We start from the raw sequence: 62,786 nt of genomic DNA on the forward strand, positions 1-62,786 counted from the left end.
GATTGGGTCTTGTCCATCACATCATTCTCCTAATGATGTGATCTCGTTATCAATGACATCCAATGTCCATAGTCAGGAAACCATGACTATCTGTTGATCAACGAGCTAGTCAACTAGAGGCTTACTAGGGACATGTTGGTGTCTATTATTCACACATGTATTACGATTTCCGGATAACACAATTATAGCATGAATAAAGACAATTATCATGAATAAGGAAATATAATAATAATGCTTTTATTATTGCCTCTAGGGCATATTTCCAACAGTCTCCCACTTGCACTAGAGTCAATAATCTAGTTACATTGTGATGAATCGAACACCCATGGAATTCTGGTGTTGATCATGTTTTGCTCTAGGGAGAGGTTTAGTCAACGGATCTGCTACATTCAGGTCCGTGTGTACTTTACAAATATCTATGTCTCCATCTTGAACATTTTCACGAATGGACTTGAAGCGACGCTTGATGTGCCTTGTCTTCTTGTGAAACCTGGGCTCCTTGGCAAGAGCAATAGCTCCAGTGTTGTCACAGAAGAGTTTGATTGGCCCCGACGCATTGGGTATGACTCCTAGGTCGGTGATGAACTCCTTCACCCAAATTGCTTCATGCGCTGCCTCCAAGGCTGCCATGTACTCCGCTTCACATGTAGATCCCGCCACGACGCTCTGCTTGCAACTGCACCAGCTTACTGCCCCACCATTCAAAATATACACGTATCCGGTTTGTGACTTAGATTCATCCAGATCTGTGTCGAAGCTTGCGTCGACGTAACCTTTTACGACGAGCTCTTCGTCACCTCCATAAATGAGAAACATTTCCTTAGTCCTTTTCAGGTACTTCAGGATATTCTTGATCGCTGTCCAGTGTTCCTTGCCGGGATTACTTTGGTACCTTCCTACCAAACTTACGGCAAGATTTACATCAGGTCTGGTACACAGCATGGCATACATAATAGAACCTATGGCTGAGGCATAGGGGATGACACTCATCTCTTCTATATCTTCTGCCGTGGTCGGACATTGAGCTGAGCTCAATTTCACACCTTGCAACACAGGCAAGAACCCCTTCTTAGACTGATCCATATTGAATTTCTTCAGTATCTTATCAAGGTATGTGCTTTGTGAAAGACCTATGAGGCGTCTTGATCTATCTCTATAGATCTTGATGCCTAATATATATGCAGCTTCTCCAAGGTCCTTCATTGAAAAACTCTTATTCAAGTAGGCCTTAATGCTGTCCAAGAGTTCTATATCATTTCCCATCAAAAGTATGTCATCTACATATAATATGAGAAATGCTACAGAGCTCCCACTCACTTTCTTGTAAACACAGGCTTCTCCATAAGTCTGCGTAAACCCAAACGCTTTGATCATCTCATCAAAGCGAATGTTCCAACTCCGAGATGCTTACACCAGCCCATAAATCGAGCGTTGGAGCTTGCACACCTTGTCAGCATTCTTAGGATCGACAAAACCTTCCGGCTGCATCATATACAATTCTTCCTTAAGGAAACCATTAAGGAATGCCGTTTTGACGTCCATTTGCCATATCTCATAATCATAGAATGCGGCAATCGCTAACATGATTCAGATGGACTTCAGCTTCGCTACCAGTGAGAAAGTCTCATCGTAGTCAACCCCTTGAACTTGTCGATAACCCTTAGCGACAAGCCGAGCTTTATAGATGGTCACATTACCATCCGCGTCTGTCTTCTTCTTAAAGATCCATTTATTTTCTATGGCTCGCCGCTCAACGGGCAAGTCAGTCAAAGTCCATACTTCATTTTCATACATGGATCCTATCTCGGATTTCAATTACATGGATCCTATCTCGGATTGCATGGCTTCAAGCCATTTGTTGGAATCTGGGCCCGCCATTGCTTCTTCATAGTTCGAAGGTTCACCGTTGTCTAACAACATGATTTCCAGGACAGGGTTGCCATACCATTCTGGTGTGGAACGTGTCCTTGTGGACCTTCGAAGTTCAGTAGCAACTTGATCCGAAGTACCTTGATCATCATCATTAACTTCCTCTCTAGTCGGTGCAGGCACCACAGGAACATCTTCCTGAGCTGGCGTCGCATGCTACTTTCCGGTTCAAGAGGCAGTACTTCATCGAGTTCTACTTTCCTCCCACTTACTTCTCTCGAGAGAAACTCTTTCTCCAGAAAGGACCCGTTCTTGGCAACAAAGATCTTGCCTTCGGATCTGAGGTAGAAGGTATACCCAATGGTTTCCTTAGGGTATCCTATGAAGACGCATTTTTCCGACTTGGGTTCGAGCTTTTCAGGTTGAAGTTTCTTGACATAAGCATCGCATCCCCAAACTTTTAGAAATGACAGCTTAGGTTTCTTCCCAAACCATAATTCATACGGTGTCGTCTCAACGGATTTCGACGGAGCCCTATTTAAAGTGAATGCGCAGTCTCTAAAGCATATCCCCAAAATGATAGCGGTAAATCAGATGAGTGACATCATAGATCGCACCATATCCAATAGAGTGCGATTACGACGTTCGGACACACCGTTACGCTGAGGTGTTCCAGGCGGCGTGAGTTGTGAAACGATTCCACATTTCCTTAAGTGCGTACCAAATTCGTGACTTAAATATTCTCCCCCACGATCTGATCGTAAGAATTTTATCTTTCGGTCACGTTGATTCTCTACCTCATTCTGAAATTCCTTGAACTTTTCAAAGGTCTCAGACTTGTGTTTCATCAAATAGACATACCCATATCTACTTAAGTCATCAGTGAGAGTGAGAACATAACGATAGCCACCGCGAGCCTCAACGCTCATTGGACCGCACACATCAGTATGTATAATTTCCAATAAGTTGGTTGCTCGCTCCATTGTTCCGGAGAACGGAGTCTTGGTCATTTTACCCATGAGGCATGGTTGCACGTGTCAAATGATTCGTAATCAATCAAGAGACTCTAAAAGTCCATCAGCATGGAGCTTCTTCATGCGTTTGACACCTATGTGACCAAGGCGGCAGTGCCACAAGTATGTGGGACTATCATTATCAATCTTACATCTTTTGGTACTCACACTATGAATATGTGTAGCATTACGCTCGAGATTCATTAAGAATAAACCATTCACCATAGGAGCATGACCATAAAACATATCTCTCATATAAATAGAACAACCATTATTCTCGGATTTAAATGAGTAGCCATCTCGAATTAAACGAGATCCCGATACAATGTTCATGCTCAAAGCTGGCACTAAATAACAATTATTGAGGTTTAAAACTAATCCCATAGGTAAATGTAGAGGTAGCGTGCCGACGGCGATCACATCGACCTTGGAACCATTCCCGACGCGCATTCAGCCTCTGTTCACTTGCATCGTCACCTCGTCCTTCGCCAGTCTCCGCTTATTCCGCAGCTCCTGCTTTGAGTTACAAATGTGAGCAACACTGCACCGGTATCAAATACCCAGGAGCTACTACGAGTACTGGTAAGGTACACATCAATTACATGTATATCACATATACCTGTGTTGCCGGCCTTCTTGTCCTAAGTATTTGGGGCAGTTCCGCTTCCAGTGACCACTTCCTTGCAATAAAAGCACTCAGTCTCAGGCTTGGGTCCATTCTTGGCTCTTCCTGGAACCCTTGCCGTCCTTCTCAGTTCTTCTTTACCCTTGCCTTTCTTGAAACTTAGTGGTTTTATTCACCATCAACACTTGATGTTCCTTTTTGATTTCCACCTCTGCTGATTTCAGCATTGAATATACCTCAGGAATGGTCTTTTCCATCCCCTGCATATTGAAGTTCATCACAAAGCTCTTGTAGCTCGGTGGAAGCGACTGAAGGATTCTGTCAATGACCGCGTCATCCGGGAGATTAACTCCTAGCTGAGTCAAGCGGTTATGCAACCCAGACATTTTGAGTATGTGCTCACTGACAGAACTATTTTCCTCCATCTTACAACTGAAGAACTTTGTCGGAGACTTCATATCTCTCGACCCGGGCATGAGCTTGGAAAACCATTTTCAGCTCTTCGAACATCTCATATGCTCCGTGCTCAAAACGCTTTTGGAGCCCCGGTTCTAAGCTGTAAAGCATGCCGCACTGAACGAGGGAGTAATCATCAGCACGTGCTGCCAAGCGTTCATAACGTCTTGGTTCTCTGGGATGGGTGCATCACCTAGCGGTGCTTCATAGGACATAATCTTTCTTGGCAGCTATGAGGATGATCCTCAGGTTCCGGACCCAGTCCGTATAGTTGCTACCATCGTCTTTCAGCTTGGTTTTCTCTAGGAACGCGTTGAAGTTGAGGACATTAGCGTGGGCCATTTGATCTACAAGACATATTGTAAAGATTTTAGACTAAGTTCATGATAATTAAGTTCATCTAATCAAATTATTCAATGAACTCCCACTTAGATAGACATCCCTCTAGTCATCTAAGTGATAACATGATCCGATGCTCAAAGACGCCGTGTCCGATCATCACGTGAGACGGACTAGTCATCACAGTGAAGCATCTTCATCGTTGAATAGACGTATCTTCCCATATGACTCATTGTTCGACCTTTCGTCTGGTCTTGTGTTCCGAGGCCATGTCTGTACATGCTAGGCTCGTCAAGTCAACCTAAGTGTTTTGCATGTGTAAATCTGGCTTACACCTGTTGTATGTGAACGTTAGAATCTATCACACCCGATCATCACGTGGTGCTTCGAGACAACGAACTTTCGCAACGCGCACAGTTAGGGGGAACACTTTCTTGAAATTATTGTGAGGGATCATCTTATTTACTACCGTCGTTCTAAGCAAATAAGAAGCAAAAACATGATAAACATCACATGCAATACAATAATAATAGTGACATGATATGGCCAATATCATTTGCTCCTTTTGATCTCCATCTTCGGGGCTCCATGATCATGATCACTTGTCACCGGCATGACACCATGATCTCCATCATCGTGTCTTCATGAAGTTGTCTCGTCATCTATTACTTCTACTACTATGGCTAACGATTTAGCAATAAAGTAAAGTAATTACATGACGTTTATGTTGACACGCAGGTCATAATAAATAAGACAACTCCTATGGCTCCTGCCGGTTGTCATACTCATCGACATGCAAGTCGTGATTCCTATTACAAGAACATGATCAATCTCATACATCACATATATCATTCATCACATCCTTTTGGCCATATCACATCACACGGCATATGCTGCAAAAACAAGTTAGACGTCCTCTAATTGTTGTTGCAAGTTTTTATGTGGCTGCTATAGGTTTTCTAGCAAGAACGTTTCTTACCTACGCCAAAACCACAACGTGATATGCCAATTTCTATTTACCCTTCATAAGGACCCTTTTCATCGAATCCGATCCGACTAAAGTGGGAGAGACAGACACCCACTAGCCACCTTATGCAACTAGTGCATGTCAGTCGGTGGAACCTGTCTCACGTAAGCGTACGTGTAAGGTCGGTCCGGGCCGCTTCATCCACGATGCCGCCGAATCAAGATAAGACTAGTAACGGCAAGTAAATTGACAAAATCGACGCCCACAACAACTTGTGTTCTACTCGTGCATAGAAACTACGCATAGACCTAGCTCATGATGCCACTGTTGGGGAACGTAGCAGAAATTTAAAATTTTCTACGCATCACCAAGATCAATCTATGGAGTCTTCTAGCAACGAGGGAAAGGAGTGCATCTACATACCCTTGTAGATCGCGAGCGAAAGCGTTCAAGAGAACGGGGTTGATGGAGTCGTACTCGTCGTGATCCAAATCACCGATGACCGAGCGCCGAACGGACGGCACCTCCGCGTTCAACACACGTACGGTTGGGGAAGACGTCTCCTCCTTCTTGATCCAGCAAGGGGAAGGAGAGGTTGATGGAGATCCAGCAGCACGACGGCGTGGTGGTGGAAGCAGCGGTGATCTCGGCAGGGCTTCGCCAAGCTCCAACGAGAGGGAGAGGTGTCACGGGAGGGAGAGGGAGGCGCCAGGGGCTAGGGTGCGCAGCCCTCCCTCCCCCTCTCTATATAGGGGTCCAGGGGGGCGCCGGCCCCCTAGAGATCCATCTCAAGGGGGGGCAGCGGCCAAAGGGGGGGACTTGCCCCCCAAGTCAAGTGGGGCGCCCCCCACCCCTAGGGTTTCCAACCCTAGGCGCAAGGGGGAGGCCCATGGGGGGCGCACCAGCCCACCAGGGGCTGGTTCCCCTCCCACTTCAGCCCATGGGGCCCTCCGGGATAGGTGGCCCCACCCGGTGGACCCCCGGGACCCTTCCGGTGGTCCCGGTACAATACCGATTACCCCCGAAACTTTCCCAATGGCCGAAACGGACTTCCTATATATAAATCTTCACCTCGGACCATTCCGGAACTCCTCGTGACGTCCGGGATCTCATCCGGGACTCCGAACAACTTTCGGGTTACCGCATACTAATATCTCAACAACCCTAGCGTCACCGAACCTTAAGTGTGTAGACCCTACGGGTTCGGGAGACACACAGACATGACCGAGACGACTCTCCGGTCAATAACCAACAGCGGGATCTGGATACCCATGTTGGCTCCCACATGCTCCACGATGATCTCATCGGATGAACCACGATGTCGAGGATTCAATCAACCCCGTACAATTCCCTTTGTCAATCGGTATGTTACTTGCCCGAGATTCGATCGTCGGTATCCCATACCTCGTTCAATCTCGTTACCGGCAAGTCACTTTACTCGTACCGTAATGCATGATCCGTGACCAGACACTTGGTCACTTTGAGCTCATTATGATGATGCATTACCGAGTGGGCCCAGAGATACCTCTCCGTCATACGGAGTGACAAATCCCAGTCTCGATTCGTCCAACCCAACAGACACTTTCGGAGATACCCGTAGTGCACCTTTATAGTGTGACGTTTGGTACACCCAAAGCACTCCTACGGCATCCGGGAGTTACACGATCTCATGGTCTAAGGAAATGATACTTGACATTGGAAAAGCTCTAGCAAACGAACTACACGATCTTGTGCTATGCTTAGGATTGGGTCTTGTCCATCACATCATTCTCCTAATGATGTGATCCCGTTATCAATGACATCCAATGTCCATAGTCAGGAAACCATGACTATCTGTTGATCAACGAGCTAGTTAACTAGAGGGTCACTAGGGACATGTTATGGTCTATGTATTCACACATGTATTATGATTTCCGGATAACACAATTATAGCATGAATAACAGACAATTATCATGAACAAGGAAATATAATAATAACCATTTTATTATTGCCTCTAGGGCATATTTCCAACACCTTTTTCCTTCTTCCGGAGGGGGGAAAGGGGGAAAGGAGAGGGAGTAGAAGAAGGAAAGGGGGTGGCGCCCCCTTCCCTAGTCCAATTCGGCCTCCTCCCTTGTGGGGGGTGCACCAGCCCCTTGTGGGATGGTTAGCCTCCCTCCTATGGCCCATATGGGCCATATCTTTCCCTGGGGGGTTCTGGTAACCCCTCTAGTACTCCGGTATGTACCCGATACACTCTAGAACCCTTCTGGTGTCTGAATACTACCTTCCAATATATTAATCTTTACCTCTCAACCATTTCGAGACTCCTCATCATATCTGTGATCTCATCTAGGACTCCAAACAAACTTCGATCATCAAATCACATAACTCATAATACAAATCGTCATCGAACGTTAAGCATGTGGACCCTACGGGTTCGAGAACTATGTAGACATGACCGAGACACATCTCTGGTCAATAACCAATAGCGAAACCTAGATGCTCATATTGGCTCCTACATATTCTACGAAGATCTTTATCGGTCAAATCGCATAACAACATACGTTATTCCCTTTGTCATCGGTATGTTACTTGCTCGTGATTTGATTGTCGGTATCTTCATACCTAGTTCAATCTCGTTACCCGCAAGTCTCTTTACTCATTCCTAATGCATCATCCCGTAACTAACTCATTAGTCACATTGCTTGCAAGGCTTATAGTGATGTGCATTACCGAGAGGGCCCAGAGATACCTCTCCGATACACAGAATGACAAATCCTAATCTCGATCTTATGCCAGCTCAACAAACACCATGGGAGACACCTGTAGAGCATCTTTATAATCACCCAGTTACGTTGTGATGTTTGATAGCACACAAAGTGTTCCTCCAGTATTTGGGAGTTGCATAATCTCATAGTCAGAGGGATATGTATAAGTCATGAAGAAAGCAATAGCAATAAAACTAAACGATCATTATGCTAAGATAACGGATGGGTCTTGTCCATCACATCATTCTCTAATGATGTGATCCCGTTGATCAAATGACAACACATGTCTATGGTCAGGAAACTTAACCATCTTTGATTAATGAGCTAGTCTGGTAGAGGCGCACTAGGGTCATTCTGTTTGTCTATGTAACATGTACTAATTTTCCGATTAATACAATTTTAGCATGAATAATAAACATTTATCATGATATAAGAAAATATAAAATAACAACTTTATTATTGCCTCTAGGGCATATTTCCTTCAAAGATGTCATGCAAGTTCTTTTAATAAAGCATGTATGACTATTTATGGAATACATGCCTACATTATATCGATGAACTGGAGCTAGTGCTGTATCGCCCTAGGTTATAACTGTCTCATGATGAATATCATCCAACAAGTCATAGATCCAATGCCTACAAATTTATCCTATATTGTTTCTGCTTAGTTACTAATGCTATCATCACTGTTACACTTGCTACCAAACTATTCTTATCACTATTACCGTTACCATTGCTATTTCTACTACTATCAAAACTATCATACTACTGGGCTACTGATCACTTTGCTGCAGATAATTAATCTCCAAGTGTGGTTGAATTGACAACTCAGCTGCTAATACCTTCAAATATTCTTTGGCTTCCCTTGTGTTGAATCTATAAATTTGGGTTGAATACTCTACCCTAGAAAGCTGTTGCGATCCCCTATACTTGTGGGTTATCAGGGTGACATAGGGCAATGATGAAATTCCTTCAAGTTTCAGACAGACCGTCATGAAAGAGCGGTGATGTTCAGGTAACTCTAATATGTGACGTCCAATATGTGAGTTGTTCACTTTCACGCAGATAGTGGTCGGTGTGTGATGGCATTGAACGGATTCTCCAGAATTTGGGAGCACAAAGTAGAGTAATGAGGAACTTATTTTTGCTCGAGTGTCGAATGTGAAGAAGACGAGAAGGGACTACAGTTGCAGGTGGAGTCACATGGAGTCTGGGAGTAGCAGCGGTCCTCATGGCGTAACTCAAGTCCAATGTACACGGAGGTTCGACGCATGGATGAATCCAAGGTGGTGGAGAATATTCGCTAAGGTGGAGTTTGTTAGAGTTGTGTCAAATATTATTGTACAAGGTAGGTTACAGTTGGACTTTGTTTTGGACTGTGTGTAGATAGAGTAGGATTGTGTCCTAATAGGACACTTGTATCCTAGGCCTCTCATATATATTGTGGGTAGACACACGATGTAACCTATGCCAACATAATAGCACGGGCATGCGGGGGAGCCGGCACACTCCGCCGGCGCCCGGGAGGCCGGGGGTGCGGTATTGTGACAGTGTCATGGGGAGGAGCGCCCGTAGTCATTGCCCCGGGGATGTAGCCATATCGGTGAACCTCGTCAACAAATCTCGGTGCCGTGCCTTGTGTGATTGCTTGGCCCTCGGTAGATCAATGGTGGCTTCAGATTAATTCTAACATGGGCGAAGGCATCGAGGATGGCCATGGCATCCAGGAGCTTGTGCTTGACAACGACGTAGCCGAGGTGGACGTACAAGTCCTTCTTCTTGGCCTCCGGTAGACCGACTAGAAGAGGCATAAATAGCCAGTACAGGACCCAACGATGGGTGATAGACGCAGCGACCAAGGGGCCGAGGGAAAGCGGCCGCCAACGTTCGCGCGCGCCCCATCGTCGATGCCGGAGTGGAGGTGAGTAGTCGCATCTGCAATATGGGGATGGAGGAGGAGTAATTGGATAGAGAAACGGCGAGCCGCCAATAAGTGCTGGTGGTGGCAAGATGCAAACGACGGCGACAAATCGGAGATCCGGAGGCTACCGTCCAGCCAAATTTTGGGGGAAGTGGCCACCTGCTTTGGGAAGATGAAGAGATCACGGGAAAGATAAGAGCATCTCCAATAGATGGTGTATATTTTGGTGGTCCGAACTGTTGGGGAACGTAGTAATTTCAAAATTTTCCTACGCACACGCAAGATCATGGTGATGCATAGCAACGAGAGGGGAGAGTGTGATCTACGTACCCTTGTAGACCGACAGCGGAAGCGTTAGCACAACGCGGTTGATGTAGTCGTACGTCTTCACGGCCCGACCGATCAAGCACCGAAACTACGGCACCTCCGAGTTTTAGCACACGTTCAGCTCGATGACGATCCCCAGACTCCGATCCAGCAAAGTGTCGGGGAAGAGTTCCATCAGCACGACGGCGTGGTGACGATCTTGATGTACTACCGTCGCAGGGCTTCGCCTAAGCACCGCTACAATATTATCGAGGACTATGGTGGAAGGGGGCACCGCACACGGCTAAGAATATGATCACGTGGATCAACTTGTGTCTAGGGATGCCCCCTGCCCCCGTATATAAAGGATCAAGGGGGGTGCGGCCGGCCAGGAGGAGGGCGCGCCAGGAGGAGTCCTACTCCCACCGGGAGTAGGATTCCCCCCCTTTCCTAGTTGGAATAGGATTCGGGAAGGGGGGAAGAGGATAGAGAGAAGGAAGGGGGCGCCGCCCCCCTCTCCTTGTCCTATTCGGACTAGGGGGGGAGGGGCGCGCGGCCCAGCCCTGGCCACCTCTCCTCTCTTCCACTAAAGCCCACTAAGGCCCATATACCTCCCGGGGGGTTCCGGTAACCTCCCGGTACTCCGGTAAAATCCCGATTTCACCCGGAACACTTCCGATATCCAAATATAGGCTTCCAATATATCAATATTTATGTCTCGACCATTTCGAGACTCCTCGTCATGTCCGTGATCACATCCGGGACTCCGAACAAACTTCGGTACATCAAAAAGCATAAACTCATAATATAACTGTCATCGAAACCTTAAGCGTGCGGACCCTACGGGTTCGAGAACAATGTAGACATGACCGAGACACGTCTCCGGTCAATAACCAATAGCGGAACCTGGATGCTCATATTGGCTCCTACATATTCTACGAAGATCTTTATCAGTCAGACCGCATAACAACATACTTTGTTCCCTTTGTCATCGGTATGTTACTTGCCCGAGATTCGATCGTCGGTATCTCAATACCTAGTTCAATCTCGTTACCGGCAAGTCTCTTTACTCGTTTCGTAATGCATCATCTCACAACTAACTCATTAGTCGTAATGCTTGCAAGGCTTATGTGATGTGCATTACCGAGAGGGCCCAGAGATACCTCTCCGACAATCGGAGTGACAAATCCTAATCTCGAAATACGCCAACCCAACATTCACCTTTGGAGACACCTGTAGAGCTCCTTTATAATCACCCAGTTACGTTGTGACGTTTGGTAGCACACAAAGTGTTCCTCCGGTAAACGGGAGTTGCATAATCTCATAGTCATAGGAACATGTATAAGTCATGAAGAAAGCAATAGCAACATACTAAACGATCGGGTGCTAAGCTACTGGAATGGGTCATGTCAATCACATCATTCTCCTAATGATGTGATCCCATTAATCAAATGACAACACATGTCTATGGTTAGGAAACATAACCATCTTCGATTAACGAGCTAGTCAAGTAGAGGCATACTAGTGACGTTTGGTTTGTCTATATATTCACACAAGTATTATGTTTCCGGATAATACAATTCTAGCATGAATAATAAACATTTATCATGATATAAGGAAATAAAATAATAACATTTATTATTGCCTCTAGGGCATATTTCCTTCACGAACCGGTGATGGTCCAAATTTGGAGCACCAAACAACACTTTTTACATCTCTGAAAAAGGCTCAAATCCAACAGATGGTCCAAAACGCAGATGTAAATAAAAGAGCAACTCCAACAGATGGTCCAAAACAAGAGATGTAAACTAGCCGGATGGCTGCTGTTCAACTACTGTACGACCGGTAATGGCGACGACGGAGGTGGAGGAACGACTCCTTGGCTGCTGGAGGACATTGCTACCTCTTGAGCACTGCGATGGTTTTCCCTTGAAGAGGAAAGGGTGATGCAGCAAAGTAGCATAAGTATTTCCCTCAGTTTTTGAGAACCAAGGTATCAATCCAGTAGGAGGCTACGCATGAGTCCCTCGTACCTGCACAAAACAAATAAATCCTCGCAACCAACGCGATAAGGGGTTGTCAATCCCTACACGGTCACTTACGAGAGTGAGATCTGATAGATATGATAAGATGATATTTTTTTGGTATTTTTATGATAAAGATACAAAGTAAAATAAAAGGCAATGAAAGTAACTAAGTGTTGGAAGATTAATATGATGAAGATAGACCCGGGGGCCATAGGTTTCACTAGTGGCTTCTCTCAAGAGCATAAGTATTTTACGGTGGGTGAACGAATTACTGTTGAGCAATTGACAGAATTGAGCATAGTTATGAGAATATGTAGGTATGATCATGTATATAGGCATCACGTCCGAGACAAGTAGACCGACTCCTGCCTACATCTACTACTATTACTCCACACATCGACCGCTATCCAGCATGCATCTAGAGTATTAAGTTCAATAGAGAACAGAGTAACGCTTTAAGCAAGATGACATGATGTAGAGGGATAAACTCATGCAATATGATGAAAACCCCATCTTGTTATCCTCGATGGCAACAATACAATACGTGCCTTGCTACCCCTACTGTCACTGGGAAAGGACACCGCAAGATTGAACCCAAAGCTAAGCACTTCTCCCATTGCAAGAAAGATCAATCTAGTAGGCCAAACCAAACCGATAATTCGAAGAGACTTGCAAAGATAACCAATCATACATAAAAGAATTCAGAGAAGATTCAAATATTGTTCATAGATAAATTTGATCATAAACCCACAATTCATCGGTCTCAACAAACACACCGCAAAAAGAAGATTACATCGAATAGATCTCCACAAGAGAGGGGGAGAACTTTGTATTGAGATCCAAAAAGAGAGAAGAAGCCATCTAGATAATAACTATGGACCCGAAGGTCAGAGGTAAACTACTCACACTTCATCGGAAAGGCTATGGTGTTGATGTAGAAGCCCTCTGTGATCGATGCCCCCTCCGGCGGAGCTCCGGAACAGGCCCCAAGATGGGATCTCATGGATACAGGAAGTTACGGCGGTGGAATTAGGGTTTCGGCTCTGTTTCTGATCGTTTGGGGGTACGTAGGTATATATAGGAGGAAGAAGTACGTCGGTGGAGCAACAGGGGGCCCACGAGGGTGGAGGGTGCGCCTAGGGGGGGTAGGCGCGCCCCCTACCTCGTGGCCTCCCTGTTGGTTTCTTGACGTGGGGTCCAAGTCTCCTGGATCTTATTCGTTCCAAAAATCACATTCCCGAAGGTTTCATTCTGTTTGGACTCCGTTTGATATTCCTTTTCTTCGAAACCCTAAAATAGGCAAAAAAACAGCAATTCTGGGCTGGGCCTCCAGTTAGTAGGTTAGTCCCAAAAATAATATAAAAGTGGATAATAAAGCCCAATAATGTCCAAAACAGAAGATAATATAGCATGGAGCAATCAAAAATTATAGATACGTTGGAGACGTATCAAGCATCCCCAAGCTTAATTCTTGCTCGTCCTCGAGTAGGTAAATGATAAAAACAGAATTTTGGATGTGGAATGCTACTAGGCATATTTTCAATATAATTCTTCTTAATTGTGGTATGAATATTCAGATCCAAAAGATTCAAGACAAAAGTTTAATATTGACATAAAAATAATAATACTTCAAGCATACTAACTAAGCAATTATGTCTTCTCAAAATAACATGGCCAAAGAAAGTTATCCCTACAAAATCATATAGTCTGGCTATGCTCTATCTTCACCACAGAAAGTATTTAAATCATGCACAACCCCGATGACAAGCCAAGCAATTGTTTCATACTTTTGACATTCTCAAACTTCTTCAATCTCCATGCAATACATGAGCGTGATCCATGTACATAGCACTTTAGGTGGAATAGAATGGTGGTTGTGGAGAAGACAAAAGGGAGAAGATAGTCTCACATCAACTAGGCGTATCAACGGGCTATGGAGATGCCCATCTATAGATATCAATGTGAGTGAGTAGGGATTGCCATGCAACGGATGCACTAGAGCTATAAGTATATGAAAGCTCAAAAAGAAACTAAGTGGGTGTGCATCCAACTTGCTTGCTCACGAAGACCTAGGGCATTTTGAGGAAGCCCATCATTGGAATATACAAGCCAAGTTCTATAATGAATAATTCCCACTAATATATGAAAGCGATAACATAAGAGACTCTCTATTATGAAGATCATGGTGCTACTTTGAAGCATAAGTGTGGTAAAAGGATAGTAGCATTGTCCCTTCTCTCTTTTTCTCTCATTTTTTATTTGGGTATTTTCTCTTTTCTTTTTTCTTTTTATGGCCTCTTATATATATATAGTCTGGAGTCTCATCCCGACTTGTGGGGGAATCATAGTCTCCATCATCCTTTCCTCACTGGGACAATGCTCTAATAATGATGATCATCACACTTTTATTTTTCTTACAACTCAACAATTACAACTCGATACTTAGAACAAAATATGACTCTATGTGAATGCCTCCGGCGGTGTACCGAGATATGCAATGATGCATGAGTGACAAGTATGAAATAATTATGAATGGTGGCTTTGCCACAAATACTATGTCAACTACATGATCATGCTAAGCAATATGACAATGATGGAGTGTGTCGTAAACAGAACGGTGGAAAGTTGCATGGCAATATATCTCGGAATGGCTATGGAAATGCCATAATAGGTAGGTATGGTGGCTGTTTTGAGGAAGGTATATGGTGGGTGTATGATACCGGTGAAAAGGTGTGTGGTATTAGAGAGGCTAGCAAAGGTGGAAGGGTGAGAGTGTGTATAATCCATGGACTCAACATTAGTCATAAAGAACTCATATACTTATTGCAAAAATCTACAAGTTATCAAAGCAAAGTATTACGCGCATGCTCCTAGGGGGATATATTGGTAGGAAAAGACCATCGCTCGTCCCCGACCGCCACTCATAAGGAAGACAATAAATAAATAAATCATGCTCCGACTTCATCACATAACGGTTCACCATACGTGCATGCCACGGGAATCACAAACTTTAACACAAGTATTTCTCAAATTCACAACTACTCAACTAGCATGACTCTAATATCACCATCTCCATATCTCAAAACAATTATCAAGCATCAAACTTCTCATAGTATTCAACACACTCATAAGAAATTTTTTATTAATCTTGAATACCTAGCATATTAGGATTATTTAAGCAAACTACCATGCTATTTAAGACTCTCAAAATAATCTAAGTGAAGCATGAGAGATCAATAGTTTCTATACAACAAATCCACCACCGTGCTCTAAAAGATATAAGTGAAGTACTAGAGCAAAACTATATAACTCAAAAGATATAAGTGAAGCACATAGAGTATTCTAATAATTTTCGAATCATGTGTGTCTCTCTCAAAAGGTGTGTACAGCAAAGATGATTGTGGTAAACTAACAAATAAAGACTCAGCTCATACAAGACGCTCCAAGCAAAACACATATCATGTGGTGAATAAAAATATAGCTCCAAGTAAAGTTACCGATTGAAGTAGACGAAAGAGGGGATGGCTTCCGGGGCATCCCCAAGCTTTGGCTTTTTGGTGTCCTTATATTATCTTGGGGGTGCCATGGGCATCCCCAAGCTTAGGATCTTGTCACTCCTTGTTCCATAATCCATCACATCTTTACCCAAAACTTGAAAACTTCACAACACAAAACTTAAAGTAGAAAATCTCGTGAGCTCCGTTAGTGAAAGAAAACAAAAGACCACTTCAAGGTACTGTAATGAACTAATTCTTTATTTATATTGGTGTTAAAACTACTGTATTACAACTTCTCTATGGTTTATAAACTATTTTACTAGCCATGGATTCATCAAAATAAGCAAACAACACACGAAAAACAGAATCTGTCAAAAACAGAACAGTCTGTAGTAATCTGTAGCTAGCGCAAGATCTGGAACCCCAAAAATTCTAAAATAAATTTCTGGACGTGATTAATTTATCTATTAATCATCTGAAAAAATAATTAACTAAATATCACTTTCCAAAAAAAATGGCAGCAGTTCTCGTGAGCGCTAAAATTTCTGTTTTTTTACAGCAAGATTAACAAGACTTTCCCCAAGTCTTCCCAACGGTTCTACTTGGCACAAACACTAATTAAACACAAAAAAACACAACCGAAACATAGGCTAGATAAATTATTTATTACTAAACAGGAGCGAAAAGCAAGGGATAAAAATAAAATTGGGTTGCCTCCCAACAAGCGCTATCGTTTAACGCCCCTAGCTAGGCATAAAAATGAAGGATAGATCTAGGTATTGCCATCTTTGGTAGGCAATCCATAAGTGGATCTCATAATAGATTCATAAGGTAATTTAATTTTCTTTCTAGGAAAGTGTTCCATGTCTTTCCTTAACAGAAATTGGATTCTAATATTTCCTTCCTTCATATCAATAATTGCACCAATCGTTCTAAGGAAAGGTCTACCAAGAATAATAGGACATGAAGGATTGCAATCTATGTCAAGAACAATAAAATATACGGGCACACAATTCCTAGTTGCAACAATAAGAACATCATTAATTCTTCCCATAGGTTTCTTAATAGTGGAATCCGCAAGGTGCAAGTTTAAAGAGCAATCATCAAAATCACGGACACCCAACAAATCACACAAAGTCTTTGGAATTGTGGAAACACTAGCACCCAAATCACACAAAGCATAGCATTCATGATCTTTAATTTTAATTTTAATAGCCGGTTCCCACTCATCATAAAGTTTTCTAGGGATAGAAACTTCCAACTCAAATTTTTCTTCGTAAGATTGCATGAAAGCATCAACGATATGTTTGGTAAAAACTTTATTTTGGCTATAAGCATGGGGATAATTTAGTACGGATTGCAACAAGGAAATAAAATCTATCAAAGAGCAGCTATCATAATTAAATTCCTTGAAATCCAAAATAGTGGGTTCATTAACATCTAGAGTTTTGATCTCTTCAATCCCACTTTTATCAATTTTAGCATCAAGATCTAAAAACTCCGAATTTTTGGAACGCCTTCTAGGTAAAGGTGGATCATATTCAGTCCCATCATTATCAAGATTCATATTGCAAAACAAAGATTTAATAGGGGACACATCAATAACTTTTAGATCTTCATCTTTATTATCATGGAAACTAGAAGAACACGCTCTTATAAAAGAATCTTTCTTAGCACGCATCCTAGCGGTTCTTTCTTTGCACTCATCAATGGAAATTCTCATAGCTTTGAGAGACTCATTGATATCATGCTTAGGTGGAATAGATCTAAGTTTCAAAGAATCAACATCAAGAGAAATTCTATCAACGTTCCTAGCCAACTCATCAATCTTAATCAATTTTTCTTCAATCAAAGCATTGAAATTATTTTGCGAAGAAATAAATTCTTTAATATTAGATTCAAAATCAGAGGGGATCTTATTATAATTTCCATAAGAATTGTTGTAGGAATTGCCATAATTATTAGAGGAATTGCTAGGATAAGGCCTAGGATTAAAGTTTCCTCTATACGCATTGTTACCAAAATTATTCCTACCAACAAAATTCACATCCATAGATTCATTATTATTCTCAATCAAAGTATACAAAGGCATATTAGGATCAAAAGAAACACTTTTATTAGCAAATAATTTCATAAGTTCATCCATCTTTCCACTCAAAACATTAATTTCTTCTATCGCATGCACTTTCTTATTAGTAGATCTTTCAGTGTGCCATTGAGAATAATTAACCATAATATTATCTAGGAGTTTAGTAGCTTGTCCTAAAGTGATTTCCATAAAAGTGCCTCCCACGACCGAATCTAAAAGATTTCTAGAAGCAAAATTCAATCCGACATATTTTTTTTGTATAATCATCCACAAATTCAAACCATGTGTTGGGCAATTACGTATCATTAATTTCATCCTCTCCCAAGCTTGTGCAGCATGTTCATGATCAAGTTGTTTAAAATTCATAATAACGTTTCTAAGAGAGATGATCTTAGCGGAGGAAAATACTTAGAGATAAAAGCATCCTTGCACTTATTCCAAGAATCAATACTATTTTTAGGAAAAGACGAAAACCAAGCTTTAGCACGATCTCTAATCGAAAAAAGAAATAGCTTTAATTTAACAATATCATTATAAACATCTTTCTTCTTTTGCATAACACACAAATCAACGAAACTATTTAGATGGGTAGCGGCATCTTCACTAGGAAGCCGGAAAAGGGATCTTTCATAACAAGATTCAGCAAGGCAACATTAATTTCACAAGATTCAACATCGGTAAGAGGAGCAATCAGAGTGCTAATAAAATCATTGTTGTTGGTATTGGTAAAGTCACACAATTTAGTGTTATCTTGAGCCATCGTGACAAGCAAGCAATCCAACACACAAGCAAATGAGGAACGGGCAAAAAGAGGCAAATAGAGAAAGAGAGGGAGGATAGAGAGAGAGAGGGCGAATAAAACGGCAAGGGTGAAGTGGGGGAGAGGAAAACGAGGGGCGAATGGCAAATAATGTAATGCGGGAGATAAGGGTTTGTGATGGATACTTGGTATGTTAACTTTTGCGTAGACCTCCCCGGCAACGGCGCCAGAAATCCTTCTTGCTACCTCTTGAGCACTGCGTTGGTTTTCCCTTGAAGAGGAAAGGGTGATGCGGCAAAGTAGCATAAGTATTTCCCTCAGTTTTTGAGAACCAAGGTATCAATCCAGTAGGAGGCTACACGCGAGTCCCTCGCACCTGCACAAAACAAATAAATCCTCGCAACCAACGCGATAATGGGTTGTCAATCCCTACACGGTCACTTACGAGAGTGAGATCTGATAGATATGATAAGATATTATTTTTGGTATTTTTATGATAAAGATGCAAAGTAAGATAAAAGGCAATGAAAGTAACTAAGTGTTGGAAGATTAATATGATGAAGATAGACCCGGGGGCCATAGGTTTCACTAGTGGCTTCTCTCAAGAGCATAAGTATTTTATGGTGGGTGAACGAATTACTGTTGAGCAATTGACAGAATCGAGCATAGTTATGAGAATATCTAGGTATGATTATGTATATAGGCATCACGTCCGAGACAAGTAGACTGACTCCTGCCTACATCTACTACTATTACTCCACACATTAACCGCTATCCAGCATGCATCTAGAGTATTAAGTTCAAGAGAACAGAGTAACACTTTAAGCAAGATGACATGATGTAGAGGGATAAACTCATGCAATATGATGAAAACCCCATCTTGTTATCCTCGATGGCAACAATACAATACGTGCCTTGCTGCCCCTACTGTCACTGGGAAAGGACACCGCAAGATTGAACCCAAAGCTAAGCACTTCTCCCGTTGCAAGAAAGATCAATCTAGTAGGCCAAACCAAACTGATAATTCGAAGAGACTTGCAAAGATAAACAATCATACATAAAAGAATTTAGAGAAGATTCAAATATTGTTCATAGATAAACTTGATCATAAACCCACAATTCATCGGTCTCAACAAACACACCGCAAAAAGAAGATTACATCGAATAGATCTCCACAATAGAGGGGGAGAACTTTGTATTGAGATCCAAAAAGAGAGAAGAAGCCATCTAGCTAATAATTATGGACCCGAAGGTCTGAGGTAAACTACTTACACTTCATCGGAGAGGCTAGGGTGTTGATATAGAAGCCCTCCGTGATCGATGCCCCCTCCGGCGGAGCTCCGGAACAGGCCCCAAGATGGGATCTCGTGGATACGGGAAGTTACGACGGTGGAATTAGGGTTGTGGCTCCGTTTCTGATCGTTTGGGGGTACGTAGGTATATATAGGAGGAAGAAGTACGTCGGTGGAGCAACAGGGGGCCCACGAGGGTGGAGGGCGCGCCTAGGGGGGGTAGGCGCGCCCCCTACCTCGTGGCCTCCCTGTTGGTTGCTTGACATGGGGTCCAAGTCTCCTAGATCTTGTTCGTTCCAAAAATCACATTCCCGAAGGTTTCATTCCGTTTGGACTCCGTTTGATATTCCTTTTCTTCGAAACCCTAAAATAGGCAAAAAACAACAATTCTGGGCTGGGCCTCCGGTTAGTAGGTTAGTCCCAAAAATAATATAAAAGTGGATAATAAAGCCCAATAATGTCCAAAACAAAAGATAATATAGGATGGAGCAATCAAAAATTATAGATACGTTGAAGACGTATCAGACGCCGCCGCCGTGGCTGCGAGTCGGCGGCCCGAGCTGCCACAACTGCCTTCGAGATTTTGGCCGGCCGATCCGCTCTTTCGGCCGGGTTCCGGCCGCGATTCGCCGGCCGCCTCCGCCTCGTGCGTTCGTAGGAACGGTCGGCGTGAATTCGGGGCGGCGGGCGGGGGGCGGTGCCATGGACGCGGCGGCGGAGGGCGAGTTCGCCGCGGCGGCAGTAGAGGCGGCGACGTGGGTCAGCCCACCGGCTGCGGCGGAAGGCGGGGGGGGGAGGGAGGGGGCGGACGAGCGGGTCGCTGGTGGGAAGGCAAATGAATTGGCGGTTGGTCGTTTCGCGGGCAGCCGTGGTTTTACATCACTTGTATCTCGTGATGTAAATTTGCATCACGAAGTTTTTAATTTTACATCTCCGGGAGGCGATGGTTCATTTTTTAACATATAGACCGTCTATTAGAGCAGCGCATTTTGCTCTCGAAGCTTCAAAAGTTAGTTATTTTTACATATGGACCGTCTATTGAAGATGTTCTAAGATTGGTCAATAGGTCTCCAAACAAGGAAATATATAGACCGGTTTCACGCTTTCCTGACCCAAACAAAGTTTCCCTTAAACTGATTGTGTAGAGAAAAACTATTAATACCCGTTTAGCAAAAAAAATCTGCTTTAAACTTGTTTTCCTAAAACCCAGCGCTAATACTCTCGATCCAAACAACCACACTATGCAAATCCCGCTTCATTTTCATCCCACTATGCAAACTGGGCACCCAAAAATACAAAAAATCGGCCCCCCCGCCTGCCACGTCACCGATCCGCGCCCTGTCCACGGCACGATCCGCGGCATCTTCGGGAAAAGCAGCCGCAGCCGTTCATCTCCTCTCCATCGAACGGCTCCAGCCGCCTCCAGAACCCCCGCTCACCCTTTATATACCACCCCTTCCCCCTTCTCATCTCACTCACCGCCTCCACCCACCAAAATCCCCAAATCCCCTCTCTTCCCAAGCTACTCGGAGCAGGCAGCCATGTCGGGGCGCGGCAAGGGCGGCAAGGGGCTCGGCAAGGGCGGCGCGAAGCGCCACCGCAAGGTCCTGCGCGACAACATCCAGGGCATCACCAAGCCGGCGATCCGGAGGCTGGCCCGGAGGGGCGGCGTGAAGCGCATCTCGGGGCTCATCTACGAGGAGACCCGCGGCGTGCTCAAGATCTTCCTCGAGAACGTCATCCGCGACGCCGTCACCTACACCGAGCACGCCCGCCGCAAGACCGTCACCGCCATGGACGTCGTCTACGCGCTCAAGCGCCAGGGCCGCACCCTGTACGGCTTCGGCGGCTGAAGAGCCGCGGCGCTGGCTGGCCCTGGCGCACAAGCCCTGGCTCGCGGTCAAGAAATCGAAGGAGGAGAGAAAGCTGTAGTTGATTTGGGTTCTGTGCCTTCCATGCTTAGTACTAGTAGTATCCTATGCTTAGTAGTTTGCTTCCGTGTTCTGAACCTGATGGGCAAATACTGTGTTTGCCGAGTTATATGATTCAGTTAACGAATTGTTCTCTAGTTATGAATTATGCTAATGACGATGCTATTCTGTTTTACAACTCTTTGTGCTACCGCATTTAGCTTGTTGCAAATCCTGTGATGCAATTGTTTTCTGTCCGTCTTGTATTTCTTTTCTGCAGCTGTTTGTCTGTTGATTCGTGGCTGTCTTCTGCAGATCCCGCAACTAATTGTGTGAATATTTTCTGCAAACCTTCATGTGTCAAGATGATGGCGCTGAGCCTATAGGTTCTCATCGTGCGTTGTAATTTCCCTTCTTTTTTCCGATAGTCCGTTTGGGATGCACTGCAGAACGGTTATCCTTTTCATCTAATTTTTTGGTCCTCTTCGCTGGTAACCTGGTTCTGTCCTGCCTGCGTCTCTGTGCAGACCTTAATTTGTCGGTGTAATATGGCCACAACTTTGCGCCTCTTGCTTGTCAGCCCCTCCCAAAGTCAGTTTCGTTGAATTTTCTGCCCTTTTCGAACAGCCTACTTGTGCTCGCTCCAGTACTGATTGGCAATCGACATTGCCATCGTGCTGCTCTAGGCGTTTAATTTGTTGGGACTCAGGAGACGGCCTTCCAAATCAAACGAACCGCAGAAGTAGTGGAGCGATTTGGAAGCCTTTCAGTTTGAGGTTCCTAGCGATGCGTTGATGTTCCCGTGGGATTCCTAATTTCCTACTAGTTGAAAAAAGAGTTATGGCTCCTTAAAAAAAACGAATCAAAAAGGTGTGTACCAGTGTTTTTGGAATATCCATGAAAAATGGTCTTAATTTTTAAAAAATGCACAAGAATTTAAATGTTCAGTATTTTTAAAGATTTTTTTAGTGGAAGTATTTTTTTTGAGCAGTTTAGTGGAAGTTTTTTTTGAGACAATAGTGGAACTATTTTAAAAGAAATGGTTCGTATATTTGGCTATCCATATATTCTGTTTCGCGGGCCGTCTGACGGAACCGGTCCGGGTCCAGGCCCATATTCATTGCCCACCGACCACACCACACCAAACCCACGACCCACGGCCCCTAATAAAGCCGAGGGCCGAAGCCCACCCACCCACAAGTTTCTTCGCTGTCCCTCGTCGTCGTCGGCGCTTCCCCCTCCCGATTCATCGCCGACCCCCTCTCCTCTCCCCCCCCCTCCCGCAGCACTCGCCCGCTCACAGACACCAATCCACTCCGCTGCCTCCCACACTCCTCTCCACCAAGCCACCGCCGGGCCAGAAGACTCTCCCCGGTGTCTCCTCGGCCAATCGCCCCTCGCCGCCCCCCACACGCCTCCCGTTCCTCGCGTGCCTCATTTTCACTTGGCGCGCGCGTCCTTTCGATCCGGCTCTATCCGTCCGTACCACCGGCGAAATCGGGCGGCTCTGCTCTCTGCTGCGAGTAGCTAGGGTTTCAGCCGAGCTCCCGGGCTCCGGGGCGCCGGGGGATGGCGGCTCAGGGAGGCGAGGCGGCTGCCGGATCCGACCCCAAGCCCAACGAGGTATGCTTGCGCCGCTCCTCGTCTCTCAGCAATCCCGAGCTTGCCAGGCCTTTGCTTCCGCCCTGTTTTAACCTTTCCCGGGCTTGCACGCGATTCGTTCTGTTTCCGTTATGGCTTGAGAACTGAGATGCAGATTGGTTGCTCAGTCGGCTAGGATGCTAGTCGATTCGCACTATTATATAGCGTCCGCTTCTTTGCTTTGCTGTGGGATAGTTAGGTCCAACCGAGGCACGTGGATAGTTTGTTCTAGCTGCTGGAGCTTCTATTTGATATCTAATGTTTGCTAATTTACTGCCTCAGAAATGTAGGAATTATGACCAGCGTGACAACTGATGAATTAGCTGATGTAGTGTATTTTGTTTCTGTTCCTTTGCTCATTCACCTATAGATGATATACCTTTCTTGTGATTTAGCCCTCCTGGTAGTTAGTCAATGTGGTAGTATGTGTAAGTTAAGTCGTGAAGTACTCAGGGTGTCAATCCTTGGGGGGCTTAGTATTGGCTCTCAACTTGGATGCTCATGTTTGATGAATTGCCTATAATTGCTTGTGTTCTTGCATGGCAAGCGAATATCTCTAACTGGAGCTGTCATGGCGGAGGTAATGTTTTGAATGTACTGCTTCCTGGAAATGTATGGTGACCATTTTTTGTTGTAACTGGTGTATCCGGCACTAGTGGTAGCTTGTAAATGGGTATTACCTGGATGTTAGTACTTCACCTCTCGGAGCAGGCAGTGGAGCAGGATTAGGCTAGGGTCAGGAACTTGGCACTTGGGTGCCGTGGGGCACACGCTAGGGCTAGGGCTGAAGCCATAGGTGCTGGGAGTACTGGAGGAGGCTAGCGTTCTGGAGCAAATAGAAGGTTTGATTGATGTGACTTGTGTATGTTTCATTATCTAGATGGTCTACCTTACAGTTACAGATGGTAGACTCAAAACTGAAAAGGTTAGAATTCCAAATAGAACTCAAACTGCACCGTTATGTAATCCCCCCCTCAATAAGAATGGTCCTCAAGCCTGACAATCTGAAAACCTGTTTTGAATCTTCGAAGCAGGTTTGCCTTTTTCTTACCTTGTCGCAGTTCCTAGATTTGTTGCGGCTGTAGCGTGTTGTGGCTGCAGACCCGCAACGCTTACATGTATCCACAATGCTGGAAGATAGGCTCAAAGAGCTAAGGATGAAACCTCTCATCCGTTGTCTTATCAATATGCTATAGGTATCTGAGAGCCTGTGTTGTTATTACCTATGTCAAGGAGTATTTGTAACTTGCTAACTGGTATTGATTGCTAAGATCAGTGATCTATTGATGAAACCCTGAGCTGTGTCCATCTAGTTGCCCTGATATGGATGGTGATTTGGATCCAGTGATTCAAAAATTTCCACAACCAGGATGTGAGAATTAATGGTATGCTGGTATGTACATTTGGAAATATAAAATCAATGGATACCACAATAGACTGAGAACGAGGTGGCGTCTAGACTCCAAGAAGTGGTATTGAGAGGGAGTGAGTAGGGATGACAATAGGGTCCCATTCTCCAATCAATGATGGGGATGTCCATGTAAACCTAGATTTACAAGGGGATAATTACTGTTCTGAAGATAACCAGACGGCCCCGAAGCACTGGAGTGATCCAGTAGCCGGGAAGGGGCCTAGAAGTGCCTACTATATACCAAACTACACTTGTCTCTACACATTTACAGAGCGTACCCCTGTCCAGTGTCTGGCAGAAAGTTGGGAGCTTCAATTGTTGACTCGTTATCCCCATCTCAGCCCAGGCTAACGGAGCCTGACTTATTCAAGGGAGAGAATGGAGCCTATCGATGCACCCTTGAGAGTAAGATCCTTGGCTCATGTTCCAGAGATACCATAACAAAAGCTCCGCAGGGATGCTAGGGTTTGGGTAGACATAGGTTGTGAAGAGAGAATTACTAGAGACAACAGACTGATGTTTTTGCTTGCCTCCTTACAATAGGGATACATCCCTTATATAGACATTTGAGAATATGTCATAAAAAATATACTGTTTGAAACCACTCTTTAGTATGAATTGGATGGTACTACAATTTTTGTGACACATAACACACGTTTTCAGGGTCTAATTGATGGTCAAAGTTGAACCTCGAGATATGTGTGCGCCATGTAGGGACAGAGGGAGTACCTAATGCTAGGATGGATACACTAAGATAAAACTCCTAGTTTGACACAAACTCTTCTTACAAACTCCCTTCTCTATAGCTGTCTACAACACATACACAGTAAGTATGCAGTGGTATATAGAATGCAGCAAAAAAAAAAACCCTGCCCCACTCGCTCGCACAGGTTCCCCCTTCCCTATTTGCCGCGTACTCTAGTCATTTCCTCCATCAGTATTGAGTACTGCATCTTATACCCGCATGCCAACTTGATGAAGTATCAAGGCGACATAGGTGACCACATGGGCTTGGATTATAGGATACCCTCAACGGCCTCAAGGCATGTATTTTGTGTGGCATGAGGTCATGGCTTTGGCTGTGAAGATTTTAACATTTGGGTTGTCCATTTGTAAAGCAACTGAATTTTTCTTAATCTTAAGTCACATTTTAATTATTATTATCCATTGCATCAACATCCAATCATATGGTTAGTGTCACATCAGTCTCCATGCAAACATGATTGCTACAAAATGGACTCGAGGAAAAAAAGTGCAGCTTGTAAATAGCAAAGTCTCTGAACACTTGTGCTGCAGTAGTTGTTAAGCAGTGTTGCTCGAACTGCAATTTGCAGCCAGTTAATGCTATTGTTTTGTTATTTCTGTGTACTAAGTAATTGATGTGGAGTGCCTCATTGATGCCATTACTCACTTTTTTGCGAGGAATTACTCATTTGCTTTGTTACATCAGCCATTTAGATCTCTCTCTCTCTGTGCATATTTTTCATAAAAAATTGCCACATTAGCAGGGAATTCTGCCTTACATATGCAAAAAGGTGCATCCTATAAATACATTGGGCTTTGTTGTATAACATGCACTTGTCTGTTGAAATATGAATAAGGATATAATACCATTTTCTTTCACATGGTCATGCATTATTGATGAGGATCACTTGCTACCCTGGCAAATGGCTAATGACTTTATGGTTCCTTCCAGACTTCTACCACTGGATTTAATAATATCTTCACCCCAGTAAAGAAACCACTTGGCAGTAATGGTCCGCTCACCTTGGGATCATATGCCAACTGTCCGATCTGCTATTGATGGCTGAGCTTGAGCTTTATATTGCTCACCGCCCAGTGGTGCCCACTGAAATCTCTTTTGCAAAAACACCCTATTCTTCCTTGAAGTTCATGGGCAAACCAAGCAACATCCCGATTCAATTAAATAATTAGTCTTGTAAACTTGTACTCCCTCCGTTCACAAATATGAGATATTCTAACTTTTTCCTGAATCGGATGTATATAGACACGTTTTAGTGTGTTTGTTCACCCATTTCAGTCCGTATGTAGTCCATATTGAAATATCCAAAACATCTTATATTTGTGAACAGAGGGAATAGTATATACTCCTTACTAGTTCTTAGCAACGTACAGATTCCTTACTAGTTTCTTCTGTTTTTTCAAAATCGCTGCTGCCTATAACCTAATATGATTTGATGTCTGGTAGGTGTCAGCTAGGTGGAACAGTGGTGCCTAGTGTGTAGCCTTCACCTTTTAGAACAGTGATTGTAGGTTGGTGATACATGTTTTGCTCATGATCCATAATTATGAGCTGACAATATGTTTGGTCTCACTTAATGACAGGGCTGGAGTGTAGAGCAGACAAGTTCATCTCAGTACCAACCTTCAGCATCGGGTCATCATGCGTGGTCTTCTTCAAGTGGGGCTTCCTGGAACTATTCAGTGGATAATACAAACCAAAATGCAGTTTATTACGATCCACAAAGGGATGTCTCAGTTTCAGGGGCTACTCAAAATGTGACAAATGGTGCACCTCATGTGACTCAACCGGCTGTGGGCACAACTAATGCAACCAATACTTATGCACCTTACTCAAATTCTGTTCAACCTGCCTACAATGCTGCACAATATCCAAACTATTACTATAACTATCCACAACCTGCAAACGATTCTTCTCTTCACCAAGGAGTAGATCAAAGTTCAGGTGCTGCATATCAGCCTCTTACTTCATTTCCGAATTCAGGATCTTACGTTGGTCCTACAAGTAACACATATTATAATGCTGGTGCTGATCAGACTGCGCAAGCATATGCCACCAACAACTATTATTATCAAAACCAGGCCTGGTCTGGAGGAAGTTCTGGAGATGTTCACGCCCAAACATATCAGACTTACGCTCCATCAGATACTAATGCTGCCCAGAGTTCTTGTTCTCTGCCCACCACTTCTTTCCACTATCCTCAACAGTACAACCAGTGGTCTAATTATTATGACCAGTCTGCACCAAACTCCGGTGCCTTAGCAGTTGCTGGCAACAGTGCTTCTGATACAAAATCTCCTAGTGCCGGTTCTGGTTATACATATCCGAGCACCCAGCCGCCTCCACCGGGTACTACCCAACGGAAAAATGATGCTGTTGCACCTACTGCACCTCCCCAGGTATTATTATCAGTTCTGCTTTCTTATTTTGAAGAATTTATGGATTTGACCACATTTTGCATTATTTTTGTGTGCAACTCTGGAATGGCCATGTAGCTTGTCATGGGTAATGTTTTTTCTAAACATAGCTTTGTGCAACTGCCTATGGAAGTATGGTTGATATATTTCTATACTAGATATATTTCATTTTGTAGATATGAGCATATTTTTCTATAGACTTGGTCAAACATAGAGAAGTTTTACTTAGGACAAAGCTAGAGCTTCAATTAATTTGCAACAGAGAGAGTATGTAACAGTGAAGCTACTTACTGCTTTCTAGTTACTTGAAACCTTGCATTGGGTGACAGTGAAGCTACTTACTGCTTTCTAGTTACTTGAAACCTTGCATTGGGTGACAAATGATGCGACATTACTTCTATACGTCCATAAAAGATTACCGGAACCTGTGATACGTCTTTCATTTGACGGTTTTGTTGCATGTGTTAAATTTTATGTGCATCGATGACCATGATGAGAACTCTTCTTTTGGAAGGACAGTTTTTCATGTATTTCTTATGCAATAGCATGCCTTTACCATGTTTTGACTAGCAATTTTTGTGGACAGGCGGTGGGAATCACAGGGTTTCAAAGCCAGCACGTCAACCAGGCACCAGGTGCCCCAGGGTTTCAGAGCCAGCATGTCAACCAGGCACCAGGCGCCCCAGGGTTTCAAAGCCAGCACGTCAACCAGGCACCAGGCGCCCCAGGGTTTCAAAGCCAACACGTCAACCCGGCACCAGGCGTGCAAGGATTTCAAAGCCAGTATGTCAACCTGTCACCAGACACTCCAGGATTTCAAAGCCAGCATGTCAATCCGGCACCAGTCACACCAGGGTTTCAAAGCCAGCACTTGAACCAGGCACCAGGCAACCCAGGTTATGAAAACCCCTATGCTAACAAGACAGCTGCCGTCTCAGGGTTTCAGAACCATTATATCAACCAGGCACCAGCTTACCAACAAAACTCTACAAGTCATAGCCAGTTACCATTAAGTAACCAACGAGATCAACAGAAAGCTTTGCATGCGCAAGGTCCAAGCTCAAATGTTTATTCAGTCAATCATGTTAATGAAAACTCTCAACCAACTTTGCAGGGTTTTGCGAAAACAGTTGCCAGTGTAAATAAAGTACACATCCCGACAAATCCTCGAATAGCTCCAGGTTTCCCAATGTCAATGCCCCAAACCGGGAAGAAATTAGAAGCTGATTCATCGCTAAAACCTGCTTATGTTGGTGTTTCCATGCCCAAGACTGACATGAATGCAGCTCAAGATGGTCATGGAGCTGCCGTTCAGGTGAGACTATATATTCTAGTTACCCCGTTCTTTTTGTTGAGCATCGATGTCCGATGGTGGTATAATTATACAGCTAAGCCAATGGAGTCCTTACTCCTCCAGGCACATGAACCAACCCCCCGTGGAAATGTGAACATGGTAAAACTGAAATGCTAGCGCAGACCAGTACAATTATTGAAGTAGGATTTGTACACTACAGTCCAGAGCCCAGACCCCAATAGAAGTGCCTAGATTCAAACCTTTCAAGTTAAGACTTCGATAAAATAGCACACCTATGTTTGTAGTATTGTATATCGGTGTTCATACCATTCTTGACAACTTTCCACTAACCATCATTCTATTTTATATTATTTTTGTGCTGTCCAGGGATCATTCCCTGTTTCACTTTGTACTTATGTCGAGCGGAATCTTTCCCGTTGCAAGGATGATGCCCAGAGATCTGCCACCCAAAGCATCATGAAGGAGGTTCAGTAATCCATTTTTGTTCTTCTTTTTATCACTGTCTTTGCTTCTGCTTTCCTGAGACCTTGGTTCATGGGATGTTTAATAAAATTTACAAAATAGAACTTAAGTTTCTTTTGGTTGTTCCTTATTAACTTGTATTTTCCTTCCATATCCTTGTAAGTTTAATAAGAGGTTGTTAACTTTCAAAATTTTCTCTTCCTATAATATCAGATGATCACCAAGGCAACTGCTGATGGGACCCTTCATACTAAGAATTGGGACATTGAGCCGTTATTAGCTTTGCCAGAAAATGCTAAAGGCACAAATATGACAAGGTAACCTTTTCCTGTATGGGGCGATACTGCACTAACCAGCAATCGTATGCCAATGACCATCATTCTTTTTATGTAAAAAGGGCAAGGTGCTTTGCTTTGTCCAGCATGGACGGAGTTTGAATTTGAATTCCACATTTTCCCTCAACACTAAACTAAAAACTTGGTGAAAACCAACTCTTTGTTCGGCATGAATGGGATGCCACATTTTTCCTTAACATTTAAACCTAAAAGTTTGGTGAAAACCAACAACGGAAATAACTCTACCAGCATCACGGGCAATAATTAAAGGGAAGCCCGGTGCAAGTAGCTCCCGTTTGTGCAGGGTCTGGGGAAGGGTCCGACCACTTTGGGTCTATAGTACGCAGCCTTTCCCTACATTTCTGCAAGAGGCTGTTTCCAGGACTCGAACCCGTGACCTCGTGGTCACAAGGCAACAACTTTACCGCTGCGCCAAGGCTCCCCTTCCTAGGGACTGTCGCAAATATAAGTAGAAACAAGTGGAGAAATAATATAACTTACATGACTTTGGATTGCAAATTCAACGTGATAACAGAGTGTACGGGCTATTTGCCATCTTAAGCAGCTCAGGTGTATAATTGGGTACCCAAAGAAAAGCATTGCCACTTTTCGGGGTTGGTTCAGTGGATTCTTTATAGTCTGTTATATTGGTCTTGGGAGGGCTTAACTTCTTCCTGGAACTGGCATACGGAAAAAGATTGTGGGGAAGACTTCAGCTTTCATTATAAAAGACACTTATGCTTCCCTGAGAAACGCCCCGAGCGTAGGGAGGACTTAAGATTATGGTAGTAAAGCTGACCCTCCCCCTTAGAGGGCCAATCGGTTAACTAGTCTTGTTTTTTTAATCCTTTGGCAGCAACGCAAAGGATTCAAGTCCCTTCTCCTTTTCAACATCTAGGAGGAGCCCGAGTAGACGTACGAAGAGTAGGTGGGAGCCTGTTGCAGAGGAAAAAGTAACTAACAAGGTGGAGGTTGTTTCGAAAGAGCCAGCAAAAAGTAATGCCTGCACTACTTGGGAAAATACTAGAAGAACGGTAAGCCCTCAGATGGGTTAACATTACATATATGCCTTTCATTCTGGAAATTTTTAACTTGAATACGACCATCTCCCTAGGTTTGTTTTGTTTACTCAAATTCTCTTCTTGGGCAAATAATTGGTTTTATATGTCACAGGGTAACACTTGGAATCTTGGAAACTTTGTCCAGTCGCGTCAGCCTCCTACAAGCCAATGGAATCAGAGGCCCTCTAAAAAGCAGCGGATTGGTGGTAATGCGAATCTAACAAAAAACGGGAATGCTTCTAGTGACAGTGATAAGGAGCAGGATCTTACGAAATATTATGCCAGTTCAATTGCACTAACAAATTCACCGGAGGAGAAGAAGCGACGAGAGCATAGATCTAAGCGATTTGAACGTGGTCAGGGTGCATCATCAAAATCTACGAGTTCCATACCATATAAGGATGGAGCAGCCAATGTATACACAAGGGGAGCCATTTCAATGCTTAACAATAGAAGTAATGGAGATGGTGCTAGCTTGGCGGTGGAGGACATCGACTGGGATGCACTTACAATTAAGGGAACATGTCAGGAAATTGAGAAACGATATCTACGCCTTACATCCGCACCTGATCCAGCCACTGTAAGGATGCTTTGCTAATTTTTTTGTACACTGTAGGCTTGGAAAACATATTGTTGATACAAAAATTAAATTTAGAGATAAATTATGCCTTGTTGCTGTTTTCTTGCTTTAACTTTCTTATCACATCTTTTGCAGGTAAGGCCAGAAGATGTCTTAGAGAAAGCTCTTCACATGGTTGAAACATCTGAAAAGAATTACCTCTATAAATGTGATCAATTGAAATCTATCAGGCAAGACCTTACTGTTCAGAGGATTCAGAACGAGCTGACTGTCAAGGTATTCCTTGATAATAACCTCTCATTGTGGTATACTGCATTTTAGTATCAATCTTCAGATGTACACTGTTTTTCATGGGGGCATCAATCTGCTTTGTCCAAAACTATTTATTTTTTCCTTCTGTATTAATTGTTTCATTCCTGTTTCAGGTTTATGAAACTCATGCACGCTTAGCACTTCAAGCTGGAGATTTGTCCGAATATAATCAGGTTTGCTTAACTTGTTCTGATTCATCTTAGTGCTGAAACAAGTAAAGCAATCTTATTTCGTGTTCTAGTTTCCGAATAGAATAAAGAAGAAAAAATGGGTCACTGATGATGATATTTTTAATAGCAGCACGAGGCTGGGGGGACTTTAAGTCTCCTCCCTGGTGGAACATCCTTCGGAATCCTTGCGCAAATTTCCTTTGGAATCCTCCCCTCGTCGTTAGCTTCCATTTAAGCCGATGCGAGTTCTTTTACAAAAACATATAGCCTTATTTGCAATTTGTTATAGTAATGTAGGGTATTGTCTTTACTTTCTTCTGAAACCAGTAGCTGTATTCTTACTTGATAGTAATTTGTATTGATGATCCAGTTGCCTGAAAGAGAACGAAATCAACAGCCTAGTCTCTTTAATTATTATTTTTTGCAACACTTGGCAGTGTCAATCACAGCTGACGAGGTTATACGGTGAAGGAATCGCTGGCTGTCATCTTGAGTTCTCCGCTTACAACTTGTTGTGTGTCATGTTACACTCTAATAACAAAAGGGACTTGCTTTCATCCATGGCAAGGTATATATATTGAATAATAAGTGCATATACAAAATGGTTATTCCGTTGCTACACTAGCCATATTTGATGCATCTGTTATCCTCAGCTTGTCAAAGGAGGCCAGGCTAGACGAAACAGTCAAGCATGCGCTTGCAGTTCATTCTGCTGTTTCATCTGGAAACTATGTCATGTTCTTTAAATTATACAAGAAGGCACCTGGCTTGAACTCATGTCTTATGGGTAAAGATGATATTTCTTTTACTTGACATTCTTTTGTCAATTTTGATATTAACTTTTCCGTTAAGATGATGCTTGGCTACTTACGCTATTTGCTTTGCAGACCTCTATGTTGAGCGGATGCGTTTTGAGGCAATAAAATGCATGTCAAAATCTTATCGGCCAACTGTACCTGTGAGATATGTTACACGAGTTTTGGGATTCACAAGAGTTGACGTACTTTGTGAGGCTAACGTAGCTGATGGTTTAGAAGAATGTGAGGAATGGTTAAAAGCACATGGTGCCGTTCTTGCAGTAGATGAAAATAGCGGAGAATTACAGATAGACACAAAGGTAAACCTTGCACTTGGTTTATGTAGTGTGTTTGTGGTATCTTATGGTCTTTGAAACATTATGCTATTTCTTTATGCTTGACAGGTTTCTTCTGCTTCTCTATACATGCCGGAGCCTGATAATGCTGTTTCACATGGTGATGCATCTCTTGCCGTAGATGATTTTTTGGCGCGAGCATCATAAAGAATATCATGGTGATTGGGTGAGCAACTTTTACCCTTTTGGCACCGAGCTTTGATGCACTGCGATATTACATATTGCCAATGCCAGTAGAGGAACACTATATTAATGCAGGACATGCACATGAAATTGACCGCGGATGAAGGGTATTGCAACTAATTGGCTTCACAAACAGATGCAGCATGTGAGTAGGCGACATTTTGGTAGCCTCACAATGTGCTCTAGTGCCGTTGGATCCACTGGCAAGTTCTGATAAGCGACTAATCTCCAGCTCTGTGAGTCCCGTATCACAATCAGAAGTATGGGCAGCACTAACAGATATGAATCACCCGGTAAAATTTATATATAGGTCCGAGCATTGAGCATTGCCTTTGTACCGCCTGTTTCTGTCATAACCCAGTTCAGTGTATTGTACAATTTTTGTTCACAATAGGTGTTGCTCGATGTCAGTTTTTGTCAAATTCGACAATACTGATGTTCTGAAATTTTGTTCCCTCATTTTCCTCAGGAGAAGTCATGTTTCTCAGGGTTAGAGCTTGTGGTAAGAGTGACTAATGTTTCATTTTCTGTTACCATGTAGTGGACCGTTGTAAACTGCAGAACAATGGATATGATATGCAAGTGTTTTTGTTGTCTCGTTCAGAGTTGGATGATTCTGCATCATATAGTACTACTGTATGTCTGGCCCAGCCGTTATCGGTACATGGTCCAACTATTTTGTGTGTTTATGCGGCACATGGCCTGCACTACTAACAATGTGTTGGGGATATTACTACCAGTATGATCCGCCCAGGAGGGGCCGGATCAACCCTAATGGCGGGTTACATAAGAAGCCCAATATACATTTAAGATGATAGCTTATTAAACATATAGAAGGCCCAAAGGCCTGGGGCCGGCTTAAGGCCCGATATTGTAAACCACTGTATGTAAGTAAAGACTTGTAAAGAAAGGCATGTAAAGGAAGTCATCGAGCCTGACACGGTCATGAGCCGGCCGGGACTCTGTAGGCCACCAGGCGTCAACCCATGTATATAAGGGGATGACCGGTGGCGGCTTAGGGCAAGAAACAACCAAATCGATAACCAAGCCGGCGAGTTGAGCCCCTTAGAGATCAAAATTTCAGCAATACCAATCCCAACTAGACGTATGCTTTTACCTTCATCGTAAGGGGCCGAACTAATATAAAAACTTGTGTGTCCCTTGTCCCGATTAATCCCTTTAAGCTTCCTAGTGCGATGGCCCTGCGACTAAGTCCTTGCTCTAGGACATCTGCCGTGTCAACTCCACGACAGTTGGTGCCCACCATGGGGCCAGCGCACGGTGGATTTGAGGTCTTGAAGGGCAACTTCGAAGGGCTCAAGGGATACACTGTGGGCCGGATGACCAAGAGTCGTCGCGGCAAGCTCTACATCGACGACGAAGGCTGGGGCCTCGAGGCCGGCTCAATCGAGTACGGTTACCGGGTCTCCTTCGGCGGAATTCACGTCTTCATCGGCCGGATCAGCGAGTCAGGCCCTGAGCCGGACGTCCACACCAACCTCATCGAAACGGCTCAGCGCGCCAGGACCGCCCGTGTTCAATCTGTCGTGAAACATGTCTTCATAGGCTGCATCCATGGCGGTGAATACTCCGAAGGACCGATGGAAGGCGGGGAGACGGCCATCTGCTCTGATACTGCATCATCAACAAGTGAGACGGACTCGTTGTACTAGCTGCAAGACGGCATGCCCGGGGGCTGTTTCGATGGCAACAGTATTCCGGACCCCCTTGAGCCGCCGAATTGGGCCGGAGTCTTCATGGCGGGGACGCAGCCCGGGCAGAATTCTACCGCATCGACAGCAGCAGCTACCGGGTCGGCAGCAGCTGGGCCAGGAGATCCCGCGCGCCCCCCAGCTCAGATTCTAATGGACCTCATGGATCGGCTGACGACTCTGTTAACCGCTGCGGTAGAGCCGACGGATAAAGCTCAGCACGACGCAGAAGTGGCATGCGTGCGGGAGGAGATGGTGCAAGCTAAAGAAAATCTAGCCGCGGAGGAAACCCGGATGGCAGCAGAACGAGCAGCTCTGGACGCTCGTGCTCAGCAACTTCAAGCAGAAACTTCCGGCTCTCGGTGAATCTTAACGCATCAAACGAGGTCATGAGGAGGAGGCATCAGAAAACTCAGTCGCGTCTGCCTCTAACGCTGGATCCGAGGAATCTGTTCCATACACCCGGGGTTGGGGGGAGCCACCCGCCAGAGGCAAACTGGGTCACAACACCCGATGCACCAGTTCAGCCACGCGCCATGGAGCCACCTCGTGTAAATACAACTCCTCCTCGTTATGTGTCAACACCTCCGGGTCACTTCTTCAACCCCCTGGAAAACCTCATCGTAGCGTCGGCTCGTTTGGCTTAGGGCAGTCAAAGCTCTGGCTTGCGCGCAGGAGCGTTTTACTTCTTGGAACCTGGCAGGAAGGATGGACAGCTTCTTCAGGACGTCGCTGAGCCGGTTAGGTTCTTGATTAGCAGGAGAGATGGCAGCCAGAGCCCGTTGTGCGCCGATATACAATCGTTCAACTAAAGTGTATACTGCCTTCAGCTTAATCAACGGGTCTTGGCTCAGATTCTTACTTCGCGGACCTGCATATATTTTTAACAGAGTCAGTTGGCGGATTATACTCCGGTTTGGCAAAAAATATACGAAAGGTCAAATCAGGCAGCTTACCAAAGATAGCAACAACCATCTGAGACACCCGCCCCTTTAAACCGTTCAGCTCTGTTGAAATTTCTTTCAGAGCTGTTTCGGCTGTCTCAGCTCGTCGGGTCAGAAGTGTTTTCTCATTTTCCCAAGTCTTCTCCTTGGCAGCAAAGCTGGTCTTCAAATTTTCCGTTGCAGAAAGGCTTATTTGCAGTTTGGAGGTGGAAGATTTGATTTCTGACTCCTGACTCGCTAGTCGGGTCTTTGCGTCAGTCAATTGAGATTTCAATTCAGACAAGGCATTCTATGAAACGTTCAGATAAGTCAAGGCTTAGTTTCAAATTCGAATATCCAAATTCAAGATTGAAGTCTCAAGTACTTTACGAATAAACCACTTGACACTTGGGGGCTAATGTATGCCAAATCAAATTTTTACGACTACAAATATATTTAAAGTCCCAAGTCCCTTACAAAGTAACAACACTTGGCACTTGGGGGCTAATGTATGCAGTTCAGCAAGTTTAGCAAGGTTAAGCCGGAGTGTTAAGTACTTTGAAGACGGTTTTAAATTCTAAAGTACCGATTCATTAATGATCAAAATGAACCGGTCCTTGGGGACTATAGGTGAAGTTCTGTTCTATCAATATCAGGCAAAGATTCAGAGGTAAAAGTCTCGGCCTATATTTTAAGTCTACAGGTTATTCCGTTTCTCTCATAATCTGAAGACTTGGGGGCTGAAGGAATATTAGTAAACCGGAAACAACGTACCTCATACTTCAACTGAAGCTGCTTGACCATCTCGATCTCAGACTCACGACTGGAGTGTACATGACTGAGATAGCCGGATAAGATATCACTGGCATTGAGACGGTCATAGTTGGCAACATCAAAGCAAACCTTCTGCCTCTTCAATGCTTCTTGCTTTGCTATGCACCGAGCCAGCACCGTTGGGTTCCCCGGCTCAACAAAGCGGCTCCCAGTAATTTGAACATCTTGAGCAGGTGGAGACGGCGGGTCGGTTGAGCTTGACGGTCCAGCTGTAGAAGGATCCATAATGGCTTCATCAAAAGTCGGCTCAGGAGGGTTTGCCTCATTGTCAATAGGCGGGTGTTCTGGAGCGTTAGCCAATGGAGAAGGCGGCCTAGCCGGTTCAGATGCTAGCACTGGCGGGTCTTCCGCCGGTTTAGCCGCCTTTGTCTTCTTGGATTTAGCCTGGCCACTAAGGAAAAATATTGCAGGATTGTCAGCATAAAGATACAATTGAGCAAACCCGGAAGAAAGAAGGATTTTTGATTACCCAGGAGCAGTCTTGAAAGCCGGAAATTGTGTTTGTGATGAGTCGCCTGAAGAACAAGACACCTCCTGAAAGGATAAGAGAAAAGAGTTAAAAGAAATACAAGGAGCAGGATTCATTAAAATGAGTTAAAGACAACAATAAGTAAACCTCGTTCGGGCGTTTCCGAGAGGTCTGTTGAAGGACGACAGCCGGTTCATCTTCAATCCCAACTTCACGGCGGCTTTCATGCTGCTGCTTTTTCAAATGAAAGTTGGGATCCAAGTGAGCTAAGAGGTTAGAAAACCTTACTTTACGGATCACTCGTCGAACTTTGTGTCTTGGTAAGGGCTCTGAGTCGGAGGAAATGATACTTATCTCTGCTTCCCCGGCCTGACTGGCCCCAGTGTCATCCTGGTAAGGATCAGTGTCAATAAGATTGTTAAAAAATTGGCCAAGGGAATCAAGGGCTACCTCCGAGTCAGACGTGTCATCAAGTTTCATTAAATCTTCAGCAGTGGTCTTCTTTTTCTTCTTCGATCTCCGGGTCGATTTCTTGGCGTTCATGGTGGCGAGTTTCGCCTTCTTGGCAGCTTCGTGATCATATTTCACTTTCCAAAAGTCAGAATTAGCCTACAAAGACAAGAGGAAGGATCAGTGATAAACAATGCGGCTGGACAAAATACAAAGGAAAAAAGATCAGAATATCCTTACTTCTGGTACCGGGTTAAGTTTACAGAAGGGATTTAACCTAACAATACTGCAATCTTCATACTTCCCATTCACCAGAAGGTTTGACATTGAGACAATGTCTTCCTCGGTTAGTTGAACCGGGGTATGACGGAGAGAGTCGTCCGGGCCTCCACCATATTCATACATCAATTTTGAACGACGGCTTAATGGAATAACCCGCCATGAGATCCAGCAGCGGGTTAGATCGACTCCGGTTAAACCGTTCCCCAACAAAGCGTTGATTCTTCTGATAGATGGAAGCAGCTTCTTGCGTTCAGCAACGGTAAGTTTATCTGGCAGTGCGAATTTGGAGTCAAGACGATCGGGGCGGTAACCCGACAGTGGCTTCTCATTGGCGGGTGAGATGTCCTGACAGTAAACTAAGTTTGGTTCCAGTCCTTTGGGTGACTTGGTAAAACTATGAGAGGGAAGACAGCACCCTGCCGGCGCTGAATTGAGATGCCTCCAAGCTCTAAGCTAAGGCTGTTGGTGCACTCGCTCTGCCGGTTCAGATAGAAGTATTCTCTAAATAGCTCCACAGTCGGCTCTTGCTGAAGATATACCTCACAGAGCACTTGGAAGTTACAAATATTGGATATGGAATTGGGCCCAATATCCTGAGGATGGAGTTTGAAAAAGTGAAGAACTTCTTTGAAAAACTTTGAACCGGGCGGTGAGAAGCCACAATTCATGTGGTCAGTAAAGACGATCACTTCGCCGTCTTTTGGATTGGGTCGTTCTTCTTCCGGGTCAGGAGCACGATAAGACATGATGCTTTTTGAGGGCACAAACCCAATGAGGAAGAACTCTTTTAAACGATCCTCAGTTATGGTTGAGGGGACCCAATTACAGATGGTGGGTGTCTTTGACGGCATGATGTGCAAGGAACTGAAAAAGAAATAACAACATCCCGGTTCAGTTTACGGTCAGGATAAAAGTTAAAGGCTGAAGATGTAAAACAAGTAATAGCGGCTTAACTACGGGCTAATGACATATAAGGAAAAGAAAGCCGAAGCGGTAAGCCGCCATGACTACAAATTTTTTCAGAAAGCAGATTCAGCTAAGTATTGGCATAAACAAGTTTTACCAAGCTGTCATTATTATTTTGGATCAAATGGCCGTTCTGAAAAGAAAAATATTCTAGACCTAAAAATCTAGTACAGATGAGTTCGTCAGCTATAACGAAGCATCTATACAGGAAAAAGGGATCTACTGCTATAAAAAATGGACGCAAAACAACTACCGCACAAGTTATATCTCCTCTTTGGATCAAGAGAGGCTGCGGAGGAAGAACTACCAAAAAGGTTCATGAAGAACGGTGAAAAACACCGATGAACTCGCAAGCCCTAATGCAGATCTAAAAAGTTTGAGAAGGCAAGACTTACGGATGCGGATTCGCTGCGGAGGGTCGTCGCCGTTTATCTGGACAGTTAAGGGTGATGCAGCGGTCAAGCTCGAGGACGATGATGAGCGTTGCGGCGGCGACGAGCCTATTTATAAGGGCAGATGCGAACAGACGGGCGCGAAAATCAAGGGAGAACCAAATAATGGTTATCCAGCTATATAGACGCTTCGATTCTCGGGAAGCATTAAAGATAAAAGGTCTGTTGGAAGATGACGTCATGAAAGTTTTTTGTGTTTTCCAAAGATGACGTCACGGCGGGTTACAGAGTTTTTCAGACAGAGGATGGATTTCATCTAAGTATTGAATATTGACAAAGAACAAAGTTCAAAGTCAACCTGGGGCCTAATGTTGGGGATATTACTACCAGTATGACCCGCCCAGGGGCCGGGTCAACCCTGATGGAGGGTTACATAAGAAGCCCAATATACATTCAAGATGATAGTTTATTAAACATATAGAAGGCCCAAAGGCCTGGGGCCGGCTTAAGGCCCGATATTGTAAACCGTCGTATGTAAGGAAAGACTTGTAAATAAAGGCATGTAAAGGAAGTCACCGAGCCGGACACGGTTATGAGCCGGCCGGGACTCTGTAGGCCACCAGGTGTCAACCCATGTATATAAGTGTAACATCCCAAATTTTCAATTTGGAATGTTATACATTAGATCATCTATGCATATCATATTTTAATTTTTGCATTTTGGTAGATCCTAGAAATTCTAGGCAAGTCAAGGACCCACGGAGAGAGTTGGGGATTTCGTTATTTTCATATTTGAGTTTTCTCAAATTTTGAGAATAGGATCATTTGATTTTGTTATTTTATCGTCAATTATTTCTATTACAAAAATATGAGAGAGGGAATAAAATGACTTTCCCAAAATAAAGAAATATTAAGGATTAATAATAAAATCAAATAAGATTTTATTTCGGAGTTTTTCGTTATTTTATTTGAATTTAGGAAAAATGTGCGTTTTTCAAAATTGCATTTAGGCCCCAAATAAATGTTCACCTTGTGCGGCTTGATTTTAGAAGCCCGGGAAAATTTATTTCGGGATTTTTGGAGTCCGTTTAGTATTTATTTTTATTTTTCTTCTGCGCGTAATTATTTAAAAAAAAACGGACCGACCTAGGGCCGTGTCCGACCCGAACTCCCGGCCCGCTAGGCTTTATAAGCCGGGGGGGGGGGGGGGGCCCAGCCCAGCCCTCAAGCCCACGCCCCCCGAAACCTAGCCAGCGCAGCCCCCGCTGCCGCCGCGCCCGCCGCCTCATGCCGCCCGAGGTGCGCCTCAGTATCCGTTGCCGGTTTATTTTTTTTTCGAAAAACCGTCCGATTTTTCCGTCGGTTTTTTTAGATTCGTTTTTTTAATAGATCGGTTTTTTCGATTTATTTATTTAGCGAGCGTTCGTCCGTTCGTTCGTTCTAGTGAACGTTTCGTCGTTTTTATTTTTTTCGGATTTAATCCGCGATTTTTCTGATCGCGATCCTGATCCGATTTTCTTTTTAGTATAACTTTTCGCTCGTTTATCGGAATCAGCGATTCAGCGCCTGGAGTTTCGTTCTTCGAACCCTCTAATCGTTTTAACCAACTTAAACAAGGTTTTTGCTACTGTAAAATTTGCTTAGATCCAGATTAGTAGACGAAAGTTGTTTCTTTCGCCGTTTGACTTTCGTTGCTTCGTTTGTTTTGGTTCTTTTTTGCAACGGAGTTCTTAAGTTGAACTTCTGGTTAGATCACTTATTTGACTTTTACCTGTGCATTAGATAAGTACTTATTGGTATGCTTGTTTGTTTGTCTTGCGATAGAATACCTGGAGTGCGCCGCCTGTTACTTCGATGCTAGGTTTCCCGGATCCATCAGCAAGGCAAACACTTTGATCATACCTTTCCTACTACCCAGTTTTATTGCATTAGATCAATCCTCACACATGCATGATTTAGGATCTAATTAATTTTGGGATGGGAAGTAGTTAGGTAGTACCTATTACCTGTTTACTTACAAAACCTTTGGGAGTTACTTCTACGTTTGCTTATTATGCCATGCTATGCTAGTAGACGTGGATTGGGTGAGGTGATATCCATGACAGATTGTGAGTTTGTTAATTAATGGTTTATCTAAGGTTGGCAACCTTAACACACATTCGGGTGGATTGAGGCATCTGGGTATTCCAGGGCTTGCCTGTTTTCTTTTGGACCGCCACCCAGGCTCAAAGGGATCATGAGACTATTCATACTAGAAACTTCCGTGTGCAGCCACAAGCTATTATGGGCTCTAGCATAGTTGATTAAGTCGTGCGAACTCTTATAGGGTAGACTAGCAAATGTAGGGGAAAGTAGGTGTAACGGTCTATCCATCGTAAGGTGCTAGCACTTCTGAAAGACTATGTCTCGGTCATCCGTCTTCTCAAACACCATGTAGTGCGAGAAACCAAACGGAGGTGATCGAGTCTTGTGGGGAAAAGTGCGCAAACCTCTGCAGAGTGTAATAAACTAATCATGGTTAGCCGTGTCCCCGGTTATGGACAATCTTGAGTATCTAGTACTTGGATTATCATGTGAATCTCAACATGTTACCCTAAATTAATTTTGCTGGGCTTTGTTAATGATATTTTTAATTGGGATTGAGAATGCTGTCAACCATTCTCAATGTTTAACAACTACCATGATAGTTAAATAAAATTTATTCCTTTGCAGTATGGAAAAATTGGCTTTACGCAAAACTATAACCGTAGAGCTTTCCACCAGCCAAGTATGCATATAGTATAGTTGTTTCATTTCATTACTCTCTATGTGCTACCTTGCCAGCATATTCCATGTGCTGACCCGTTTCGGGCTGCAACGTTAATGTTGCAGACTTTTCAGACGACGATTAAGGAGTTTTTAGGTCGTGGTTCTATACTTAGTGATGCTGTTGGAGTTGATGGACTCACTTATCTTTCAAGCCTTCCGTTGTTATCATTATTAGATGGCCTTAAGCCATATTTATTGTAATAAGTGTGTGATTGCTACTCTGTTATAAATCCTCCGAATACTGTGTGATGTCAGCATTACTGATCCAGGGATGACACCGGAGTACAGGGATCAGACTGTTTGAGGTCTGGTCGCTACAATAAGGGGACGACCCGGTGGTGGCTTAGGGCAAGAAACAACCAAATCGATAACCAAGCCAGCGAGTTGAGCCCCTTGGAGATCGAAACTTCAGCAATACCAATCGCAACTAGACGTAGGCTTTTACCTTCATCGTAAGGGACCGAACTAGTATAAAAACTCTTTCATGTGTCCCTAGTTATAAATCCTCCGAGTACTGTGTGGTGTCAGCATTACTGATCCAGAGATGACACTGGAGCACAGAGATCAGACTGTTTGAGGTCTGGTCGCTACAGAGATGGTATCAGAGCACACGCTGACTGTAGGACACGACCACTAAGCTAAAGACCTAGATCACTGCTCACTCTCTTCTCTTCTGACTCCTCATCTTTTCTACTCTTTTAGGATGGCGGATACAAGGAACAAGTTCACGCAACCGGATGAAGATACACCCTTTGGACGTCACTTGACGGAAGTCACTAGATACCTGAACATAGGAGTACCAAGCTTCACCGGAACCTACAACGCCACTTTACCTGAAGAAGAGCGCTGGATGATTCAAGTTCAAGTTCCAGGAAGGACGTTCATGCTAGTCACTGAGCCCACAGAGTTTTCTTTTGATGCACCAACTTGGAGTCTAGGAAAGAGCATGGCAGCTCACATCGCCATGGGACGCATTGGAGAAGTCTACCGCAATGATCTCAAGGATACTATCTACCGGATTTGTGGGCGCCGAGATGAGCACTGGGAGATGATCAGCACCAGAAAGGATAGATCAATTGCAGCTTTTATCCAGGAGTTAAACCAGCACATTCGATGATAGGAGAACCAGATGTGCGCCGACATGATAGATCTGAAGAAGTCTAAGACAAGAATCAAGGAGCTGGAGGAAGAACTCAAGGCTACACATGAAGATTATGAAGAGGAAATTGAAATATTGGTGGATAAGAATGCCGACCTAACTATGAAGCTAGCAGTATTTATGGGAGACCCTACACCAGTAGATGAAGACGAAGAACCCAAGGAGATTAGCCCGGAAGACTACATCATCGTTGACGACACAGACTCGGACCCAGACGAAAGCAATGATGACTATGTTGATGAAGCTGGAGCAGATATCATGGAGTCTGCAACCGAAGAATATTTCTAGTAGACCACCTCATCAGTAGTAGTAGTCCACCATGTAAATATAGTAGTCCGAGCACTTTTCGATAGTTAGATCGATTGTATGCCCTTGTTTGATTGATTGAATGAAGTGAATTGTTTGCTTTTCCCTCATGTGCATATGGGTAGTGTTTTCTCTTTAGACCCCCTCTTTATTCTTAAATCTCATCTTTTCTAAACCCTCAGATGCCTCTGAGACGTGACCCCAGATTTACCTTTCCACCGGAGCTTCACGCAGTTGATCCCGCAACAGAACACTTTGATGCAGTTGCTAGTCCAGAATCAGAATCAGGGGAACAACAACAACAACCCACCACCACCACCACCACCTGTTGATCACTTAGGCCCGTTTTCTTAGGCTGAATCCGCCGGTGTTTTCCAGTAGCACCGAGCCGATAGTGGCAGACGATTGGCTCCGCAAGACAGCTAGAGAGTTGACCACAGCAGGATGCACAGATGCGGAGAAGGTGAAGTTTGCCGCACATCAGCTTGAAGGACCCGCAGCATCATGGTGGGAGAATTTCACAGCCATTTCCCTGTCGACACTGTCACATGGGACCAGTTTCAGCAGGCTTTTCATACTGCACACGTTTCAGCATGAGCTATGGCCATGAAGAAGCGTGAGTTTCGCAACTTGCGCCAAGGAGGAAGGACAGTTGGCCAGTATATGGAGGACTTTAGTAAGTTAACACGTTATGCCCCAGGTGACGTTGCTACGGATGCAGCTAAGCAGGAGAAGTTTCTGGAAGGATTGAATGATGAGTTGAGCATGCAGTTGATGGTAGCAACCTTCAACAACTACCAGGAGTTGGTAGACCGTGCTCTTATGATTGAAGGCAAGCAGCAGCAAATTGAGAATCGCAAGAGGAAGTATGGACAAGGGAAGTACAATTCTGGAGCTCAGTAGAAGCCATGTTTTACCCCTAGACCGGGAGGACATTTTCAGCATACCCATGGGGGAGGTAGCTCGCACAATCACAATGACACCAGGAATGGTAATGGGAATGGAGGAAGCAATGGCCAGAATCGCACCAACCCATTAACCCCAGCCAAGAAGGACCTGAGCCAAGTCACTTGCTTTAAGTGCATGCATTGAAAACATGGAGACATTTCCTCATTGGAAACCATTATGAGGTGTACACGGATCATAAGAGTTTGAAGTACATTTTCACGCAGAAGGAGTTAAACCTCAGACAAAGGAGATGGTTGGAGCTCATCAAGGATTATGATATGTAATTGCATTACCATCCCGGAAAGGCTAATGTAGTAGCTGACACATTAAGCGTAAGAGCCACGTCAATACATTAATGACGGGAGAAATACCAAGGGAGTTAGCAGAAAATCTTCGTGAACTATGTTTGGAAATAGTTCCGAGAGGCTATGTAGCAGCATTGGAGATTCAGTCAAGTTTGATGGATAGAATCAGAGAAGCTCAAAAGACTGACAAGGAGATTGCCTCTATTAAGGAGAAACTTAGCAAAGGAAAGGCTAAAGGATTTCGTGAGGATGAGCACGACACCCTATGGTTTGAAGACCGTGTTTATGTGCCCAATGACCCGGAGATTAGGAAATTCATTCTGCAAGAGGCACATGATTCACCATATTCGATTCATCCGGGAAATACCAAGATGTATTTGGATTTTAAAGATATTTTCTGGTGGACCGAAATGAAGAAGGATATTGCAAAGTACGTAGTAGTTTGTGATGTATGTCAGAGAGTAAAGGCAGAGCATCAGAAGCCAGCAGGATTGTTACAACCATTGCCGATACCCGAATGGAAGTGGGATAAGTTAGGCATGGATTTTATCACGGGATTACCCAGGACTCGTTCAGGCTATGACTCAATTTGGATTGTAGTTGATCGATTGACGAAGGTAGCTCATTTCATCCCAGTAAAGACCACTTACACCAGTGCTAAGTTGGCAAAGATATACATGACCAGGATCGTATGTTTGCATGGAGTTCTGAGGAGTATCGTATCAGATAGAGGAACCCAGTTTACCTCAAAGTTCTGGAAACAGTTGCATGAAACCTTTGGGTAACCAGGCTAGAATTCAGTATAGCTTTTCATCCATAGACAGATGGACAGACCGAGAGAGTCAATCAGATTTTGGAGGATATGCTGAGAGCTTGTGCGCTAGATTACGGATCTAGTTGGGACGACAATTTGCCATATGCAGAGTTCTCTTACAACAACAGTTACCAAACCAGTTTGAAGATGGCCCCTTTCGAAGCATTGTACGGAAGGAGGTGCAGGACACCGTTGTCGTGGGACGAAGTTGGAGACCGCCAGTTGTTTGGACCTGACTTGATTAAAGAGTCTGAACAGAAGGTGAAGTTGATTCGCGATAGGCTCAAGGTAGCTCCAGTCCAGAAAGAAGAGTTATGCAGATTCTAAACGCAAGGAGACAATTTACGAAGTTGGAGATAGAGCTTATCTTCGAGTATCTCCACTTCGGGGAACAAAGCGTTTTGGAGTTAAAGGAAAGTTAGCGCCATGATTTGTAGGACCATATCGAGTTTTGGAGCGTATGGGAGAAGTGGCCTACAAGTTGGAATTGCCCGAAGGATTGTCAGGAGTTCATGATGTGTTCCACGTTTCCCAGTTGAAGAAGTGCCATGCGGAGATGGCTGACATACCTTTGAGAGATACAGTGCCATTGGAAACTATTCAGTTGGATAACGATTTGACCTACGAGGAGAAACCAATTAAGATTCTTGAGTTTGCCAGCCGAGTCACTCGCAGCAAGGTTATCAAGTTTTGCAAAGTTCAGTGGAGCCACCACACGAAGGACGAAGCCATCTGGGAACGAGAGGAAGATTTGCTCAAGGACCACCCTCACCTATTGTCGGTGTCAAAACCGGCGGATCTCGGGTAGTGGGTCCCAACTGTGCGTCTAGGCCGGATGGTAACAGGAGGCAGGGGACACGATGTTTTACCCAGGTTCGGGCCCTCTTGATGGAGGTAAAACCCTATGTCCTGCTTGATTAATATTGATGATATGGGTAGTACAAGAGTAGATCTACCATGAGATCAAGGAGGCTAAACCCTAGAAGCTAGCCTATGGTATGATTGTTGTATATATTGTATATCTATCGACTAGCCTGGCCTCGGTTTATATAATGCACCAGAGGCCTAGGATAACAAGAGTCCTAGCCGAATACGTCGGTGGGGAGAAGTCCTTGTCTTGATCGCCAAGTCTTGTGGAATCTTCCTTGTATGCGGTAGCCGTCCGAACTGGCCCATGAGTATACGGCCACGGGGGTCCTCGGCCCAATCTAATAGATCGGGAGACGACGTGGTGAGTACCCCCTAGTCCAGGACACCGTCAGTAGCCCCCTGAACCGGTCTTCAAGTTAGGGACGCTCCTCGATTCTTCTGAACTGTTCTTCATCTTTGGTTGCCGGTTTTGAAAACTGGTTCAACAAATCTTCTTTATCTTCGATCTTGAGGATCGCCGAAATGCATTCGACGAGTTTACACGTCGGGTATCCGAGGAGCCCCTTTAAGTTTCCGGCCTTTATCAATGCCTTGTTTATTTTTATGCCACACCTCGGGTTTGAAGTTGTTCCCGGGAGGCAGGGTCCTCTTGCGTCCGAGCTCCAATGCCGGACTGCATTCGAGGTATCTTTTGCAGCCGAGCACCAACGCCGGACCGCTTCCCAGCTCTAGCGCCAGAATGTATCCGAGCTCCAACGCCGGACTATGTATCCGAGCTCCAACGCCGGACTGTATATCCGAGCTCCAAAGCCGAAATATATCCGAGCTCCAACGCCGGACTGTGTCCAGGCTCCAATGCCGGACTATATCCGAGGTGTCATATCACCTTGGTTCGAAAAAGTTGAAGGAGTTTAGCCGAGCTTAATGCCGGAAATGCCCTCTATGGAGCCAGCCACTAGCGCCCGAGCTTTATGCCGGACTGCTTCCGAGGTGGTGCACCACCCCGACTATGGGCCAATTTTTTGTCAATATTTTTATTGGTGCAATTTATTCTCTGCCGAGATATATAGCCAGTAGCCCTCAAGGTGTGTATCGGTCTAAAACCCGAGATGCTCATGAAGGATGACATAAGACCGCTGATCCCAGTAGCCGCTGAGACTCGGGTTGATTTGCAAAATCGGCCTGAGGATCAAGTCCTAGCTCGGCAGAATACTTCGGGACACAAAAGCGGCATGCTCAGTCCTCAAGACTCAGGTTGGGTGCGGCCGACCAACCTGAGGATCAAAATCTCCTCGGAAACTATATTGCACATAAAATTTTCTGCATTGGACAAGCAATGCAGTAGCCCCCGAGACACTGGTCGGGTGGCAACACCAGATCAGGGGATCGATGTGCCCCTTTAATATTTGTAAATAATAAGCCCGAAGCCCAGTAGCCCCCGAGCCTTAATGCAGGCACGGGTGGCCGAATTAAGGATCAATATCCATAGTAAAATCACAAATTATGTGTAATGACTCTATGTATCCAAGTACTTTACGTCATTAATGCTCGGATCCGCATTGTACAAAACTTTGTTGACCGACCATCGGCTTCCACCTCCTTGGCCAGTAGCCGAGGAGTGTTTGTCCTACTTTATAAAGCCTTTATGAGGGCAAAGATTTATGACAAACAAGGCAATCTAGCCACACGGTTTTATAAACAAAGGTACGCAGAGAGATATGTTATATTACTGTTTAACAGAAGAAATGTATTCCAAAGAAAATAGTCCCACTATCGGTTCCTTTCTTTGGGTTGTCATGCTAAGCATGATCATGAAACCTCAGCTCGAATGTAAGAGCAAAATATCGAGGATTTAGTTTGGGAGGCCAGTTAATAGCCCCCGGTAGTGTTCGGCGAAAGTCGAGGTCAAGCCGTAAACACTTCGGCCAATGTTATGAATGGCCCGTCATAGTCATCGGATCGCTGACCAGTTTACGCTTATTGTGACAGTCAGTTTTCGGCTTTCTCCACTAAGGTGCTTAACCATGTGAGCTGGAAGCACAATCGCAGTGGTTCTCCCTTTGCACGCCTAGCCGAACAAAACGGAACGTAGGAAGCAAGTGCAGGAGCCGGGCAACCCAACTATTGACCGAAGACACAATTCGAAACCGATGCATATATAGCAATATCTGAGAATGTTTTTGCCGAATCCCTAAGGGTGTCCGGCGTTGCACTGCGAGACTAATGCTAGAAAAGCACAAATAGTTTATAAGTGCCAAAAAGCTTGGAAAACCAAGAAACATCAGTAAAAACATGACGTCCGAACAAGATCAAGTGTTCGGTGCCAATCCGAAAATTGGTCTTAGAAAAAAGAAGTGCTTCTGTCGTCCTTTAACATGACACATCCTATCTCAAGACTTCGAGCGGGTCAGCCTACGGCTTCAACCTCCTATCCCGAGGGCGGAGTACTTCTCATTAGGCCAGTTTAGCAAACTAAACTCTAGCGGCTTTGAGAGAGAAATTAGGCTCCCCGGCTAGTGACCGCACACTCACGTCAAAAAAAGGAGTGATAAATAATAATAATAGAACTTTGCAACGACTGAGAAGAAGAACACTTATTATAAAACGGCTCAAATAAACTTAAGAGCCCCCAAGTGACTTGGGTAGAAGAATGATTGCATGTACCGAAGTACTTATATCATATCTATGTTCAACCGAACTTTAAACGCGTCTTAATCGATCGTCGGCTTCTCCCTCTTCGGTTAAGGACCGAAAAGTGTTATGTACTTCATCGATCGAGAATATCGACGGTGTTTCCAATAACCAGGCAATCAGGCCATAAGGCTGTAACAGACAAAGCGCGCTCAGGGAACTTATGCTATATTATTGCGAAGAATAAGAAGCATCTTCGAAGAAAATAGTACCCCCACAGATACCTTTCTTCGGTGCTCATTGTTATTATGAGACTTGTGCAATAGATTTTTTGTACTCATGAGCTCCGTTGTGTGCCGACCATCATTGAATAACTATAAGAGCACTAGCTTTCGGCTTCACCCAGTCTGAGGTCCGGCTCGGGTGACCCGATCGTGACAAGCGCAGAGGTGCTCCCTTTACTCCCTAGCCGAACAATCGGGAACGTAGGGGTAAACACAGGAGCGAGGCAACCCAGCTTGCAAACTGCTTAAGTCAATGTGGTGCATATTGTGGCGTAATACACAAACAAGGAACGAAGCCGTACAAGTATAATCATATGCAACAGGAAAAGCTTCATAAAGGAAGCCCCCAAGTAAACGGGGTATTTGAATTTATGCGTCACAAACAAAGTTTGGACAAGGAAATTTTTTAGAAGCAACTTTTTTCCAAAAAAGTATAATGCTTGGTCGAACCGAACGCAAGTTAGAAATTAAAGCTTTGAGCATGAAAGCGACTTAGCTGGTTAATGTGTTCGGTATTGATGACGCGGTCCGAGCTTGATGCGGGGCAAGGTTCCATCCCTCAAGCCGGTCCCGAGGTGGCGGAGCAGAGAGCTTGACACGCCGAAGTGGTGACATAGCACGATCAATGCAGACCGGCAGAGTGACGCCGAAGTCCCCGGATCATTTTCTTGTGCACAAAAAATAGTGCAAACCGGAGATAATAGTAATAATGATAATTAAAAAAATCGTTGCATAATAAATAATTTATGCAAAGTGAGTAATAAAAGAAATATGGCCTGGCGCCGAAGTCAAGTCGATGCAGGGCGTCGGCATGATGCGGTAAAGGCGTGGCAAAGCCTGAATTCGCAGGTCGGTCCGAGCTCCAAGTGCGGCGTTCGCCGGACTATGTACGGAAACTGACCGAACCACCATGCGACTGTCGTTAATGCAGCCACCATTTGATAGACCTGTGTACATATGACGGACAAACCAGAGTAATAATTCCTTGGAAAAATGAACCCAAACAAGCAAAAAATACTGGGATTAATAGCACCTGGTTTATTTGTTGTAGCAATCCGAAGGAAGGTGATTCCTAAAATTGGGACCCGCTCCGCACACCCATTGCCTGATGGGCGATAAAACGACGGCATGGCAATGCTGGTAAAGGTTGACTCGCCGAGGCAAAGCCCTCGGCCCAGCTAACGTGACGGAGCTGGTCGGCTAGTGACGCCGAAGTGTCCGGAGTAGGTTGATGAAGAGATGGCGAAGCCCCCGGTCCAGCCGAGATGTCGAAGCCTCGATGTCAGCCGATGAGTCGAAGTAGGTCGGCGTGATGGACACCAGCTTGAAGAAGCAATAGTGCGGCCCTGTCGATGCAGGTCGTGACGTGGTCGATGCCGGCTTGATGAAGCGACCGTGCGGCGATGCCGGTATGCCCGCTCCGTGTAATCCATGGGGCGGCGATGTTGGTGATGATTTATCCTTCGCGTTGCCGGGCTCTTGTTCGGCTTGCCGAGATGGTGATCCGAAGAAGTTGAGCTCGGCTCAACAAAGTGACGCCGTGTCTAGCGCAGGTCGGCAGCCGTGGAGTAATATTGCCGGACTGGTTTGACACCAGCATGATGTTGAAGATCATGTTCAAAAGATCTTACAGTTAGTGGGATGTGTTCGGGAACAAAACACAATACCCCATACAAAACTTCCTTCAAAAGGGATGTCCGAAATCCTGTTCATAAAAAAGATGAACTCGGGTCGGATTCGTTTTCGCGCAGAAAACAGATCCGAAAAGTGATGCACTAATCGGAAGGTTCCCGGAGTTTAGGCGGTCGGATCGAGCCGAAATTTTGAGAGGTGGTAGATATAGGAATTCCGCAGCTGATCAACGGTTGGATCTTCCAAAGGACGTCCGAGCTAGAAGCTGGACACCACGCCCTAAACTCATCCAAATTCCCGTCCAGATTTGACAGGGCTCCGGTATATCGTGAATTGCCAGAGATTCCTCCATCGGAACTCGACGAAATTTTCCAGGGTTGTTGTAGACTCAATTCCGCACAATTCCACCAAAGCGATCATCAAAGCGATACTCAAGGAAGTGGTGGTGGCAGATACGAGTTCACTGTCCAGAAAAACAGCACAGTCGCTTGAGGGCAATGTTGATGTTGAGCCCCCGAGCTCCATAGATGATTCCTCCGTGATCTTGATAGAGATCGGAGTTGATGTTTGATGAAGGCCCTCGTCCGGACATGGTGATCCGAACACGGGGCGCAATTCTTGGTCGAACCAAGGTGACCAGTCGAGCTGGTGACGAAGATGCCGAAGTCGCAGTTGATCTGCAGGCGAGCCATCGATCCTTTTATCGATCACACAGCGGAACTCTCAATGAAAGCACCAATGTCGGTGTCAAAACCGGCGGATCTCGGGTAGTGGGTCCCGAACTGTGCATCTAGGCCGGATGGTAAAAGGAGGCAGGGGACACGATGTTTTTGTTGGAAATATGCCCTAGAGGCAATAATAAAAGCATTATTATTATATTTCCTTGTTCATGATAATTGTCTTTATTCATGCTATAATTGTGTTATCCAGAAATCGTAATACATGTGTGAATAATAGACACCAACATGTCCCTAGTAAGTCTCTAGTTGACTAGCTCGTTGATCAACAGATAGTCATGGTTTCCTGACTATGGACATTGGATGTTTATTGATAATGAGATCACATCATTAGGAGAATGATGTGATGGACAAGACCCAATCCTAAACATAGCACAAGATCGTATAGTTCGTTTGCTAGAGTTTTTCCAATGTCAAGTATCTTTTCCTTAGACCATGAGATCATGTGACTCACGGATACCATAGGAGTGCTTTGGGCATACTAAACGTCACAACGTAACTGGGTGACTATAAAGGTAGACTACGGGTATCTCCGAAAGTGTCTGTTGGGTTGACACGGATCAAGACTGGAATTTGTCACTCCGTATGACGGAGAGGTATCACTGGGCCCACTTGGTAATGCATCATCATTATGAGCTCAAAGTGACCAAGTTTCTGGTCACGGGATCATGCATTACGGTACGAGTAAAGTGACTTGCTGGTAACGAGATTGAACGAGGTATTGGGATACCGACGATCGAATCTCGGGCAAGTAACATACCGACTGACAAAGGGAATTGTATATGGGGTTACTTAAATCCTCGACATCGTGATTCATCCGATGAAATCATCGAGGAGCATGTGGGAGCCAACATGGGTATCCAGATCCCGCTGTTGGTTATTGACCGCAGAGTCGTCTCGGTCATTTCTACATGTCTCCCACCCCTAGGGTTACACACTTAGGTTCTGGTGCTACTGGCACTCGTGTTACCTTCTTCCTCACCCGCCCCACGGTTCCTGATGCTGCGGTTGTAGGATTGTAGGATTGGCAGTAACCGTAATTTGTGTTCTGTGTATAGCGGATTATTATCCCTATCTATCTTATAATGGTCGAAGGTAAAAATTATATATAGATCTTTTCGGGTGTCTATGTTAGGTCTCTTTACGGGACCACCGGGAGGGTCCCGGGTTCACGGTTGTGGGCCACGTGTTCGCCCCGTGGGTGCCGATCATGGGCTTATTGTGGTCTGCCTTTTTGCTCTATATTGCCTTCTTATTGGCACCAGTCCCAGAGCCCATGCGCCTAGGTTCAAGTTTATTTCTCTAAGGGGAAGGACCTCCTAGGTTATAGGGATTCCTCCCTTGGCCGTGTCTCTCTTCTTCTATATTGATTCTTCTCTCTCTCTTCCCTTTATAGTGGGGGAAGCAGGCCTCTATACGACATCTTGGTGCCTCCTTCTCCAACACATCCTCGCTCTATTTTTTTGGCGAAGCCTTGATAGACTCATGCTCTGTATCTACTCACTGGCTCGCTTCTTTTCTCGTATATCCATTCTCTTATTATATTCTCTATTCTATATGTAGGAGATCGTTTCGTGCATCCTTATCGGTCTCTATTGGCTCGTCCTCGGCTGGCTAGGATCTCGGTTATTCGTGTGATCACTTCAGTACGCCTCTCCTATCCGTCTGTTTAGTCTCTCTTGTGTCTTGATATCTATATATGTATTCTATCTTATTTGAACTCCGAATGGATCTTGGTGAATTTTAGTTTGTTTTATCTTCTTGCGTAGTTCTCTTATAGTAGAACACAATTGTTCGTTGATGTTCAACTTGCTTTCGCTCTATTAGTTTTTTTTTCTCGGTCACTCATCATACACTGACGCTTACTGGAGTATATCTCGGTCATCTACATATCTCAATCAATTATATCTCTCTCTCCCACTTCGATAAAAGGGTCCTTGATGAAGGGTATAAATAGAAGTTGACAAATCGTTGTGGCTTTCACGTAGGTAAGAAAACGTTCTTGCTAGAACCCTATTCAGCCACGTAAAACTTGCAACAACAATTAGAGGACGTCTAACTTGTTTTTGCAGCAAGTGCTTTGTGATATGATATGGCCAAAGTTGGATGAATGATGAATGATAATTGTGATGTATGAGATTGATCATGTTCTTGTAATAGGAATCACGACTTGCATGTCGATGAGTATGACAATCGGCAGGAGCCATAGGAGTTGTCTTTATTTTTTTGTATGACCTGCGTGTCATTGAGAAACGCCATGTAAATTACTTTACTTTATTGCTAAACACGTTAGCCATAGTAGTAGAAGTAATAGTTGGCGAGCAACTTCATGGAGACACGATGATGGATATCATGATGATGGAGATCATGGTGTCACGCCGGCGACAAGATGATCATGGAACCCCAAGATGGAGATCAAAGGAGCTATGTGATATTGGCCATATCATGTCACTATTATTATTTGATTGCATGTGATGTTTATCATGTTTCTGCATCTTGTTTACTTAGAACGACGGTAGTAAATAATATGATCCCTCATAATAATTTCAAGAAAGTGTTCCCCCTAACTGTGCACCATTGCGACAGTTTCTTGTTTTCGAAGCACCACGTGATGATTGGGTGTTAGATTCTAACGTTCACATACAACGGGTGTAAGACAGATTTACACATGCAAACACTTAGGTTGACTTGACGAGCCAGCATGTACAGACATGGCCTCGGAACACAGAGACGAAAGGTCGAGCATGAGTCGTATAGAAGATACGATCACATGAAGATGTTTCACGACGTGACTAGTCCGGTCTCACGTGATGATCGGACACGCCTAGTTAACTCGGATCAATGTTATACTTAGATGACTGGAGGATGTCTATCTAGTGGGAGTTCATTGATAATTTGATTAGATGAACTTAATTCATGAACTTAGTCTAAAATTTACAATATGTCTTGTAGATTCAAATGGCCAACGTAGTCCTCAACTTCAACGCGTTCCTAGAGAAAACCAAGCTGAAAGACGATGCAGCCAACTACACGGACCTGGGTCCGGAACCTGAGGATCATCCTCATAGCTGCCAAGAAAGATTTATGTCCTACAAGCACCGCTTAGGTGACGCACCTGTTCCCTGCAACAAGACCGTTTATGGAACGCTTGGCAGGCACGTACGATGACTACCCTCGTTAGTGCGGCATGCTTTATAGCTAGAGCCGGTCCAAAAGCGTTTTTGAGAGACACGGAGCATATGAGATGTTCGAAGAGCTGAAAATGGTTTTCCAAGCTCATTGCCCGGGTCGAGAGATATCAAGTCTCCGACAGTTCTTTAGCTGTAAGATGGAGGAAAACAGTTCTGTCAGTGAGCACATACTCACTATGTCTGGGTTGCATAACCGCTTGACTCAGCTGGGAGTTAATCTCCCGGATGACGCGGTCATTGACAGAATCCTTCAGTCGCTTCCACCGAGCTACAAGAGCTTTGTGATGAACTTCAATATGCAGGGGATGGAAAAGACCATTCCTGAAGTATTTGCAATGCTGAAATCAGCAGAGGTAGAAGTCAAAAAGGACATCAAGTGTTGATGGTGAATAAAACCACTAAGTTCAAGAAAGGCAAGGGTAAGAAGAACTTCAAGAAGGACGGCAAGGGAGTTGCCGCGCCCGGTAAGCAAGCTGCCGGGAAGAAGCCAAAGAATGGACCCAAGCCCGAGACTGAGTGCTTTTATTGCAAGGAAAGTGGTCACTGGAAGCGGAACTGCCCCAAATACTTAGCGACAAGAAGGCCGGCAAAACAAAAGGTATATGTGATATACATGTAATTGATGTGTACCTTACCAGTACTCGTAGTAGCTCCTGGGTATTTGATACCGGTGCAGTTGCTCACATTTGTAACTCAAAGCAGGAGCTGCGGAATAAGCGGAGACTGGCGAAGGACGAGGTGACGATGCGCGTCGGGAATGGTTCCAAGGTCGATGTGATCGCCGTCGGCACGCTACCTCTACATTTACCTACGGGATTAGTTTTGAACCTCAATAATTGTTATTTAGTGCCAAGTTTGAGCATGAACATTGTATCAGGATCTCGTTTAATACGAGATGGCTACTCATTTAAATCCGAGAATAATGGTTGTTCTATTTATATGAGAGATATGTTTTATGGTCATGCTCCGATGGTGAATGGTTTATTCTTAATGAATCTCGAGCGTAATGCTACACATGTTCATAGTGTGAGTACCAAAAGATGTAAGGTTGATAATGATAGTCCCACATACTTGTGGCACTGCCGCCTTGGTCACATAGGTGTCAAACGCATGAAGAAGCTCCATGCAGATGGACTTTTAGAGTCTCTTGATTACGAATCATTTGACACGTGCGAACCATGCCTCATGGGTAAAATGACCAAGACTCCGTTCTCAGGAACAATGGAGCGAGCAACCAACTTATTGGAAATCATACATACTGATGTGTGCGGTCCAATGAGTGTTGAGGCTCGCGGTGGCTATCGTTATGTTCTCACCCTCACTGATGACTTGAGTAGATATGGGTATGTCTACTTAATGAAACACAAGTCTGAGACCTTTGAAAAGTTCAAGGAATTTCAGAGTGAGGTTGAGAATCAACGTGACAGGAAAATCAAGTTCCTGCGATCAGATCGTGGAGGAGAATACTTGAGTCATGAGTTTGGCACACACTTAAGAAAATGTGGAATAGTTTCACAGCTCACGCCGCCTGGAACACCTCAGCGTAATGGTGTGTCCGAACGTCGTAATCGCACTCTATTAGATATGGTGCGATCTATGATGTCTCTTACCGATTTACCGCTATCTTTTTGGGGCTATGCTTTAGAGACTGCCGCATTCACTTTAAATAGGGCTCCGTCGAAATCCGTTGAGACGACACCGTATGAATTATGGTTTGGGAAGAAACCTAAGCTGTCGTTTCTAAAAGTTTGGGGATGCGATGCTTATGTCAAGAAACTTCAACCTGAAAAGCTCGAACCCAAGTCGGAAAAATGCGTCTTCATAGGATACCCTAAAGAAACTATTGGGTATACCTTCTACCTCAGATCCGAAGGCAAGATCTTTGTTGCCAATGGATCCTTTCTAGAGAAGAGTTTCTCTCGATAAGTGGGAGGAAGGTAGAACTTGATGAAGTATTACCTCTTGAACCGGTTAAGTGGCGCATCTCAAGTAAAATGTTCTCTATATATTCTTATATGTCGAACTTCAAAAATTGTTTCTCTGAGTCCTGCACCGACTTAGAGTGAGGTTATTATTATATGATCTTATCCTCTCTATATTCTTCTATTATATATAGCGTCTATTATATCTCTTTCCTCTGGTACGGCAACCCTGTCTTGGAAATCATGTTGTTAGACAACGGTGAACCTTCGAACTATGAAGAAGCGATGGCGGGCCATTCCGACAAATGGCTGGAAGCCATGAAATCCGAGATAGGATCCATGTATGAAAATGAAGTATGGACTTTGACTGACTTGCCCGTTGAGCGGCGAGCCATAGAAAATAAATGGATCTTTAAGAAGAAGACAGACGCGGATGGTAATGTGACCATCTATAAAGCTCGGCTTGTCGCTAAGGGTTATCGACAAGTTCAAGGGGTTGACTACGATGAGACTTTCTCACCGGTAGCGAAGCTGAAGTCCGTCCGAATCATGTTAGCGATTGCCGCATTCTATGATTATGAGATATGGCAAATGGACGTCAAAACGGCATTCCTTAATGGTTTCCTTAAGGAAGAATTGTATATGATGCAGCCGGAAGGTTTTGTCGATCCTAAGAATGCTGACAAGGTGTGCAAGCTCCAACGCTCGATTTATGGGCTGGTGCAAGCATCTCGGAGTTGGAACATTCGTTTTGATGAGATGATCAAAGCGTTTGGGTTTACGAGACTTATGGAGAAGCTGTGTTTACAAGAAAGTGAGTGGGAGCTCTGTAGCATTTCTCATATTGTATGTGGATGACATACTATTGATGGGAAATGATATAGAATTCTTGGAAAGCATAAAGGCCTACTTGAACAAGTGTTTTTCAATGAAGGACCTTGGAGAAGCTGCTTATATATTAGGCATCAAGATCTATAGAGATAGATCGAGACGCCTCATTGGTCTTTCACAAAGTACATACCTTGACAAGATATTGAAGAAGTTCAATATGGATTGTATATTGAGCTCAGCTCAATGCCCGACCACGGCAGAAGATATAGAAGAGATGAGTGTCATCCCCTATGCCTCAGCCATAGGTTCTATTATGTATGCCATGCTGTGTACCAGACCTGATGTAAACCTTGCCGTAAGTTTGGTAGGAAGGTACCAAAGTAATCCCGGCAAGGAACACTGGACAGCGGTCAAGAATATCCTGAAGTACCTGAAAAGGACTAAGGAAATGTTTCTCATTTATGGAGGTGACGAAGAGCTCGTCGTAAAAGGTTACGTCGACGCTAGCTTCGACACAGATCTGGATGAATCTAAGTCACAAACCGGATACGTGTATATTTTGAATGGTGGGGCAGTAAGCTGGTGCAGTTGCAAGCAGAGCGTCGTGGCGGGATCTACATGTGAAGCGGAGTACATGGCAGCCTCGGAGGCAGCGCATGAAGCAATTTGGGTGAAGGAGTTCATCACCGACCTAGGAGTCATACCCAATGCGTCGGGGCCAATCAAACTCTTCTGTGACAACACTGGAGCTATTGCTCTTGCCAAGGAGCCCAGGTTTCACAAGAAGACAAGGCACATCAAGCGTCGCTTCAACTCCATTCGTGAAAATGTTCAAGATGGAGACATAGATATTTGTAAAGTACATACAGGACCTGAATGTAGCAGATCCGTTGACTAAACCTCTCCCTAGAGCAAAACATGATCAACACCAGAATTATTCATCACAATGTAACTAGATTATTGACTCTAGTGCAAGTGGGAGACTGTTGGAAATATGCCCTAGAGGCAATAATAAAAGCATTATTATTATATTTCCTTATTCATGATAATTGTCTTTATTCATGCTATAATTGTGTTATCCGGAAATCGTAATACATGTGTGAATAATAGACACCAACATGTCCCTAGTAAGCCTCTAGTTGACTAGCTCGTTGATCAACAGATAGTCATGGTTTCCTGACTATGGACATTGGATGTCATTGATAACGAGATCACATCATTAGGAGAATGATGTGATGGACAAGACCCAATCCTAAACATAGCACAAGATCGTATAGTTCGTTTGCTAGAGTTCTCCAATGTCAAGTATCCTTTCCTTAGACCATGAGATCGTGTAACTCTCGGATACCGTAGGAGTGCTTTCGGTGTACCAAACGTCACAACGTAACTGGGTGACTATAAAGGTATACTACGGGTATCTCCGAAAGTGTCTGTTGGGTTGACACGGATCAAGACTGGGATTTGTCACTCCGTATGACGGAGAGGTATCACTGGGCCCACTCGATAATGCATCATCATAATGAGCTCAAAGTGACCAAGTGTCTGGTCACGGGATCATGCATTACGGTACGAGTAAAGTGACTTGCCGGTAACGAGATTGAACGAGGTATTGGGATACCGACGATCGAATCTCGGGCAAGTAACATACCGATTGACAAAGGGAATTGTATACGGGGTTGCTTGAATCCTCGACATCGTGGTTCATCCGATGAGATCATCGAGGAGCATGTGGGAGCCAACATGGGTATCCAGATCCCGCTGTTGGTTATTGACCGGAGAGTCATCTCGGTCATGTCTACATGTCTCCCGAACCCATAGGGTCTACACACTTAAGGTTCGGTGATGCTAGGGTTGTAGGGATATGTATATGCAGTAACCCGAATGTTGTTCGAAGTCCCGGATGAGATCTCGGACGTCACGAGGAGTTCCGGAATGGTCCGAAGGTAAAGAATTATATATAGGAAGTGCTATTTCGGGCATTGGGACAAGTTTCAGGGTCACCGGTATTGTATCGGGACCACCGGAAGGGTCCCGGGGGTCCACCGGGTGGGGCCACCTGCCCCGGGGGGCCACATGGGCTGTAGGGGGTGCGCCTTGGCCTATATGGGCCAAGGGCACCAGTCCCAAGAGGCCCATGCGCCTAGGGTTCAAGGAAGGGAAGAGTCCCAAAAGGGGAAGGCACCTCCTAGGTGCCTTGGGGAGGAGGGATTCCTCCCTTGGCCGCACCCCCCCTAGGAGATTGGGTCTCCTAGGGCCGCCCCCCTTGGACTCCCTATATATAGTGGGGGAAGGAGGGCCTCTCATACAACATCTTTGGTGCCTCCCTCTCCCTCTCCAACACATCCTCCTCCTCCATCGTGCTTGGCGAAGCCCTGCATGAGTACTGCAGCTCCATCACCACCACGCCGTCGTGCTGCTGTTGGAGCCATCTTCCTTAACCTCTCCTTCCCCCTCGCTGGATCAAGAAGAAGGAGACGTTACGCTGACCGTACGTGTGTTGAACGCGGAGGTGCCGTCCGTTCGGCGCTAGGATCTCCGGTGATTTGGATCACGTCAAGTACGCCTTCCTCATCCCCGTTCTTTGAACGCTTCCGCGCGTGATCTACAAAGGTATGTAGATACAATCCAATCACTCGTTGCTAGATGAACTCCTAGATGGATCTTGGTGAAACCGTAGGAAATTTTTTGTTTTCTGCAACGTTCTCCAACAGTTTTACCCAGGTTCGGGCCCTCTTGATGGAGGTAAAACCCTACATCCTGCTTGATTAATATTGATGATATGGATAGTACAAGAGTAGATCTACCACGAGATCAAGGAGGCTAAACCCTAGAAGCTAGCCTATGGTATGATTGTTGTATATATTGTATATCTATCGACTAGCCTGGCCTCAGTTTATATAATGCACCGGAGGCCTAGGATAACAAGAGTCCTAGCCGAATACGCCGGTGGGGAGAAGTCCTTGTCTTGATCGCCAAGTCTTGTCGAATCTTCCTTGTATGCGGTAGCCGTCCTAACTGGCCCATGAGTATACGGCCACGGGGGTCCTCGGCCTAATCTAATAGATCGGGAGACGACGTGGTGAGTACCCCCTAGTCCAGGACACCGTCACCTATTTTCTAGCCAACCCGAATCTCGAGGGCGAGATTCATCTTAAGGGGGGTAGGTTTGTAACATCCCAAATTTTCAATTTGGAATGTTATACATTAGATCATCTATGCATATCATATTTTAATTTTTGCATTTTGGTAGATCCTAGAAATTTTACGCAACTCAAAGACCCACGGAGAGAGTTGGGGATTTCGTTATTTTCATATTTGAGTTTTCTCAAATTTTGAGAATAGGATCATTTGATTTTGTTATTTTATCGTCAATTATTTCTATTACAAAAATATGACAGAGGGAATAAAATGACTTTCCCAAAATAAAGAAATATTGAGGATTTAATAATACAATCAAATAAGATTTTATTTCGGAGTTTTTTGTTATTTTATTTGAATTTAGGAAAAATATGCCTTTTTCAAAATTGCATTTAGGCCCCAAATAAATATTCACCTTGTGCCGCTTGATTTTAGAAGCCCGGGAAAATTTATTTCGGGATTTTTGGAGTCCGTTTAGTATTTCTTTTTATTTTTCTTCTGCGCGTAATTATTTTAAAAAAACGAACCGATCTAGGGGCCGTGTCCGACCCGGACTCCCGGCCCGCTAGGCTTTATAAGCGGGGGGGGGGGGGGGGGGGGGGGGGGGAGCCCAGCCAGCCTCAGCCCACGCCCTCCGAACCCTAGCCAGCGCCGCCCCATCGCCGCCAGCGCCCGCCGCCGCCGCCTCACGCCGCCCGAGGTGCGCCTCGATATCCGTGCCATTTTTTTTTATTTTTTTCGAAAAACCGTCTGGTTTTTCCGTCGGTTTTTTAGATTCGGTTTTTTAATAGATCGGTTTTTCTGATTTATTTATTTAGCGAGCGTTCGTTCGTTCTAGTGAACGTTTGCCGTTTTTCTTTTTCTCGGATTTAATCCGCGATTTTTCTGATCGCGATTCCTGATCTGATTTTCTTTTTAGTATAACTTTTCGCTCGTTTATCGGAATCAGGTGATTCAAGCGCCTGGAGTTTCGTCTCGAAACCCTCTATTCGTTTGACCAACTTAAACAAGTTTTTACTACTGTAAAATTTGCCTTAGATCCAGATTAGTAGAACGAAGTTGTTTTCTTTCGCCGTTTGACTTTCGTTGCTTCTTTCGATTTGATTCTTTTTGCAAACCGGAGTTCTTAAGTTGAACCTTCTGGTTAGATCTCTTATTTGACTTTTACCTGTGCATTAGATGAGTACTTATTGTATGCTTGTTTGTTTGTCTGCGATAGAATACCTGGAGTGCGCCGCCTGTTACTTCGAATCGCTAGGTTTCCCGGATCATCAGCAAGGCAAGTAACATTTTGATCATACCTTTCCTACTACCCAGTTTTATTGCATTAGATCAATCCTCACACATTGCATGATTAGGATCTAATTCAATTGTGGGATGGGAAGTAGTTGAGGTAGTACCTATTACCTGTTTACTTACAAACCTTTGGGAGTTACTTCTACGTTTGCTTATTATGCCATGCTATGATAGTAGACGTGGATTGGGTGAGTGATATCCATGACAGATGTGAGTTTGTTAATTAATGGTTTATCTAAGGTGGCAACTTAAACACACATC

At 44.5% G+C, this 62,786-nt stretch overlaps 1 protein-coding gene across 3 annotated transcripts; it reads left to right on the forward strand.

Moving 5' to 3' along the window:
* Positions 1-23,070: 23,070 nt before the first annotated feature.
* Positions 23,071-34,228, forward strand: LOC125539552 (SAC3 family protein A-like). Of its 3 annotated transcripts, none has more exons than XM_048703037.1 (14): positions 23,071-23,445; positions 27,221-28,036; positions 28,641-29,369; positions 29,736-29,834; positions 30,045-30,148; positions 31,023-31,200; positions 31,340-31,807; positions 31,943-32,083; positions 32,233-32,292; positions 32,727-32,857; positions 32,943-33,076; positions 33,177-33,406; positions 33,491-33,608; positions 33,701-34,228. In XM_048703037.1, exons 1-13 carry the CDS (start codon positions 23,392-23,394, stop codon positions 33,587-33,589), a joined length of 3,243 nt encoding a protein of 1,080 aa, XP_048558994.1. In that variant the 5' UTR covers positions 23,071-23,391; the 3' UTR covers positions 33,590-33,608; positions 33,701-34,228. The 3 variants fall into 3 exon arrangements, with proteins under 3 accessions (XP_048558994.1, XP_048558995.1, XP_048558993.1); XM_048703038.1 differs by having other exon boundaries at positions 33,762-34,228; XM_048703036.1 differs by having other exon boundaries at positions 33,491-34,228.
* The last annotated feature ends 28,558 nt before the right edge of the window (positions 34,229-62,786 follow it).

This window comes from Triticum urartu, chromosome 2, assembly GCF_003073215.2.
Source record: "Triticum urartu cultivar G1812 chromosome 2, Tu2.1, whole genome shotgun sequence".
NCBI lineage: Eukaryota > Viridiplantae > Streptophyta > Magnoliopsida > Poales > Poaceae > Triticum > Triticum urartu.

Bases quoted from the DNA above. Each gene is read 5' to 3' on its own strand.
- LOC125539552 (XM_048703036.1), top strand. From the start codon at position 23,392: ATGGCGGCTCAGGGAGGCGAGGCGGCTGCCGGATCCGACCCCAAGCCC. The intron at 29,370-29,735 runs GTGAGACTATAT...TGTGCTGTCCAG, and splicing joins GTCATGGAGCTGCCGTTCAG to GGATCATTCCCTGTTTCACT. The intron at 32,858-32,942 runs GTATATATATTG...TGTTATCCTCAG, and splicing joins TTGCTTTCATCCATGGCAAG to CTTGTCAAAGGAGGCCAGGC.